Below are 72,089 nucleotides of genomic sequence, written 5' to 3'. Positions count from 1 at the left end.
GAGTCCGAGGGCACTGGGATCGCAGAAGCGCAGTGGTGCCTAAACCGATGACTGCTGTGCTGAGAACTAGCAGTTTCAAACATCGCGGGAAAATCGAGGCAGCCGGAAAGAACCAGGACCGAAAGCCGAACCAGATCCGGATCTGTGAGCCGAAAAAGGAACTGGACAGACGGGCCAGACGAGCGGAACGAAAATCGTTGCAGTGGAGCGCTCGGAAGAGCGACTCAAATTTGTGGTGCGCATGTCGCAGCGTGCATCTCCAGTTTCCGGGAGCAAGTTTCTCCCTGTCATCTCGCAACCGAAGCGTGGGAGTTAGCCGGCTCTGCTCATTGTGTCATTGTGTGGTCCAGTGGCGACCGCTTGTGACCAGGAGGATGAGCGCTTTCACTGCACGTTCGATGCCATTCCGGAGAGGCCTAGAGGCCAAATATAAGTGCCCAATTACGACTTGTTTCAATATTGCTAATGTCTAGTGGGAGGAATTTCCTGCTCTTATGTTTCGGGACTCGTTTTTGTGCCACTTCTGGCTTTTTCGAGTCTCGTTTTTGAGAACGGAATTCCCGACGCCGTGAGATTCCAACCATTTGGATCCAGCCGGAAGCAGTCTACGGAAGTGCTCCGGGCAGTGGTGCGTGCCCGTGGAGCAGAGCAACCAGCCAGTGTTGCTCGATATTTCCCGTGATATTCAGCTGTGATAAACCTGTGTCGTCCGATAGCTGTGAAATGACTGTTGTGTGTTTGGAATTTAAGAAGTTTGTGAACTATGGTAGGAAAAGGGCCCGTGAGTTAATGTTAAGCTAGCATAGTTTTTTAATATGTCGAAAGAGTAAATTGTGATTGAATCCACAAAGATTTGGGTTTTGCGTATTTGTTTTTTGGGTAAGAGTTAGCCGTGCAGCACACACTGAAAGTCAGTGGTGCTCAATTTATTTCAAGTTTAATTTTATCGTTGAGGAAAACTTTAAACATTTTTTTTCATAAATTGCATAGCCACAGGGGCTAATATTAGGCTTATTAGACACTGTGGATAATCAGTACTTTTTCAGTTTTAGCTTTTACAAACTACAACCATTTTTTTCTTCTAAATTTTGAAAGATATATAGACTATCTGTACTGCTGCTTTACTGCGATACTGCTGCTCATGGCTAGTCCGTCAAATTTGCATTTTCATCATTTTTGAGTTTATCTTTTATATTATCGGTAGTATTTTATGAAAATTAATCACCGTTAGTCATGCTTGTTAAAAATTCATTGGCCTTTTCAGTGAAAAGTACTCTCATTTTTAAATTTTATTTAGTTCGTCTTTGGTTGGAATACAGTACAGACTATAACTTAAAACTAAGAAATGTTGCTTAATCTCAATTTAAATCTACGTTTACACATATCAAAGTTAAACAGATGGTGCACGGAGTAAAAAACCTTCACAACATCTATCTATGGGATGGTTTCAGCCATATGCAGTACATACGGTGATACGGTATCCAGAAGAACTGACGTTGTCGTAGTGTCCTCGTGGATATGCAAAGGTTGACACGTTCTAGTACGTAAGCAGGGTCAACACGGTTAGTTAAGACATCGAAAATAAATGCTTGTTGAAACTCGGTACGACGCTTTTCAAGAAACGACTGCGCTGCAAGATATCGCTTGTGGGGCGAACCCACCCGGATGCAAAGTTATAGAAGCCGTGTGGAGAACATCTCTCAGATTTAAGCTTTTTTCTCAGATTTGAGCTTTCATCTTCAATGCTCTCAAGGCAAAAAAGCTTAAATCTGAGAAAAAAAAGTTTAAGATTCACTAACACTGAAGGTTGAATTTTGGGTGCAGCAAAATCAAAAGGGCCTTCATTTTTTTGAATTATGATTCCATTCCATTTGTTTTCTAATGGCAATTTGCACTCCTGTAGCTAAAATTTTTAATGCAGGTTCGAAAATGTGGCAGTATTTTGTTAAACGTTTCTCTAACATAAGTATTTTCTCTTGGAGAGTGATTATGAGAGGTGACTGCAAAAGGTTTCAAATCTTTACTATTGGGGATTTTTTTTATTATCTGACAATTTGCGCCGGGGGTCTTCAGATTTTCCCAAAAATTGAAAATCTGGTTCATTTTTGCGACTTAAAAACACATGTATTTTTTCAGATTTCTAACATTTTTATTTTTTGAGTTAGCTTCGGTTAGATTTTTTTAAGTTTAAGTTTAAGTTTATTATTCGAAATTACGGTAGCCTCAAAGTTACATGTAACTGTTGTACAAGGTCAAGGATAGGATTTTTTTGAAAATAAAAAATAACCATTTTTCAAAGCTACATAACTCTGTTATTGTTCAACGGAAATTATAAAATAGCACATCAAAATGCATTGAAATTTTATCAGCTTTCCAAATAAAATAGTTGAAAAAAATTAAATAATGACCTTCAACATGAAAAGTTGTAAATAAACTTTAAATGGCGTCTAAAGGTACCGTCTGCACCAGCGAATATTTTGCAAAAAACACCATTGTATAGCTCGATTTATGATGCAACTTTCATCTGAAGACACCAAAGTGGGCCATTAACACCTTAAAGAGTTATGAAAGAAATAATGACAATAAATCTTTTTTTTGCATCGAAAACAAACAATGGTCGAACAACTGCACTCACATATGGAGATAGCGCGCACTTCTAACAACATGGAAACAAAAGAACTTACCAAAAAAGGTAAAAACACTACTTTTTCGTGCTTTGTAGAGTGTTTGCAGCAAAACTGACTTTAGATTTTAACCAAAATTCTTAGTATCGCATTGTTAACGTGATGTAACTAATAATGGGAATGTTGCTTTTACAATCTGGTCATATACTGTATAACTTATTAACTTTTCGATCAAAGATCATTGTGAACCATAATCAATGCCAATAGTAGAAGGTTCAGTACCTGTGTTTGGGATCACAAAAATGTGATTAAAAATGAAATATAGATGAAACATAGTTTTTATATCGGGAGCTAAGCACTGAACACCAAAATCATTTCCAATTGATCAAAAAAGTATGAGAAAGTGGCACAAATGTTGTAGAAATAATCGAAGAGTTCAGTTTGGCCAGCCCAGGCTGTAAAATGATGAAAATATGATACTTTTGCCGTATTCGTTTTCTACATTTGCCCAGTTTTGAGGTTTACCATACTAGAACGAACATAATTCGTCGTCAGTGTTTTGCTACCTCGATCGCTCACACACGAATCTTCAGTGTTCCACCATCCATTTTAAATCAAATCTGGGGGATTACGGATGCAAAACTTAGCGCATAAACTTCTAAAAATGACAGTAAAATGTGCATAACTTGTTGTGACCTGGTGCAAAAATGGGTATAAACGAATACGTTATTGGATTTTTGGATATAACATGAAGTCAATCTACCGCTCCTACTTTCATAAAAGTCCCATATGCAAAAACAAACAAGCGAGGAAATCAGCTTTTTCTGTTACATCAAGTGAGTTAAAAAAATGTTTAAATGATTCAAAGCAATAAACCAAAGCCTATTTTTCCGAAAGAAGCATTGAAAAGTAACCAAATCCGTGGTATTTCACATATAGGACTGTTATTCAGGTATATTTCATATAGGACAGCCACGAATTGATATTTTTTTTAAAAGTTCTAGAACAAAACCTCTTTTTTAGTGTTTTATTTTGAAGTCTTATGTTGACCTAAAATGACGAAAATTCATATGGGACTGTTATGCGAGTAGGGGCAGTCTGAAAAGGACGAAAAAATAGTGTTTATTACCTGCTTCGATAAGTTATTTTGTTTCCATGTTGTTAGAAGTGCTTGCTATCTCCATATGTGAGTGCAGTTGTTCGACCATTGTTTGTTTTCGATGCAAAAAAAAGATTTATTGTCATTATTTATTTCATAACTTTTCAAGGTGTTAATGACCCACTTTGGTGTCTTCAAATGAAAGTTGCATCATGAATCGAGCTATACAATGGTATTTTTTGCAAAATATTCGCTGGTGCAGACGGTACTTTTAGACGCCATTTAAAGTTTATTTACAACTTTTCATGTTGAAGGTCATTATTTAATTTTTTTCAACTATTTTATTTGGAAAGCTGATAAAATTTCAATGCATTTTGATGTGCTATTTTATAATTTCCGTTGAAAAATAACAGAGTTGTGTAGCTTTGAAAAATGGTTATTTTTTATTTACAAAAAAAATCTGTCCGAAGCTAACTCAAAAAATAAACATGTTCGAAATCTGAAAAATACATGTGTTTTTAAGTCGCAAAAATGAATCAAATTTTCAATTTTGGGGAAAATCTGAAGACCCCCGGCGCAAACCCGTCAGATAATAAAAAAAAATCCCCTGTTCTCATGTCCTCTACCTTGTTTTGAAACAAGCTCTTCTCTAAAATAGGATTGTTTCCACAGAAGGTCTTAAAAATAAAGTTGAAAGTAAAGGTTTAAAATGTTCACTTTCTAGCTCAGATTCAAATATTTAGTAGGAAGTTGTGAAAATTTATTGTCATTTGTAGCGTCCAGGAGTGCTTTTTTATTAGTTGGCTACACGATTTTGAAGACGTTTATATATTTATTTTTTTTCTTGGTGCAATCAATTGTTTCATTACATTTTTGTTTTAGTTGTTCAATAGTTTGTGCGAAGAATTTAATTTTTAAATGGTGTACATGAATTTAAACGGATATGAAAAATAAAATAAATGACTTTGTCATACACATTCCGTTTCCCGTTTCCTTCACAAGACAAACGACTATTTTGAAAGGAGGCCAAATGCCAGAGAGCCACCGCTGTGCGTTTTATTGTGATTTAACAATGGCAGAGAGCCGATGACAAAAATCCTTCGTTCTCCATCTGACTCAAGTAGTACACTGGTTAAAACGTCAGATTGGAAAAACGATATAAAAATGGTGTTGTGAATTCGAATCTCACCTCCATACGGCACTTTGTTTTTTTTTTAAGTTTTCTTGTTTCTGGGATTAATTATTCAATAGGATGAAGCTCCCATAAAATATGTTTCTTGTTTCGCTTGACTGTAGTGGCCACGCATCATTTTGCTGGGGAGCTCGAGTCTTTATGCCAGTAGTGCTATTTCAATAATATCATCTTTGGCACAGTACACTTTTCAGCGCATTTTCGGCACAGCTCTTGTTTTTATGGTAACTGGACTAAAGAAAAAAAATTCATATTTTCATATTTTCTTGTAAAATACAGAGCAGAAATCAGGTCTCATTAAAACTTTGTTGGCGAAGCTTCATGGAATTGGTGTTACTGTCATCGTTTTTATGTTCAACGGGTTAAACACAAATGTCAGAACTACCAACGCATAAGGAGCATCTTTGAATTATGACGAAAACTTCAAAACGTACTACGACAATCCCATTACAAAAAACCTATTTATATAATTTTGGTTATTTGCCACATGCTGAAATAAGTGCGCAACACATTGGCTCTAAAAGACGAAATTAAATCAAGCACAGGCTAAATTTAATGGGAATATTTATTGAAAATAAATTATTTCCGAAATTTGAGCTAGATGAAGCTCTCAAAGCTGTCAAATAAACATTAAAAAATGCGAGTAGACTAAGCAGTACAAACTCTGAGCAAAACAGTTGCTGAGGCCCTTAAAGAGCTGTATTAGACCGTGGAGGCATTTGATGAGAGCAACGAGACTTTAGAGTTCATTACATTATTTAATGATCTGTTCGACGTTAACAATTCCAAACACCAACATTCAAAAGGATTAAAAAAGGCCAATGAATGAGAACACTTTAACATGTTTCCGAACACTATTGAACAAAGCCAAGCAGTTCATGAAGCTTAAAATTCTTAAAGAAAAACAAGGTGAAGAAAAATATTTTAAAATGTGTTATTCTGTAAATAATTTTTACTAAACGATGAAATGATTCATACTATTTATCTAGGGTAGCAAAAATGAGTAAAACTGGTTTAAACCGGAATGGAGACCGGATTTATAGTATTCCTGGTAATCGAAAGCTTTTTATGTATGTCTGAACCCCGTGTAGTTGATCTTCAAAAAATAACGGACATCTATTGGTGTAGCTAAGATCAATTGGAATCTTTTTCTGCTGCAATACGCTACAGAGACGGCAACAATAATTATCCCTCAGCTATCCAATTCTGAGTAGCGTAAAAAAGACTCATTGTCAATAATGAAGTGACTTGGTCAGCAGATGCCAATATCTTATATTTCGACGAGTTAAGATTTTGGAAAGTGGACGAAAAAATAAAATGTTATCTCAAAGATATCAACAAGGCTAGAGCTGAGTGAAGCTTAATTTTTATACCTTCTTGTATTACAGTGCTTGTGACTTCACTCAGGGTCGTTTCTACTTGTCAAGCAACACATAGAAGTTCATTAATAATTATATGAGAATGAATTTATAGCTTATTAGGTTTTTAAAATATAAAACACACAAATATCCGGCTATTGATAAAACTCCTCCTATGGGTAATATCAATTTGCTCGAAACAGTTGACCTAATAATAATAGTAAAAAAAATGGTTAAAAAACGTTTTTCACCTGCTAGTAGCTTTACGACAGCTAAATTTTTGGCAACTTTCGATGCTGCCACTGGTCTTGTCTGAAAGTGCGAGGGGACTCCGGTCCATGTTCAACAGCCACACGGCAGCAAGAGTTTTTTTTCATTTTCCCTCAAAAATGATCGGCCGTCATGACTTGACGCGTTGCGCATTGAATTTTCGATTGCATGTGTAACCTCTTTGTCGCTATTCTTCGAACTCATTTCGATTTTTGGAAAGTTCATTTTCATTTGCAATGGGCCAACATATTGATCGCACCTTCAGCTCTTCTGTCGCAGCGACGCTGGGATTCGTGACCGTTGCATTTCCGGAAATCTAAATCAAGGTTTCTGAAAGAATCATCAATGCAAATGGCGGAGTGAAAAAAAATTTTAGACTTACCTTATTCCGGATTTGGAGTTGTCTCGGAGATTCGAATTTAGAACACAGTTAAAATTAATACTGAAATGAAAAGATAAAAGTTATAATAAAAATATTTTTAAAATGAGCATTTATTTGCCGTACTTGACAGATCTTACGAAGGTCGAGGCGAATTCCAGCCGTAATTCTCCAGAGACGCTTAAAAATGGAGGTGTTTATACAGTACGTTGGTTCATCTTGTTTGAATATCATACGCGTGAATATCTTAATGTGTAGATGTTATGTGATAGATTGCAGATCATGGATTAACATGAATTAACAACTCATAAATACAATGATTTTAAGCTGTCAAAAAGGTGGTCTAGTAGAACAACTATCGACTGGGACCCGTTCGATCCTTTCCTAAATTGACAGCTCAATAGGGACTAGACCTGCACTCTTTTCACGCCTTCAACAGCACGTCAAAAAATGCTACACAGATTGTAAATGTAGCATGATCCACACCAGCAAAGAGTATGAAATGCAAATAATTTTCCATTCCCCTCGAGAAAGAAAAACGAAACAGACACCTTCGTATTCTACCGTGGTCATTCACTTTTCTTCCATCCATTCCGGTTGATTTTACACTGTTATAGCGTGTTGTTTGGTTGGCTGGATGGGCACTATCTCCGGTTTTCGCTGTCACGCGGCAGCTCCGATCCCAGCCAGCAGCACTTTGACTGGGGCACTACGGTGGCATAAACACAGCGGCCACAGAAGACGTGCCAAAAATGGAACGCCAAAGATAAATAGACACTATTATTCAGCTTTATCTCGTCCCACTCTTCATCAAGTCCTGTTTTTTTTTAGTCCTGCAGGATGTCTGTTTGTGGCCAAGTACGCTACGTATTCGGCGGCAAGATATTGCGGTCGGACGCTAAAAAAATGCTTTCAAAAATCCTCCCACTTCTGGCCGAGGATTTTTTCTTCGAAGAATGAGAAAAAAACAGTCTGAATTGCAGGAAGAGTAAAACAAAAGACTAATTGACAGCATATTTCTCAAATCTATAGCGTGGCAATAATGATGATGAATTTAGCTACTCTCGTAGAAAATACATTGTTCAATTTGATCACCTCGAGAACACCTGCGGATAATTAGGATTGTGAACGGATAGGATTTATGTTTATTTTTTGCTCGCTTATTTTTTGTCTCCGAACTTATTTGTACGTTTGCAAAGATCTTAAAGTGAGTTTATATTTTTTGAGGAACAGCACTAGTTGACCATATCAGGGGATGGCTAGTCTCATTGGCAGCGATATACATTGTCTATGCACAGGCGTAAAATGTTGTGATTTATGAGGTTTCGGCCTGAAATTTTGTTTGTTTCATTGTTGTGATTCATGTTTTAACAAAATATCAAAGTAACCTTGAATAGGTAGGGGAAAGTCGGATAAAACGGACACTTTCAATATTTCGAAAATCACAATGTTTGGCACAAATCTATTGATCGGATTGTATTAGTGTATCAACACTTTCGAGACCCTTGTTTATTTACATCAAGCAAGGTCTCATAATAGCAAACAAAACAAAACAAAAACTTTGAGGACCCACTATTTAATATATTTTTCTTTATAAAAAAAGGTCATGACTCGTAACATTTTCGAAAATTTCAACCGTTTTCAAAGTAGAAGCACTGACCATACTGACTGGACACTTGATTTCGTTTTCTGGATAATTTTTCCAACAGTACGCAATATCGATTCCAGAGTGCGCATCGATCGATTTGAAGAAATGCTATCCAGTTAGGAAATGCCACCCAACTTTAAAAAAAACAGGCAATTTCTACGATAAAATCGGGCTAAACAGGTACATTTTTCCTACAGGGCATTTTTTGTCACAATTTTCAATTTCGTCGGTATTGCGAACCTACAGAATCTGGCAAAAAAAAAAAAATTAGACAGAAAATGGTTGAATTTTTGTTTTAAGTGTTATGTCAGTGTGATCAGTGGTAGAAGTGTTCATTAGGATTCTCTTTAACCATCTAGAGGAAAATCAGCGAATTTCTATCAAAGGTCTTGAGCAACACACGTTTTTATAAAAACAAGTTAATAAGGTGGTTAGACGGACACCTCAAGGTCGGGTAAACCGGACACATAAGTTTTTCTAGGTATTTCAAATTTTGCATCGGTTTTGTAACGCCTTCTTCTCGCCACTTATGTCAGCAACTGCGCCACTTCCTGGAACAAAGATTTGCTAATACGTGTTTTACTATCCGGCCAACACTCTTTCTCATGGCAGATGCTAAGTTGTTTGGCTCGAAAAATCGGGGTAATGACTTACGGAACCCAATCGAAAGACAAGGAGATAATTTAGGATCGAAAAGAAAAAGTTTTGCGAAACAAAATAACAAATTCTTGTAACTCTATTCCCAAGCAACCAAAAGTCACATAATTACTTGAATGAAGGCATTGAAAGTTACATATTGGCTGACAAAGAGAATCAACTGCCCAATTCCCTTTAGTGAACTTTATGTACTCATTAATGAACTTGAAAGTTGCAAAAGTGATTAATATGTACGTTGTATGTGACTTGTTTTGCCCAATTTCCATTAGTGAACTATATGTACTCATTAACGAACTTGAAAGCTGCAAAAGTGATCTATACGTACGTTATACGGGACTTAAGTCACATAAAGGGCACAAAAGTGCTCAATACAGGATTTGGTAAGTCACATAAAGGGCACAAAAGTGCTCAAACGGGAATTGATAAGTCACAAAAAGTGCATTGATGTGCTTTCAAAATCAAATCACCTCTTCGAGTTTTAGTTTCAGTTAGAACAACATCTAGGCGTAGTCTCGTGGTAGCGTGTTCGATTCTCACCACGAAGGTCGGGTTTCGATCCCCAAACCGGGCAAGTTTTTTTTTCAATAAGTAATTTTGTACTTGAGTGACCATTCCGATGCGATATATGTAGGAAATGAAGGAAAGAAGCAATTGAGCAATTTGTCGAGTTTGAAATCCGGCGCGTGGCATCATAGCGGCACCGGTACAGAACACAGTAAATAATCAAGAGAAAGTGATATGAACCGAAGCCAACGGTTCAGTTGAGATAGAGAAAGATTTTTTTGCTCATTTTGCGAGTATTCAGAAGCTGAATTAAGAGGCCGCTGGAAGCTGAATAGAAGATCATTAAGACTTGTTTTGGAACTTGAAAGTATCAATCAGAACTTAAATTTTGAGCTGCATAGAACGTACTTCATATCAATGATGGGGCTGAGTAAGCGTGTTTGTACCTGTTTTTATGGGACTTTTGGTTGCTTGGGTTTTGATGATATAAAAGAATCCCAACGTATTTCTTTCATTTAATGAAATTGTTTGTTCACATCTTATGCAAAAACTACGAAAGGACAAGCTCACAACATATTTCTTTAACATTTTGTTTTAAAGTATGTAAAAATGTATGATTTAGTCATTATAAACAGTGAACGCGATAAGCGCCTTTGAGTATGCAAACAGTAATCAATATGAAAAAATTTAGGTACAGCACAAGAATATTTTTAAAGAAAATTTGTAATTGTCAAGTCACATAACCTCCATGACATTAACAGTACCGTAAACTGGGGGAACATTGTTCAATTTTTTAAATCATTTTCTAATATTTTGGAAGGGGTTGCTTTTTTGTAACACCTAAAAGTTTTGAATTACTTACTGAAGTAAGGAGATCATGATTAGCATATATTCAAACAACATTAGTGGTTTTAACTAAATGTTTGTTACAAAACCAGATTTCATGTTTAGGGGTAACTTTGATCACTACGGTTTTTTCGTATCTCAACATCTTCAAAATAATTGGTTTGATGCCTATTAGCACAGAAGGCTGAAAAAATAAATAACAGTAATTTTTTGTTCGGACTCAATTGTATTTTTCAACGTTTTTTTTGAAAACAAATAAACTCAAATGATGGACAATGTTGCTGCATACATTTAGGGGCAAAAATTATAAACATTTATCAATATTTTTGGCCTCAAAAACAAATAAAACTTTACCTTCATGCAATTTCTCTAGGTCCTTTCACTGTTCCTATGTTCTTTTGTCATTCAAACTTTTCGAAAAATTGATAAAAAATCAGATAACAGATTACCTAAATCAAAATAACATACTATTCCAATTTCAGTCTGGTTTTCGTTGTTCCCACAGTACTGAAACTGCTCTTATGAAAGTACATAACGATATAGCGCTCACTTTGGATAAAAAAGGTATTGCAGCATTGCTTTTGATTGATTTTGCAAAAGCTTTCGATCGCGTATCGCATTCTAAACTCATCATTAAATTGAAAACTAAATACAATTTTTCAAGACCAGCGGTTGAACTCGTCCAGTCGTATCTTGAAGGTCGTTCACAGGCCGTATTCTTCAACGGTTGTTTTTCTGAGTTTACTTCCATTGAATCAGGCGTTCCTCAAGGATCGATTTTAGGACCACTATTTTTCTCGCTTTTTATAAACGATCTTCCATCTGTTCTACAGCACTGCTCAATTCATCTATTCGCAGATGATGTTCAGATCTATCTCTGTGAGAAAAATGTTTCAAATTTGGACGAGTTTTGTTTCAAAATAAATCAAGATCTAGATAAAATAAAAGTATGGTCTGATGTTAATCTTTTACCTATAAACCCCTCCAAAGCTAAAGCTCTTTGTTTCGGTAGTAGGTACATATCATCGCCAGATTTTCCTCCATTAGTTCTCAACGACACTATTATTCAATTTGTTGACCACACTGAAAACCTCGGAGTCATTTTCGATCGGGATCTTTCTTGGAACCGTCAGATCAATGCTCAATGCGGCAAAATCTATGGTGCACTCAAAAGATTAAACCTAACGACAAATCACCTGGACGTTTCAACTAAAATTAAACTTTTCAAGGCTTATGTTTTCCCCTTGTTTATTTACGGAGATTTTCTTTATTCTAATGCTTTAGAAAGATCAGTAAACAGAATACGCATTGCTCTTAATTCCTGCGTAAGATACGTTTTCAATTTGTCGCGTTTTTCTCGAGTGTCACATTTGCAAAAATTACTTATCGGTTGTTCTTTCGATAACTTTCAAAAATATCGATCATGTGTGATAATGCATAGGATTTTAAAAACAGGAAAACCGCTTTATTTGAAAACTTTACTAATCCCATTAAGGAATTCTCGAACTGGTAATATAGTTATCCCTCCGCATAGTTCGACTTACTACGGTAGATCCTTTTTCGTTAGAGGTATTGTTAGTTGGAATAATCTTCCTCTCAATTTAAAAACAATACAAAACAAATCAGAGAACGGCATTTAAAACGTAACGAATTAGGAAAGATTAGTTATTAGATGTTAAGGAAATACAAGAAAACTACCTACCACATTGTAACAATTAAAAAGATTGTAATCTTACGTTGCAAGAATGAAATAAAGAAATAATAATAATAATAAAAACTTAACCATTTGATAGGGTTTTTAGCAATTTGTTCTATAGGGGAGAATGAGGATACTTGATCCCTGGGGATACTTGATTCCTTAGCTATATCTCGAAACTGGAATGTCTTACAAAGATCAAATATTCTAGAAAAATGTGCCAAAATGAGCAAAATAACAATGTTTGTAGTTTAAAAATTTTTAACAAAATAATTGTTTGAGTAATTGAACTTTGTATGAAAAATTTCACAAAATGTAGCTTGAAGATCTTTTTTCATCACTTTAAAATGTTCCTTACTTGGGAAAATTATGAAAAAAATATTTGCTCCAATGTATCAATCGCTTGAGCGTAAAATGAACTTCATAATGCAATATTTTCAAAGTTATGGAAAACTCTCAACTTTTTTCAGAAAAAGTTTTCTAAAATGTTGATTATGGGTACAATTGATCCCCTAGAGGTACAATTGATCCCCCTTCCAAACGGTATATTCTTCTTCTGCATTGATCGTTATGATTGCTGATTACGAAATTACTAATATTTATCCAAAAACTAATATTTATCAAACAATTGTCTTTGTTTGTTTGATTTTTATATAAGGATTAGGGTTCCCTGAATAAAAGATCAAGTCTCCTTCAATAGGGGATCAAGTCTCCCCTAACTTCAGAAAAATCGCAATTTTTTTACTCCCACGAAAATGCTTCTAGTTCATCAACGGGTTCAAGTATCGTTCTAATTTTTGGAGCATAGAAACTTGAAGTTACAAGCTGTCAGAAAATGTCAAAGACGGCGAGTTGCTAAATTTTTCCAAAAAGATATGGTGAAAATAAGAAAAGGGGATCAAGTATCCCCACTCTCCCCTACAGGCTTTTTCATAGAAAATGTCCGTTTTTTTAAATATCCAAAAATTATCATAGAATGCTCGTAAAAATTACTCTAAAACTATACCTATACAAAGGAAAAATGTTAAACTTTCATATAAAACAAGCCATTTGCTTCCATATGCTATCATTTTATTAGGAGAAGTGTTTGTTTGTGAGTCTTCGGAAAAACAGATATTTTACATAAAACTACATTTTGTGTAAAATAATCTCCAACTACAAACCAAATTTAGCATATTTGAAACTCAATTTATAGGTTTTCAAACGTAGAAATCCATTTTTAGATGTTTTCTACCCCATGGTTTGTTTTCTGGCTGTTTTAATTTTTTTTTTAAATATAGTCAAAATCGTCTTTTTATCATATTATTTCTGTTCGATAATACGTAAATCTGATCCCTGAATCGTCGTCAACTTTCAATTTGGTTCTTGAATGATTGGAAGCGCTGTAAATAGCAATTAAGTTTAACTGGTGCGTCTTGTACAGTTTTCCCCTACTTGCCAGAAGGGTTAAATCCATGTAATAACTGAGCTATGCGCCTGAATGATATGCAATACTACAGCAGAGGATAGGGGCTTTCAATGTATTTCGATAGTCCCTCTCCCGACTACCTTGGGTAAACGGGCTTCTATTTTACATCCATTTGCATACCATCCGGATGCAATGCTCGATAAATATATGGATCTTGTGTCAATTTGATGGCTGGAATAACGCGGGAGCTTTGCGAACTGGAGTTCGAATAAGCAGGGTTCTACTGTTTAACGTTACTCCTGACTTTTTGGATGAATGATCTCTTTTTGTTTTCGCGGGATATGGTAACCCTATTCTAAAAGCTCACTTCGCTAGGGGGTTGCCTACCCGCCAGGCGTATTTCGGGAAATTAAAACAGTGATTTAGTTAAGGCAACAATTAGTTTTATATCAATTTTTGTGTGTGTTGGAGCTCCTAGCTGAATCCCTAACGGTGATTGGTAGGTTGAAGCGAAGCCGACACTGCACTGGTGGATGATGATGCGATCTCCTTCTGGACGGCTCTCTGTCAGGAACTGGCACAGGAAGACTAGGAGGTATTCAATCCTCAAACGTGTCGCCTGTATCGGCAATCACGACACTAGTAGATGCTGACACGAACTTTTTCAGATCGGCGCTTTATCAGAAACAGGCCTAGGAAAACTGGGAGGTATTCAATCCGCAACCGAGTCAGTCGGCAATTCGTGTCAATAGTGTCGAAAACGTATAGTTTGTTTTCTGGTCTATATGTCTTCAAAAGACCTTGACAAGAGCAATTGTCGGTCGAAGTGATTTCTGTTTAATTGGATTTCTTTAACAAGCTCAGCCAACTTAAGACCTAGAGAGCTGAAATTTGGCAAGCGTGCTTATTAGGACCATTAATAATGAAAAATGTTTTCAGATTTTCGAATGACCCTTTTTGAAGAGGGTCGTTCGTAGAACATAAAAACTGTTTAAGTGATATTGACGTTATTATTCATAAGATTGAAAAAAATTGCGTTTAAGTTTTAAAAGATAAGCATTATTTCAGGCGTCATATTTTGAGTCAGGGGTCGGCAAAATTGGCCATAGGTTGATTCCACTTATTACTGGGAGTGTCAAGGAAGAAGACACGCTAGTGGTGTAAAGTGGTATGAAACATAAGCTGGTTTCCATTGCTGCCCATAGTCTCGAAAGTGATCCAATACACATATTGGAAATGCGCTATCGATCGGTCATCAAACGGCGGGCGACCGAAGATTTGTCCATTCCGGTCAAGGTACTGCGGACAGTATCCGCCATAACGCCGATCAAAGTGCATCAACGGATGTCGTTGAAAGCACAAAGAAAAATTATTCAGCGTGTCCGCAAAGCACGGCCGAATACTCAGATCCGTGAACCTGACAGCCTGGATGGTTCCGGTGCTCCAAAAATTCACGGATGATGGCGACAGGTTTCTGATTAAAGATCTGCGGTTCGAAGAGCAGAGGGCCCTCATTTTTGGAACAAATGAAGGCCTAAAAAGGCTGGCAGAGTTCAGTATTTTAGGGATATTTCGCCAGCTTTTCACGACTCATGGGAGCTGTGCGCCGAGCCACGACAAAATCTTCACGCATGTTTTTGTGCTTATGAGCTCTAAGTGCGAAAATCTGTACCGGGAGGTTCTGTCCACAATAGTGGATGTCGCGGAGGATTTGGAGCTCGATTTAAATCCTTCTTTAGTGTTGACGGATTTTGAGATCAATGCCTGCAAATCAAAGTTCCCTCAAGCGGTGCACAAGGGCTGTTATTTCCACTTTTTCAAAACTGGTGGAAGTTTATGCAGGTGGAGGGTAGATATAGCTACGGCTTACCTAACTGACCACAGGATCTATGATTTTTCCAAAAAAGAATCAGGCTTTGGCATTTTAGCCTGCGCAAAAGATTACGAAAGCACTTACAGAGCTTCGTAATTGTTGAATTATGTTGGGGAAATTTTCGTGCTCGTAAAGCGTCGAGGACCAGCTGGTCAAAGCCGACTATTGGCACTCTCTACCCACCAGAGATGTGGTCGGTTTACGAGAGCTTAAAAATAATGTTCCTCGTACAACCAATCAAATAGAGGGTTGGCATAGTAGATGGAAAGTGATCGTCGGGTTGATGAAATTGCTCTAAGAGCTCAAAACTGAGGAGAAATTTACCAGGGATCAGGTTTCCGGCCACCAATCGTTGAGATGGATATCTTCGGAGTGCTGCAGCATAGAAAGATGATGCTATTTTCAAAATTGTGTCATTTTCAAAAATTAGAAGAAATGTCGGAGAGCGATTTCCTTGCTGCCATTGCACTTTAAAGGAAAAATATTTAAAAAAAATTACACCGGTGTGGTTTTGTCCCACCATCTCTTCGTCTCTGTTGCATCCCGAGTCGTCCTACCATTCTTCTTCATCTTCTGCTGGACAATTGCTCAATATTTCCCGATAGGGCGGAATTGAGCGCAGTTGGGTGGGTTGATGTCCTTTTTTGACAGAATACACCCCGTTGTCTTGATACCACTGTAGTACCTCCTTTCTCCAGTGGCAGCTTGTCAAATCTGGGAAAAACTTTACTAGTCCTTTTTGAGAATGTATGATCTGAGACAGTTTTTAAAGTTATTGATTCTCATAGAAAATTTAAAAAATAGAGCAATAAATGTACAAATTTTTACATTTTTCGATGCCGTGAAAAACTTTACCCAGTATGACGGATTGGCTTATAATATCACTTTTATAATCCTATACCAATGCTGATGTTTTAATAATATTTTTCGGACAATCACCTTTTTTTTAAATAAATGTTTTTACCAGTCTGGGCTAAGATGCATCCCAATACAAATAAAAGATTCACCTTATAAATCTCGTTTCCATATGCTGGAATATGATTGTTTTGCATCACGCGTTTGTTTATTTCAGAATTTCATCCATCCATACATTGATTTTTATGATATCAGCTAGTAGAATTTTTTGTATTACTTTTACCCCTAAATGTATGCAGCACTCTTTTGATTTTTCTTTAAGAAAATTTTTGACAGGGAAATTAGCTATAGAAATTAATTCGCTTAAAACGAAAAAAATACTGGAATTTGTGCAAAAAATATAAATTTGTTATTCATTTGAAACAAAGTTGGTTGCTAGTTACCCCTTTGTCTTAGAAGGGTTATAATTGCATGTTTTGTAAATTTAAGAATAACTGGTGAAACCAATTATTTTTCTGACTACATTAATTTACTAAACCATTGTATTCAACACATTTTTATCCTCAAAATATTATCATACGAGGGCTCATACTAGTGATTCCTTTAAGAACGAATATTTGAGAAAATGGAATCAAAGCAATGAAATAAAAAATGATGAATGGAGCATGGACTCAAAAAGAAGCTCAACTCCCGCTGGCTTTTCCCTGCTAAAAAAGCAATAGGGAAAAACTGTACAAGACGCACCAGTTAAGGGTAAACGCTATTTTCAGCGATACCAAAGTGAAAGCTTGCGATTCAGGGATCAGACTTACGTATTATCAAAAAAAAAAAAAAAGATAAAAACATGATTTTGATTAGATTTTTGACCGCTGTGAAGTTACCCGCTTAATAAAAATTCTACTAGGGCTACTAGAATTCTAGTAGCAGTTCTAGTAGAATTCTAGTAGAATTTCTGCAGGCAGCCAAGTAGAAAATGGCCCAACCGTTTCTACTTGGAATGAATTTTCCCGTTTCAGAATGACAGTTCTCGCCCTCAGCTGGCATGATACGGTAGTATTGGTGTGTTTTGAAGGTCTTTCAGTGTGTGTGTGAACCAAAAATAAAAATGTATATATATGAGTGAGTGTTAATTGAAAATTGCATTGAAGGGAATTTCGGAAAATTTCAATGAAATGTTTCTTTTATTTTCAATAAATTTATCAAATATTATATTTAAAGCACACCAATTATAAACGTTTTTATCACTTACACTTTACACTTATTTCTTTCAATGTAAATTTCAACACATCACTGCCGAAAGGCTTAACCTAATTCACTTTTCCGAGGCGGACGAAGAATCTGAGCGACCCGTTGTTTCCTTACGTGTAGTTCGTTTTTTATATTTTCCACCGTCATTGTTTGGTTCTAAAACAGTTTGTGCCGAAAAAATCACCTGCAGCAGAGCTCCAACCTCCGACCGGATCCATATACTGCTAGTGTTGAGGTAGCACCAGTCTGACATCCAAATAGGCCGCCTCCCGGTTTTAGACGCTCGGAAATATTATGGCAAGCTCTGTCGCAATTCATTTTTTGGCTGGACGTCGACTAAAGTAAAAGAAAAGCAATTAGTCATTTAAATTATGAACGATGAAAGAAAACTTACCATTGCGCTCTTCGGTCCTCGAAAGTAGGAAGTAAAATGGCCGCTGAGAAAAAAATTCTTTGCTCTTCGTTTTCCCTGCATCAGTGCTGCCATGTTTTAAGAATGGCAAAAATATTTATCTTACTTTAAATATTGATGATTTCATTAATCATTATTCATTGAAAAGAAAGTTAAGGTTCTTTTATGTTTTTCTATATTTCAAATGTCAAGTTATTGTCTTTCAATTTGAAATTCAAAATTTAATGTGATGCAATCTCAGAGAGTTACCTTTAGCTATGGTAAATGTACGATAAATTCATAATTTCGTTCGTTGTTGTTGATAAAGTAAGAATGTTTTTGGTAGAACTTCCAAGTAGTTCAAAATAGTTTTTCTTAACACTTAAAATGTGTGCAGTAATTTTTATAGAAAACACTACAGAAAAAACTGAAATATAGTTACAGCATGTTCAGAATCGGATACCATTTGAGGATTTCCATTAAAAAAATGGATTTCTTCTAACACATATTTCAATGTAGTACAAATAAATTAACAAATAAATATAAAACAAACTCAACCTCCAATTCCATCCGAGTTGAAATTTAATAAAACTCGCTAGAATTATTCTACTGGAGTCACTGCCACAGCAATGATTTTTTTTTCAAGTATTTCAGTATGGCCGCCGGGCAGCCATGCTTGGATCACTCAGACTTGCAGGAAAAAAACATGAACAAGATGAACAATCAGAAGAATGGTTCATCTTGTTTGTGTAGCATACGCGTGAATAACATTAGGTGTAAATGTATGTGTGACGGATTTCAATTTAACTCACAATTACAAAGAATTTTGACAGTGGAACTGACAGTAATCTGTCATAAATTCACGTTAAAAAAAAGTCAGGTAGAATAATAATTGACTGGGTAGGGACAACCACGAAACATTTCAAAGATTTTGAAATAATTCCGTGTAATCGAGCAGTGTTGCTTATTCGCGAGAAATCTTACATTTCATAATAGAAAAATTCGTATTTTTGGCAAATTTCTATGTGTTCTATTTGATAAATATTGTTCAAAAATCGGATTTTACCATGAAGGCCACTATATCAAGATGGTTCCCTGGATTATGTTGCACAATCGAGTATAGGAGGGAGTACTCAAATTAGATGAAGACAAAAGTTATAGGGTGACCAAAAGAAAATTTATATTTTTTTCGAAAATTTCTGTGTATTATTTGAAAAGTTTTGTTCAAAAATCGGATTTTACCATGAAGGCCACTATATCAGGATGGTTCCCTGGATTATGCTGAACAATTGAGTATAGATGAGAGTACTCAAATTAGAGGAAGACGAAAGTTATAGGGTGACCAAAAGAAAATTTATTTTTTATTTCGAAAATTTCTGTGTATTATTTGAAAAGTTTTGTTCAAAAATCGGATTTTACCATGAAGGCCACTATATCAGGATGGTTCCCTGGATTATGCTGAACAATCGAGTATAGGTGGGAGTACTCAAATTAGAAGAAGACAAAAGTTATAGGGTGACCAATAGAAAATTAGTATTTTTGGCAAATTTCTATGTGTACTATTTGATTATTTTTTTCAAAAATCGGATTTTACCATGAAGGCCACTATATCAGGATGGTTCCCTGTATCATGCTGAACAATCGAGTATAGGTGAGAGTACTCAAATTAGAGGAAGACAAAATTTATAGGGTGACCAATAGAAAATTATTATTTTTGGCAAATTTCTTAGAGTACTATTTGAAATGTTTTGTTCAAAAATCAGATTTTATCATGAAGGCCACTACATCAGGATGGTTCCCTGGATTATGCTGAACAATCGAGTATAGGTGAGAGTACTCAAATTAGAGGAAGGCAAAAGTTATAGGGTGACCAATAGAAAATTAGTATTTTTGGATCATTTCTATGTAGAATATTTGAAAAATTTTGTTCAAAAATCTGATTTTACCACGCAGGTAATTATATCAAGATGGTTCCCTGTATTATGCTGAACAATCGAGTATAGGTGAGAGTACTCAAATTAGAGGAAGACAAAAGTTACAGTGTGAGCAATAAAAAATTCGTATTTTTGGCAAATTTCTATGTGTACTATTTGATAAATTTTGTTCAAAAATCGGATTTTACCATGAAGGCCACTATATCAGGATGGTTCCCTGGATTATGCTGAACAATCGAGTATAGGTGGGAGTACTCAAATTAGAGGAAGACAGAAGTTATAGGGTGACCAATAGAAAATTCGGATTTTTGAAAAAATTCTTAATGTACTATTTGATAAATTTTTTTCAAAAATCGGATTTTACTCCCCAAGCCCTTATATCAGATATGTTCGTGGAATTATACTGAACAACCGTAGATAGGTGGGAGTACCTGAATTATAAACAGATTCGAGTTTTAGGGTTCTAAAAAAAAAATTGATTTCCTGAAAAAAGTTCCAAGAATAAAAATATTTTCTTGTTGAAAAAATTTTGTTCAAAAATCGGATTTTCTCCCCAAGCCACTTTATCAGAAATGTTCGTGGAATTATACTGAACAACCGTAGATAGGTGAGAAAATTATGTTCAAAAATCGGATTTCAAGTTATGTTCAAGCCACTCTATCAGAAATGTTCACTGACAAAAACAGCCTAAAACTAGTCTATTGTTTTTTATAGCAGAAATATTTCACGATCAATACTTCAGAATTTTGCCAACAGGTGCTGCTAGTGAGTTTAGTAAAATACACGCTAACTTTATGCTACCCCTTAACGAATATTTTTGACCCGTTATTCAAAACCTCGCAGTGCACAACCCGCTTAACAAAATAAATGCTTGGAATGCTTGAAAGAATGCTTGGATTCCAAGCATTCTTCAAGCATCCGTCCCATTGAATTCAAGCATTAAATGGCCCAACCGATTCTACTTGAAACGATTTTCCCGGTTCAGAATGACAGCTCTTGTCGACACCTGTCATGGTATTGGGAAATGGTTAAATGGGAATGTATATGTATGGGTGAGATCGAATTCCATGCGGCATTGAGAATGTTTTCAATTTGAAAGAAAAAAAAACTGAAATTTCCTGACCTTCATTTTTTTTTATTTCACAAATTTTCACAAATTAATTATATTTTTTTCATTTCACTTTTTGAACTAAAATTCACTTTTTCTCCATTCTGGAACACTGGAGTCTCCAACTAGCCTGCCTCTTTGAATGCTGGAAACCAGAGTTCTTTTATATTCTGCTCGCATGGTGCTGTCGTTGGTGGCTGAGGTTGGATCGTTTCAGGAACGCACTGAAGTGATGGCCGGAAACTTACCACGGAGTCAGAACCGTGGGGATTATCATGACAACCCAACAAGCTGTTGACATTATCGTTCCGTCAGCTAACGGGGAAAATCCTCGGGAACGACTAGACGGAGGCTGCAATTGAAAAACGAAATTAAATTAGTTTAAAAAAAAAGTATTGCGTAGTTTTACAACTTACCACGTCCATCAACGTCCGAGCTTTTGGCAAAATGGCCGTTGAAAAAATAGATTTTTCAGGCCTGCTTGGATCACTAACACTTACATGTAAAAATTCGTTAGAACGGTTATGCAGTGTTATACAGGCAAAGGGTTGATCTTTTTTGTTAAGTATACTAATGAATGAATGTGTATGTGTGTAATCGGTGCAATCAGCTGACTTGAATGGTGCACGTCAAAAGTGAGAACCTCAATATTTGGCGAATAACGGTACTTTACGCTGTGAATAATTGGCTCAAGACTTTATGGCAGAAAGGGGGAATATTTGATCTATTTACTTAGGGCATCGATACCGGTGTTAACCAGGTGTTAACCCGGGACACAGTTGCTATTTTCTTTTGTAAATTTTCCCTTAGCACCTGTCAAATTAGGAGCTGGTCGGTATTCAAATATGGCTCCTGGCTAGCTTTTTTTTACACCCAGGAGCAAGATAACACCTTGTTTTAAAACCTTGAGGTGCGCCGTCGAAGTGTCAAAATGGAGTGTTATTGGCGATGGGCGCGCTCGCAATCCTGGTCTACGATTTCTCATATGTTAAAAAGAGAAAGCAATAGTCTTCACTCCAATTTCACTCCGATTAGCTGTCATTCTTATGGAAATCTGTGTAAGAGTAAAGAGCATGCTTTATTCTTTTTAGCAGGCCCAAGCCTAATTACAGCTTTGACACCTGACCGCTGCTGATACTCTTACCTCTTTAATATGACATATAAAATTTTAAACGACAGAGAGAAAATTAAACAGGTCCGTTGCCATCCAATCATGGCTTCCTCCCAAATATGTTTCATTTAATTCATTTCAATTCGAATAATTTGAAAATTAAAATTAATTTTGTAAATCCACCGCGATTGAACCATCCAGAGAAGTTTTCGTCAGGCACTTTGAAGTTCGTTTAAGTGAAGAAAAAAAAATCTAAATCCTTATCAACACTGACATAAAAAATTTTTATCATTACATGACGTGGAACGCGATTTATTAATGTAAATTTACAAATTTACAAATTAAAAAAAAGTTGAATCCTTAACAGCACTGAGTTCGTACGTCAAAACGGCAGTGCAATTATTAAAAGCGAGTAGAGTAGAACGAGGACTTTCAGACGAGCGAAATGAAAACGCGTCCGCACGTGTTGGAGTACAAAATCAAAGGGAACTTTATTACGTCAGAATATACAGTGGTATAATGTGTTAACTGTCAGAGTGGTATAACAAAACTAGGGGTGATCAGTTGGATACACTTTAATACCCCCCTTCAAGCTGATAACCCTAGCAGACTTCTTAACTTCTCGAACTGTGGTTTCCTCTTGGTCTTTTCCGGGGCAAACCATAAACGACACTTTTACCTCTGTCGGGAACCGGTTTCAATCCCATGGGCCAGCCCACGTCCGCTGGTAGTCCTGGTATTTTCGGTCCAGAGCGTTGCCTGTTCTTGATGAACGAGTCCATCTCATCGATGAAAGCAGCTTCCCAGTTAGGCCACACGCCACGCTTGCGTAGTTCGCTCACGCTGCTCGGTATTCCCTCCACGAAACTCTCTGCACACAAGGTTATTTCGCAAGTTTCGTAACAATCAAACCATACCGGCAGCCGACGTTTTCTTTCACTTCGCCGCAATTGCCGATCATCGATCGGGTCAGCGTCGGAATCCGCATTCTCAGAAACATCTTCATCACTATTCGCAGGAACCACTTCATTTTTATCACTTTCACTTATGTCCAGTTCAACATGCTTCGGAATACTTATTTGCACCTCTGGTGCCACTTCACTCGAAGCTTTCTCATCGAAAACTATGTCTCTTCCAGTCACTATTTTATTGTTCACTTCGTCCCAAAGTCGGTAGCCATTCACTGTGTACCCCACATGGCGTAATTTCCGACATTTCGAGTCCAACTTCGACCGCAACTCTTTCGGAACGTGCAAATAAGCAGCACTTCCGAACACACGTAGCTTTTCAACATTCGGTCGACGACCCATCCACAACTCGTAGGGAGTTTTACGCACATCCACAGCCGACGTAGGGCACCGATTTGTAAGATATGTGGCGGAATAAACGGCCTCTCCCCACATTTCTTTACCGAACGAACTATCCGCTAACAAAGCTCGCGCGCGTTCCATCAGCGTACGATTTAACCGTTCAGCCACACCATTGAGTTGAGGAGTGTAGGGCACTGTCAACTCCATACGTATACCTCTTTCGCGACACAACACACGCATCTCGGTATTCACGTATTCTTTTCCGTTGTCTGTACGAAGCCGAGCTATCTTCGTACCAAAGTGGGCAGTAACGAGTGCCTCAAACTCACGGAAACGGGCAACAACTTCGTCTTTCGAAGCTAACAGGAAAACGAACGTAAAATGGGAATAATCGTCAACGAACGAAACATAATACTTGTTTCCATCCCATGTCTTCGGCGTTATTGGCCCACACACATCACTATGCACCAATTCTAGCGGTCGCGACGAACGTCTTTGTTCAACACACGGATATGGGAGTTTCATTATTTTACCCGAGAGGCACGGTTCGCAAATCACCGTCTCTTTTTCTAATTCCGACAGCGATAATCCATCGACCATTTCGTGTCTCATCAGTTCACGAAGCCCATCACAACTAACGTGCCCGAATCGTCGGTGCCATAAAATAGCATTGCGAGATACTTTACCGGTAAACATAGCTGTTCCCATCTCGCTCTTCTTGCAGAAAATGTCCAACTCGAACAATTTTCCTGTCAAACGGCCTTCAGCGACAACACTACCGTTCGCACTTATTTCGGCTTTCTCTCCCGAAAAGCACACACTGAAACCGGACTTCGTCACGCGTTTCACCGAGAACAAATTACAGTGCAGTTCTGGGATGAAGAGCACATTTTTCGCTTCACACTTTCTCACTTTTTCGCCGACAACCGTATACAGCATTTGGTCACCAATGTATTTCGCACACACACGTTGACCATTTGCAACGACTATCTCAACGGGTGGCTCAAGTGCACGCATACACGAAAAATAGCTCGAATCACACAGCATGTGATCTGTGGCGCCCGAGTCGATAAACCATCCGACTCGCACCAACTCTCCCTCAACCGACACGAAAGCAACTTCAGGCTTTTCTTCCTGCACACCAACATTTGCTTTCTGGTTCTTCACAAAATTCTTCATGTTCGGGTTGTTGCGGAAATTCGATTTCTCCTTCGCACTTCGGGGACAATCGTTCTTCTTGTGGCCCACACAACCATACCCAAAGCACTTCAACTTTTTCTTCGTGTGTTTACCCGCCATCGCAACCCCTTCACCCGAACTTCCTCCCGTCGCATCAGCGTTACGCTTCTTCAGATCGACATCCAAAAGGCGCTTTCGAACAAAATCCATAGTGACACCTCCTGGCAGGGTTTCAATGGCCGTCACAACCGAATCAAACGATGACGGTAATGTCAGTAGCAAATGACATACTGCATCCGACTCTTCCACGGTTGCACCACTACCCTTTAACTTGCGCACTAATTTGTCAAAACGCATCAGATGGTCCGACATCGATTCACCTGAGCCCTCCACATAACGCAATTTCAATAATTGCTTCCGCAGAAACAATTGTCCAGCGACGCCAGAACGTTCAAAGACGTTCTTCAGAGTGTCCCAAATCTCTTTAGGTGTTTGGCACTATTTTACCAACTCCAACTGGCTGTCGTCAATCGCTTGCACGATCAAAGATTTACACTTCTTTTCGCGCACTTTACGTTCACCGATCCGACGCTCTTTCGAAGCCCGCGCGGCGGCACTATCGTCTTCCGCCAATCGCAAATCCGGAATATCGACCACTTCTTGTTGGATACAATCTAACAAGTCGTGCATGTCCAAAAACGTTTCCACTCGAAATTTCCAATTATGGAAACCACTTCCGTTAAACGCGGTAATCTTCGCTTTTTCCTCCATGCCTGGGCCCATAACCTCAAAACGGCAGTGCAATTATTAAAAGCGAGTAGAGTAGAACGAGGACTTTCAGACGAGCGAAATGAAAACGCGTCCGCACGTGTTGGAGTACAAAATCAAAGGGAACTTTATTACGTCAGAATATACAGTGGTATAATGTGTTACATGGCCGTAGGAACGGGGGGGGTTTTGGGGGTTAAACCCCCCCCATGAGGGTCCAAAAATGGAAGCGAGGTATTCTACTCTACAGTCAAAATTTAAAATTCATAATCAATTTATGATAATTAATAGAGCAAAGATTCAAGAGTAACTATCTGAACACTAATACAAAAACCTCAAAAACCCATTTCAAGTTCAAAATTCTGCTACAGTTCTTAAGATTTTTCTCACTTGTTCATAGAATAAGGTTGTCAGATTTGTTTCTGCACGTATCTGGGCTGTTTTATATAAAAACCTGGCAAAATCCGGGTATTTCATTTCAAAATTGTCGATCAAATCCAAGCAAAACCGGGCAATTTTGGTCAAAACCTAGGAATGGCTCATCAAAAATCTAGAAAAAAAAACTTAAAAAACCTTTCATGATAATTTTTTGAAACTTGCTGCAAAAATTTTGGTCGCATAAATAAAAAAAAATTACAAACAAAAATTTTATTTGAGAATAACAATGAGAAAATAACCCGGGAAAATCCGGGCTTTTCCAATGAAATCTGAGCAAACGGGTCGGACCAGACATTTCCCAAATTTTATATTAAACATCCGGGCCAATCCGGTTAAAACCGGGCAATGTGGCAACCTTATCATAGAAATTTAGGTCTGAATATTATATTTTAACTTAAGCCCATTTTGGAGGTTCTGGTTCAATATTCCTATAACCAAAATTGTATTTCTACATATTTTCGTATTTCTGATTTTGTATCAAGTTTAGGATTCTTGATTTTCAGTTCAAATAATCATAAGAAATTAGTAATGGAAAGCTGCTTTGAAATCCTTGTTCGAATTCGGTTGGCATTGCATATCAAATTTGAATCATTGGGCTTATTCTGCGACTCGAGTGACGTGACTTACGAAATTTCATATGGTTTTGCAGGCTTAAATAGCCTCTCTAGCCTCGAAATTTTCGTTCGGATGAGCTGTTTTTGGTCTTCAGAGCTCATCAATACACAAATTTCTTTCTGAGCATTTTCTGGAGTCAGGACGAAGACGTGAAATTTCGTGAGTCGCAGAAGAAGCCCTCATGTTTTTCGAAAATCAAAGCATTTTCAATATTCAATATTTATTCTAACACAAAATTTAAACATTTAAAGCATCTAAATGGCGATCCAAAATTGAAAACCAGATTCTGATTCACCATTCGAAATTCACATTTTAAATCGGATTCACAAAACATATTAAAAATAAATAATTGAAATAATGAATTAAGATTAAACCAGCACTATAGAATTTAAATGAATGATTCATGAAAATAAAATCTGGAATTGAGATTCGGCAATCGTATTTTTTGTACATTTCGGAAATCGTAAAGAAATTCGGAAACAGATTCAAAGTTCAATTTTTGAATTCAGGTTTAGAATTCAAATTTAAAATTCATAAAAAGATTTAGCTTGTGAATGAGTTTTTCAATCAACATAAAATAGTCGAGAAATTCAAGAGAACATAAAGTTAAAAAATTGCTTTTCAATTCAATTTCCAAATTTCAAAGTTTTTAATCAGAATAAGTTTGTACACAGAATTCAGCTGAAAACCACAAATATAAAGTAGAATTTGAGTTAACTTTCTAAGTTTTGATTCATGCAAAATATCCCAAATTAAATTAAAAAATAAATCATCTACAAGATTTTTAGTATGAAACTGATTCTTTATGAAAAATATTTCCTGTTTAAGAAAAATGTTTCGTTTCACGGTGTATTGTTTAAAATTATTAATATTGCAGCTTTTTTAAAGCCAAATTTAAAACTAAAATCATAAATTTAGTTCAAGTTTGCATCAAGCAAATATGATTAGAATTTTATTTTAACTTTAACTGTTTTTTTGGAAAATTTTATTTATTTTCATCAAAGGATAGAATCTTGGAATTCGCAAAAGAGTTTAGAAGATTGGCTTGTTTGATTTGAGTATAGAATAAGCTTTTTTTAAAGAAATTGAAGGCTACTCTAAAAAAAAACTTAACTTATGCTCAAACCAAATAACTTTGATCTACCAGACTTTTAAACAAATTCAAAAATTTTAACCGTCGATGAAAGCAAATTTCATATATTGTTGCTAGAGGTTTCATAAAAAAAAAATTTAGCTCACCCTTTAGGTTTTATTAATGATACTTCACCATTCTTGAGGCATTCTTGTCTTCTATTAAGTTACAATTTTATAAGGAAAATATCAATGAGTACTTAAAAATGAATAATCGTACAGTTACAAACATAATTTGTTTTTATTTTTTTTTATTCGTGTGTTGTTAGACAAAAAATCATTGAAAAAAACTTAGTCACCAAAACCCCCCCCATGAGTCGGTTCTTCCTACGGCCCTGATGTGTTAACTGTCAGAGTGGTATAACAAAACTAGGGGTGATCAGTTGGATACACTTTAATAGTACGACACAAATATTAATTGACGCGGAACGCGATTATTTGATGTAAATTTACATCACATATGATGTAAATAAAAAGAAGCACCACATACGACGGAATTTTCAGTGCGAATTAAATTTTACACGTCTTTAATATTTTACATGTCTTTTAATTTTACACGTCTTTTGAACTTTACAGACGTGGAATATTCAACTCACACTGAAAATTCCATCATATGTGATACTTCTTTTTCGTTGCATCATACGTGATGTAATTTTACAAATTTTTTTGGTCACACAAAACTGTAAACAACACTGAAATAGATTTTTTTTGTAGTGTGTAGAGAATGTTATTCAGCTTCTACGAGAATGTCAAAAAACCTCTACGCGCCAAAAAAAACCGGTTGACCGATTGCTTTGAATGAAAGTCGATGGTGTTCCGGATTACGACCGGAATGTGGGAGCGAACACTTCGAACACTTGTTAGATAAAACTCGCGACTTTAATAATCAAACGATTTGTTTTATTAAAAGTAAACTGGCTAAGTTCTACCGCTTTATTGTTCGAACGAGGTTGTGTGGAATAGTGCGCGCGCGATCACACTCAATAGTGTACTCTCGCTTCCCCAGTATATGCAACGATACTGAGGGTTAGTGGTGAATATAAGTACAAAAGAAAACGATCGTATTGTTTCATGGCTAGCTACTGAGAAATGTAGTAGATCGCGAGAGGAGAACTTATCTTGGGTGGTAACATAGAAAGTGGTGCCAGTTCTCCTGAACAGATGGCTCCATTTTTTTTATTTTAAAGGGTTTTCCTTACATTAAATAAATAACTACAAAATTCATCATAACAATTTTATTAAATTTATCCTCCTTTGAACATTTACACACAATAAACACATGCACAGGACACTCATCAACATTTTTAAATAGCCGGGATCGCGCCCGGAAATATTTACCGCATTTTAGTTTCCTGGTAGGGGGCCGTTCAGATACCACGTGGACAGGAAAATGAGATTTTTGACCCCCTCCTCCCCCTCCGTGGACAAGCGTGGACATTTGGCTAACCCCTACCCCCCTCCCCGGATGTCCACGTGGACATATTTAAAAAAGTTTGTATTTTAAATACCTATAATTTGACAGCTATAAAACACCACTGTTTGCCTTTCTGTTATAGAAATGGCTGATTTTGTAAAAAGGAATAACAATTTCCTGACATAAAAAAAAATTAAAAATTTTAAATTTCTTACTTATCATATTTATCACTTGCTTTCAAGTAGCTACTTATTGTTTAAACTTAAACTAGAAATGTGTGCCATTTTAAGATTTTGATTTAAACATTCACCTTTAGAAAATATTTTGAAAGTAAGTATGTCCACGTGGACATGAACCAAACCCCTACCCCCCTCTCCATGGACAAGCCTGGACATTTCCATACCCCCCTCCCCCCCTAAGTTGTCCACGTGGTATGTGAACGGCCCCTAGGAGGATTTTGCAAATGGTTTCGCGAATTCGAGAAGCTTTTTCTTGAGTGGCACCATAACGCAGAATGATTTGCGGCAGGATGCCGGCAGGAAACGATGGTACCTCTTCCATAGAAAATTATCTGAAAAGCAATTACAAAGATGTTAAAAATACGCCAAATTCTTTCAAAATATTTATTTCAGCCTTCAACGATTAACATTTTTTCACTGTTTGCTTTGAAATCCATTGTAAATATCAGTACTGACTGATATAAACAAAACAAATACCACACCAATACCAATAACATACCGCGGTGGCTCGGAATAATTAGCTTGGTAAACTCATTCCATTCCATAATATTACAAAATGGAATCATCTTTCTCAAGAATTATTTGGAATAGTTTGCCTTTCAATCCATTCGGGCATTTAGGTGGCGACTTGATTATCTAGACCTGATAACGGGTAAAAAGTACACAATGATAGGTAGCATATATTGAGTCTGAATGAAAAGTAAAAAATGGTTAATTTGCTAGAAAATATCATTAATACAAAATGATAGTGTAATCATGTTTTGTGTGCTATAAAAAATTTCAACGGTTTTATTAATCATCGTACAGTTGTCAAGAAAGGTGCATTTTTTGAGTTTTTTTTCACGTTTTCAGAAAAAATATGGAACAAACGAATGAACCAAACCAGGAGGCGACGGGAGCCCCATCTCCCACCTCTAGGCCGGTGTCCGGCCCGGCGCCATCCCATCCGCCAGTACTGGACTAGGTGGCCACTATGCCACCGGTAATGATGCAAGGGTCGGCCATTCCGCCGGTTTCCGGCCCGTCGCCTTTATTTCGAGCGCAACCTGAATTTCAACCTGAGTTGGTATGTGAACGGTAATAATAAATCAATTTAAAAGAACTTAACTATTCTTTTTTTTTCACAGGAGCCGGGACCTTCCAACCGTACATATGGAACGAGTGCTGCACCTTCGCAGCAAGATTATGGCGGCTTTCTTCTACGTAGAGTAGAATTATTTGAACGAGCCCTGGAAGTGGCGACGAACAGGCTGTTGGGGTCGAGTATCGTCCCACAGCCTCATGGTGCCCCCCTAGTAAATAGGGGGCCCATTCGAAACCATCCAGGGCGAGGAAGGGGCCGTCGTAGTAGCTGCGCAAGGTGCGGCAACTTAGGCCACGAGGGCCGGTTCTGCCCGGCGATGAAAAGAGACCGATACTGTTTTCTTTGCGGCCGTTTTGGGCACTTTGTAGCCGCGTGCCGACTTAGAAGATAATTTATTCTCTAGGATATATGATACAAACAATAATCATAAATGATACAAAGAAATAAATTTGAAGTAGAATGTTAATACATGGGCCCCGGAGAGGCGCAAGATGTGGGTTCAAGTCCTACCGGGAGACAAGGCGAATTTTTTTCGCATGTTTTTCAACATCGATTTTCTCTTATCTAGTCCCTGAAATTTCAACTAAGTTGGATTCATTTCTCTACAAAAAAAAAAAAAAAAAGTTTCGCTGACTGAATGTTTGAGTCAAGACCCATCTCTGGGTCGCAGTTTGAAAATAAATTTGAAGTTTTTATACATTTTTATGTCTCATGTCTTATGTCTAAAGTCTCAGGTCTCATGTCTCAGGTCTCATGTCTCAGGTCTCATGTCTCAAGTCTCAGGTCTCATGTCTCAAGTCTCAGATCTCAGGTCTTATTTCTCATGTCTCATGTCTCCGGTCTCAAATTTCATTTACAGGTCTCAGGCCTCAGGTCTCATGTCTCAGGTCTAAACAGTCATGTCTCGTGTCTGAGATCTCAGGTCTCATATTTCAGGTCTCTAGTCTCAGGTCTGATGTCTCATGTCTCAGGTCTAATGTCTCGTGTCTGAGATCTCAGGTCTCAAGTCTCAGGTCTAATGTCTCAGGAATTGGACAAAATTCTACAACAATTATCTTAATATCTGTGAAAAAAGAAATAGAAAAGGTAAAGTTTCAACCGAGAAATCCACGAAAGTTTATAAAAATCTTAAAAGCCGATTTTCTCGGTTCGTTGTTTTTGCATATGGGACATCCTTGCCGGCAGCGGCAGTATATGTTTTATCAAAAATTCCTTTTGCAGGTGAAAAAACAAGACAAAACTAATATCATAGCCTATGAACATATTTTTGTTATCTACTTTAGGTCTCCCACAGATGCAATGTTGGGGGTGCTTGTTTAATTATGTAAGTACATTTTTCTAGGCTAGTTAAATAAAAGAAGCATATGGTACGTACATGAGTCAAAAACATATAAAAAAACATGTTTACACAAAGTGACGACGAGATTTTTCTGTCAATACACAGTCGAGATATTTAGAGTGGACTACGTTTCTCCATGGCCCACGTTACGCCACTCTCCCCTACGGTTTCTGTCCCATTTAAACTTGATTTTGCATGGGGACCCCCCTTAAATAAAAATTGAGATTACGAAATTATTATACAAACCATCATCATCACCATCATCGTGGGTATTATTATTCGCTAAATAAATGGTTCAATTATAATCTAATTTCATTAAGGAAAAAATATTTGGTTTAGTTTTGCTGTTGGGTTAGCCAATTTAATTTTTTTTTTCAATCATGTGATCTCACGCTCAAGCTGGCCCTTGTCCCCCAAAGCCACAAATTTCAACAAAAATCGATTCCCCCCCGTGACATCATTAATGGACGGCCCCTAACGTAATTTATTTTTAAATTTCTTTATTTTAAATGGCTCAAATCTTGAGGCTTTACGGAGCCGAACTCGTTTTGTATGTTTCAATTGTTTGCTTAGGTCTAGATCGTCACTTTTTGAAAAGAACAGGAAAAAGATAGAAAAAATGAAATTGTAAACAATTATAGACGAAGGTTTCAGAAAAAGATTCGCAGCTAGTTGATAGTTGTGGTCCGACGAATATTTAGAGAGCAATTTTTTAACTTTTTCAATTGTTTGAGTCATTTTGGCCACTTGGTGCTGCTCCCATGAGCTGTTAGGCAAGGCAAGACGATTGGATACATTCACCATCATGTCACCATCTACCGCCCAGTTAAGAGGTTTTTCAACTTCAAACATGTGTAATAAAAAACGATGGCAGATTTTTATTCACTTTCTTTTCCAATGCATCTCAAAGCTGCTCTTCTTTGAAAAAATAATTCAGTGGAATGCGAAAAATGTACGGGTTTTAGAATAATCAACTTAACTTGAGAATGTTCAACTGGCCCATCAACACCCACTTGACTTTTTCCGGTACCAATAATGTTTTCTTAAGGAAAAACTATCTAACAAGACGGAAAAGGTTCTTTTAAGTATTGCTTTTCTAAGGAGCTGTCAAAAGCATATTCAAATAGTACACAGAAATTTTCGAAAAAAATATAAATTTTTTTTTGGTCACCCTATAACTTTCGTCTTCCTCTAATTTGAGTACTCTCAGCTATACTCGATTGTTCAGCATAATCCAGGAAACCATCCTGATGTAGTGGCCTTCATGGTAAAATCCGATTTTTGAACAAAACATTTCAAATAGTACACATAGAAATTTGCCAAAAATACGAATTTTTTATTGGTCACCCTATAACTTTTGTCTTCCTCTAATTTGAGTACTCTCACCTATACTCGATTGTTCAGCATGATACAGGGAACCATCTTGATATAATGACCTGCGTGGTAAAATCAGATTTTTGAACAAAATTTTTCAAATATTCTACATAGAAATGATCCAAAAATACAAATTTTCTATTGGTCACAGTATAACTTTTGTCTTCAACTAATTTGAGTACTCTCAGCTATACTCGATTGTTCAGCATAATCCAGGGAACCATCCTGATGTAGTGGCCATCATGGTAAAATCCGATTTCATTACAAAATTTATCAAATAGTACACATTGAAATTCCTGAAATTTTCCTTTGTGGAAATTGTGTCCTTGATTTTTAAATCCGTTTTGATAAATAAGTTATTTGTTCCCTAATGTTTATAGCTAGCTAAATATAAGGTTTGTTATAAAAATATTCATTATAATATATTTTTATAACAAACCTTTTCTCCGTCTAGCATAGAGAGCGCTGTAACGATGAAATGTTTCTTGAATAGAATGAAATGTTTCATTTCATACTGAATACAGTTTCGTCCCTAACTGGAAACCGTTTCGTTCCTAACTTGACACAGACATATTTTTGTAAAAAACTAAAACAGCCAAAAAACCAACTGCGTGGTAGAACGCCAAAACTAGTGGGCAGAACGCACCATACAAAAAAGGGGGTGATAAATGAAACAATGTTTATACGGAATGTACACAGTTAGAAAAATCCACGTAGATTTACGTGATATAGCATGGGTAGAAGGGAATCGGGTATTTACATGTGATTAAATTGTTTATTTCATGTAAACTTCCTCGGCATAAGCAGTGTTACCACACTACAAACCCGATGTCCTTCTACCCATGCTATTTCATGTAAATTTTCCTTTGGATCCAACTCGTGATGATGATGTTGATTTCATGTAAATTTTCTTTAATTAAGCAGGATTATCACAAGCAGAAACTCTTTTCTCTCTACCCATGCTATTACTTGTAAATTTCTGTACGCATCCAATGCATTGTTTATTGTAAATTAACGCCTCCATTTAACAATGTTTACGAGCATTGGAATTGTCTTCTTAGTAAAACACTGGTACTCATTAATTTAAAAAACGTTTATTAACCATAGGAACACTCAATTCCATGCTAACACAATACACACACACTGTCACATGCCTGATGAACTTCCTTCTTGTCTCGCAAACAACCGGTGGTCCACGAATACCTTAATCCGTCGTTAGTGACTTTTGTTCCGGTAGCAGTCCTGAAATCCTTTTCGCGACCGTTGCATTTTCGAGCGTACATGCTAATTTCTTACAAGTTTTTTAACGATCCCCGGAACAGAAATTCTATCGTCTCTCTCGGTCTCGACAGTCCAATTCACGGCGATCCGGAGCAGCCAGCAGCAAGCGTGGACCATGTAGAAGGAATAAATATTTCCATCTCGCATTCATCCTAAACAGAAACAAAAACTATTATTACTTTTTGCTTAATTTCTTAAATGGTCTTATCTAGCTTAAATACGTACCTTGGAATTGTGGCCGTCTCCTCTAGGGCACCCAGTAATGTTACTGAGTATCACGGGCAATTTCGTTGGCCCCTGTCCCATCGTCTCAAGCACAACCACTGGAAGCTGGTGCTGTTGCAAATTGGAATGGATCCCGTACTTCGATCAACAATTTGGTCTCCTTCCGGTTGCTGAATTTCGGAATCGTTTTTAACCTTTCCGTTTTGCCTAAAATGCCTTCGGTCGGCACAGCTTCCCGCATCATCCAGACTGGGCTTCGGAAAACTGGTTCTCACTGGTATCACGGCAGTCGTATTTTTCCAAATTCGCGACATTTTGTTTATTTTTAATGCACTGAAAATCAAAAATATCCAAATTTGAGAATTCGTAACACCCAAACCTAAATAAGTTTATTAAAAAAACCTAAAAATGTGCAGCGGGTTTCAAATAAAAGGTTAAATTTGAAAAATTATATAATATTATGTAATAAAAAGTGTTAAAATAAACTTGCGAATATGTCTTACTTTATATGTAGGTGGGAGCAACAAAAACTTCTTATTCATTTAATTCCATATTATCATCTTCAATTTTAGTAAGCTTTTATAAATTACTGGCAAAATTTGTTTATATCCTAGCAAACGGTTATGACAAAACACTGATGCAAAAATTTGTAATTTTTTGAAAACTTGGCCTACAACGTTAGAAACGTAATATTCGTTTTATAACTCAGGGCGTTTCACTTTTTTATTTTAAGAACATTTACATTAAACTCAAAATTAAGTTCTACTGTTGATCAAACCATAGTTCCATTCTATGAACTTGAGGTTGAGCTTCTTTGATGTTCTTGCGTCGGTGCTAACTGTGAACACAAAATTATCCGTTTTTTTTCTCGCTGCTGAAAAAAAATTCTGGGTTAGTTTTTAAACGATTACAGTTCAATTGAAACATATTTTAAGTCCTAGCTCGAAACTCTGAACTAACCGGTACTTACTTTTTTTTATCCGCAAAAAAGTAAATGTTGAGCTCACTTGTCGAACATTATTTTGCGTATACCAATTCAATTTTGAGAATGTACAGTTGAACTCAAATTTAAGGGAACTGAACCAAGGTGATTATGTGTGTTCTAATTACCTTGACCCAAAGTATCGGTTTGTGTCTCAATTTAGAGTTCGAAATCGAGAGCGTGCAGACGGAGAAAAAAGTAGGCCAGATGCAGCGTATATGTTAACAAAGGTGTGCCTTTGCAAACTACTTTATTCTATTTATTCAACAACTAATATAAGTTATGTACAGGAGAAAGCCGTTAAAAACCGTTTGAGCATTAATTTATACATTTCTTAAAACTTTATTCTCAGATTATTTCTATGGCCATTTGCTGAGGTTCAATTTGTTTATATTTGTCAGAAATATTCATAACTTTCAATTGAAATCTTTACCAACACATGCAAATGTAGCGAAATGGCTTAACCTGTTATATTCCCATTCATTCAACTTGCTTGTTTTGGTATTTTTTGGTTGATAAGTGATAAAATAAGTTGAATTTACTTCGAAAAATTTGCGTTTTTTATCTTAAAATTTTCTTAAACCTTCAACTAGAATAAGGTTTTAACATCTAAGAGATCGAGGTAAGTTATCATTTCTTGAAACGTCTTCTTTTGAACTTTTTCTTTAAAGATTGCCCAGTTTTCCTTATCATTTAATAAAACAATGTATTCTGGATTTCAATTTTAGATGATCAATCCACTTCACTCAGCTATTTCTTCCATAAACCGGAAAAGGGAGAAGATGAAAAACCGCTGTATTTGAGAAGGTTCCAAAGCGATGAAGCAACGAACAAAACGACTGATAAGAAATTTATAGAACCAAGAACATTTTCAGTTCTATTCGGTACCTTGGCCATAGTACAGGTAGGTTTTTAATTTATACAACTTTAGCAAAGCTGAGAAACGACAAATGAGATGATCGTCGGAAATTCAATTAATATCATTTCTACCACTGTTTTATTTAATGAATTTTGAAAACTGTTAAGAGCAGTAGACGATAAAAGATTTGGATAAAATTGAAGGGACTGGTTTTTTAGCAAAATCTCACCATTGCTTCACTACCATTCATATACTTATTCTTATCAAATTTACAAAATAGTAAAGCTGCTTTCATCTGATCCATGCGCAAAAAAGTAATAGTTAGATTCACAGAAAAGTTTTTCAAACACTTACTTGTAGTACAACTGCATGCAAAGATATTAAATATATAATATCTAATGAATGTTCTAGCGCACGAAGTGCCTTGAATTTTAAGCAGCATCAGAGAATTGAATCCGAAGCTTCAAGTTTTTTTTTTGTTTTTGTGTAAAGTTGCCTCTAATACTGAATCTTGCATCTCGGTGCAATCACATATTTTAAATATGAGGGAGGATCATGAAAGGATTAGAAATACACCAGTTGAGTAATTTCACCGAAACAAAACCTTCAAGGCTTGCTTCACAGATCCTTGCCAATTTCCAATTTATGCGGTTTTAATGTTTTGTAGATTCATAATAATCTGTAAGAAAGATTTTTAAAAAGCATCAATAATCACTTTGACATGGGAATTCTACTGTCCACTTATACATACCAGGTGTCTGGACACAGTTTATAAGTTCGAACGTGAAATAGAAACCATTGAAACGGATTGCACGGCGTTTTCAATCCAAAATCACCGAGACAAAGCTATCGCAACGTTATTCAAGGACAAACGAAAAAACGGAAGGCGGTTTTACTTGCAAAAGAACGTTGACGTGTGTACCCATGTCAAAACATGTAAAGTCCCTTATGATCAAATTCAATATGACTTTTGTACGCATGTAAATGCAAACACACAACGCAAACAACAACAAAAAGCAATTTCACTTGGAACAACTTGTAAATTATGTAGCATGTAATGGCCAGTAAATTGGCTTACATGTAATGACACATAACATTGTAATTTTAAACTGTGAGATTTTGATGAATGGAGAATTACATGAAACAAGGTTCATTTTATTTACATGAAAACACCCGATCCCTTTCTACCCATGCTCTTACATGTAAGGTTACATGAATTTTCTAAACTGTGGGAATTTGTTTGTGTTTTTACATGTCTTTTCAAACGATTTTCGTTTTCGCTTTCAAAGACAAAGAATTACGTGAAATGTAGTATTACATTTTTTTTTCTGTGTAATAATTGAAATATCAAATGTTCAGTTACATATTCATCGTATTTTTTGTAAACTAACCATACTTTGGCAAAATCATTTATTATTGCTGAACTTATCGAAAATTTCGCCTTTCAAAATACACTTTTTTATATCCTTATAGGTAAAACGCCTTCAGGTAGGCAACGAAATTTAATTTCTTGATTGATATCGCCGCAAACATGGCGGTAGATATTTTTTTCGAGTCGAATCTAAGTGCACCTTTTAAATTCGAAAAAGGACGAAATTTGGTATAATTATGCATTGTTATCGTTATTTGGGAGGTCAGCATATAAAAAGAATGGCGTTTTGTTTTGATATTTGGGGTTTCTCAAAAGCTAACAGCATACAAAATTTGAGCTTAAAATACGTGGTCTTGTCGGCATTCTGCCCCAATATTGATATGAAAACTTTAGTTCAAATTTTTGGGAAGTTACTAAAATTCAACAAAATATTTATAGTTTTTCGATAGTACATACGAGAAAAACTATGTGCTTTAGATCCATCTGATTGCGCAGGCTGGTTTACCATAAAACCTTATGTATATGTTACCCATGAAAAATTACAAGTTTCACGCTGATTCCAATGATCATTCTGTTTATAAGAACTAAAGTCATTTTTGTGAACTTTTCATCTAATAAATGATGAAAAAGCTTATTTGCTACTATAAAAATTAATTAAAAATATCATTCACAGCCATAGGTAAGTGTTTTTTTTCTGAGAAATAATGGCATGGGCATCTTACCCCGCTGATGCGTCTTGTACAGTTAAACCCTAGAACCTGTTCAATATCTGGTTTATCTACTTAGGTATTTTCTAAAAAAAAGTTTATCATAATGAGCTCTCTGGAGCCACCATTTCATGATGATAAACCACGATTCAATGGCTCCTCTTGAGTTGTTTTAGATAAGAATTAATGACCTGTTATAAGACACTAGGTTGATGATTTTTAATTTTAGAAAGTTTGTTAAAAATGTTATTCGTTTAAAAAAATATTCGCTGTCAAAACAATAATCCGCCACATTCTTGCAATTCGATGTGAACTCATTATTCTAATGACCTTCGATGAGACCAATATTTGTGCTCATCCAACATCCCCCGCGTTGTGATGAAGAGTCACACATCATTGGTCTCCGGTGACTTTGTGGAAATTTGTCTCCTGGTTAACGAACCGGACTGTTCCGGAACGCCAAGCTCCACGGAATCTGCACGGACGCACCGCCCCGAATGGTTGTAGTACTTTCAGCACTTGTTCGCTCGCTATCGTTCTGCAGTTTCTGGATAATGAATTGGATACACTTTAGCCAATTTCGCATTGTGCGGTTCAACAACAGAAATTATTTATCGCATCATTATTTTCGCACACTTTGAGCTCGTTAATTGGAAGCAGTGAAAAAATATTTATTTTCAATTAAACTCACACTTTGCAGTGGAGCGTTCCGTGTTCCGTGTTTGGTTCGGCGTTCGAATCAGCCAAAGCGTGATGCAGATGATATAGGTACGTACATACATCACAAAAGCAGCCATCGTGAAAGCTGCTGAACAACACTTGAAAACACTTGAGTGAGCACCCTTTCCACATCCACCTACACAGCTCCGAACATTCATCGCCGGAAAATGCCGGATGAGCTGAGTGTATGCATCTATGTAGCTGAAGGTTGAATTGAAACGATTCCCGGATTCATCGGAACCATTTGTTCGACAGACAGACAGCGAGCGAGCGAATGTTGTTTTAGGACTCATTGCAATCATGTAGTTTCAATTTCGGGACAGATGTTGATATTGTCTTAATCCACTGATTGTACAAAAGGATTTCAAGGAGGCTCTAATCGTGTATTTCAAGCACATACATCGTTGATGCTAATGACTCTTTTTACAAAGTGTTCAGATGTTACTTCTGAACAAATTGGTTTCTGTTAATTGGAGCAATGACAGTATGAAGTGCTTCGAATATGTATCTATTTTAAACACTTGCAGCTCTTTACGTAAAGGGAATTATGTATAGGTATGCAAAACTAGGCCAAGAAGATGTGCAACTGACAAGATAAAGCTTGTGATATCTAGGCATATTGCTCCTTTTGATTCAACCATCTGAATTATTGATAAACATATAATTTCGAAAGACGTATAATTGATTCTAATTTTTTCTGTAACAGATAAAATGTGTTTTGTTATGTCTTTACATGTACGACAAATCATTGAATTACTACAGTAATTTTTGTGATCGGCATATTTTCTAAACTGTCGCGTAGAAAGAATGATGTACAAAATTAGTTAGTTAGAAGTCAATAAATTTATTTCCGTTGACTGTTATATTATTTTCTTAACGCATTCATATTCCATGCAGTAGAATAGAGGGTTGAAATCTGTTTATGTTGTTTATTTTCACAGAAAAATTGTGAAAGTTTTTATAAACGCCTCAAGGTATGCAATACAAGTCGTTTGATGTGAAATATATTGATGTACCGTTAACTGGGGGATCATGCAACACTTTTCAACTTCAATGGCTTCTAAAAATTTAATGAAAATAGATAATCATAAGCGGTATACATGCATCCAAAGTTATTAGAAAAATTATTTGTTTCACCAGTTATTTTTAAATTTACAAAAGTACCTATACATTTTTACTGTACTGAGAAAATGGGGTAAGACGTAACAAACTTTGTTTAAAATTAAAAATCAAATGAAAACGTTTGAAAATTTATAGTTTTTGATATATTTGTGATGTCATAACCCATAAAGCACCGATTGCAGTTGTTTATGGTTTTGTTCGAATTAAATTTTATATTTTTTCTGTCAAAAATGTTTTTAAAGATAAAACATAAGGATGCTGCATACATTTAGGGGTAAAAAATACTACAAAAAATTCAACAAGCTGAAATCATGAAAATTAATGTTGGGATGGATGAAATATCAAAATTAATAAAAGCGTGATGCAAAACAATCCTATTCCAGCAAATGAAAACGAAATTTAAAATGTGAATCGTTTATTTGCATTTTGATGCATTTAAGCCCAAATTGGTAACTGAATTAGAAAAATATTTGTTTACAAAATATTGTGATTTCATACAGATAATGGAAATTACTTTCAGGTAAACTTTATTCGGAAATTTATTGCACATTTTTGTCAAAATTATAAAATGTTGTGTTAAAAAGTGTTTAATGTATTAATAACTTTCTCGAAGTCCACGAGTTACTTTGACTTTGGAGGAAAAAGTTAAGAAATTCTCATTTCGATTATTATTTTCCATTTTGTAAATACGGGAGTTTTGACGGAATTTTAAAAAATCTATAACCAAGAGGATTTTCAGATATTTTTAAAGCATAAAACGTTATAATGTTTCTCTAGAATTTCCCATAGAAAAAATTAGAATTTTATTGATTCAAGGCAGGAACAATAACATTTATCCAAAATCCGGTTTGGTAATGAATAGAGGATATCGAAAAGATAGAAAATCATATTTGTTTTGCATATAAGTTTGTTAGTCCTTCCGTTTTCAAAGCTCGATTCTACCCAAAACTGATGGATTTACAAACATTCAAACGTCATATTACCAACACTAGAGGTGATAAACATATTCTGACGAAACATCCGTATTCAGAACGCTGAAACCTTCCAAAGCCATGCACCAAAAATATTGTTCATATGATATAGATGTTAAAGATTTGCGACTTTTATGAAAAGCTTAACGAAAATCTATGTTGAGATAACTGTTCGTTGCACTTTGATGTCACCAACAACAGTGAAGTTTTTCAATACGAATACTGTCTCTTAATTGAAAACCACATCTCAAATCCACTACATTGTTTTAAACACCTTTTAACCCTCTGCGAAACTTGCATGCTCAGAAACATCCCATTTAATTAGGAAAGCGCCAAACGAACCATATGCGCCACGTAGTTGTTCATCATAAAGCCATACAAATTGTTGGAGTTATTACACGGTGCTGTTTTCATTTCTTTTTTCTTCCAGCCATCCAAAGTGAATCCTCGCGATGAAAGTAAAAACAAACAAACTCACATTAGAAGCGTCCGTAAATTTAAACGACACTTTCCGGCTAGTTAAACACACACAGACAGGAATAATTTATTTGAAATTCAACGCGAATGGTGCCCTGGCTGTAGGTGAAGGAAGCAAGAGAATAAAAAAGCATATTTTTGCTATGAAATTTTGTCTCGTTCGGTACTTATTTCAAACCGTTCTTTGTACCAGTTGTCGGATTTTAATTTTTTTACGATACGAACATTTTGGAAAAAGAATAGTTAGTGGAACATAAAAACGCCTAGAGGTATGTCGTTGAAATTTTTTTTTCTTTAAATTTAAAATAATTTTGGGGCGGCGGCATTTTTAAAATTTGTTTATTTCTTATGAAATAAGAGCTTAAAAAAGTCAACAAAAATACTCACATAAATGAGAAATAAAAAAAATGCGCCTGTTCGTATACTATCAATACGCCGTTTTAAAAAAAAATGACATCCATGTACAATTCCAATATCAATTTACACATACTTGTCACTCTTTCGTTCACCATATTAATTAAAAATATCCTTTGAATCAATAATTTAAGAAAGTTAGTTTGAGATCACAAGACTTTTAAATTTTGAGAGCAATCTGCACTAAGACATATGTAGAAGTGAATACCATCAGCCAAAGTTCTTAACTAGTCTAGAATAAATCATTCTCACTCAACCATATCCGACATGAAAATACTTAACACCTCTTGAGGCGGCGAGTCAAACGAAAATGTTATCTACTGAACCTGTTGTACCGTTCATTCAAGAGAAACGACATTCCATGATTCAACCTGAGCTGAGTGAGGGATTTATATATATTTTCAACATTCAGTGGCCATCGGAAGCGGTCGGCAGCAAGGAAGTCATTTTTTCATAAAAGTGAAAAAGATTGGACACGGCTGGATGCGCTCGGCCGTCGATCCCTTTTCAGTGTTAAAACATTTTCAATGAAACAAGAACAAAAATCACTAATGACAACCATAAATTTGGTCTTTCTCTGTTTGGAGGTGGTCTCTTTTTTATGCTTATTCTCACTCACTCACTCACCTTTGGGATAGGCAATAGAGCATGGCCGGCCGAAAGTTGAGAAGCCACCTCCCGATGCCAATTGACCGCTTCTGTGAGAAAGGAAAAAGTTCAACGAAGCATAAATTCGACCCTCAACCCCGAATTGAGATGGTCTGGCTACCAGTTCCAGCTCCATTTTTTTTTCTCGGATTGTCGGCCGGTCCTTTAATAATCCTTACCGTAACAAGAAGCCATAATAAGTCTGCCGCACGAGCTTAGCTTAACTTAGTGCTTCAACTAACACCATACTTCCAATTTTTGCTTCACTGGAATCGACTCTGCACCTTCCGATTCTAATGCCCCTAAATGTACACAAATAATTTTGTTTGATAAATTAATGCTAATAACATGGCGTTTGGAAACTGGATTATTTGTGATCAATAAGCTGCAACTCTTCAAAAGCCAGATAATATGATGCCTGCTAAAGCATGGATCACGATGAATCTGGACGCACTGATTATTATACCATTGCGCTCCTAGTTGTTGGATCTGGAATGACAGTACTTTGTTTTGGAATGTTTCCTCTATCAGTGCTGAAAATTTCATTGCGATTGGTTTTGTTCCAAAAAAGTTACACGAGATGGAAGCCGCTAGACGAAAATTAATTTTGGACACCCACGTCAAAAACCCGACGTGGTCGGGTTAAAAAATCGCCAAATCGTTAAAAATTGTCAAATCAACAGTGTGCAGCGTTCTCAAACGTTTCCGTGAGATGTATACCAACTATCGATCGGCAGGTTCATACCAAGCGTCATAGTGGAATTAAGGATCGGAAACTGCATTTGAAGGTGTTGAGAACGATCAAGGCATACACAGTGTAGTCGGACTATGACATCGCCAAGAAATTCAACGCCGTGTAAATCGGTGAAATCGTTTATTTAAAAAATCAAATTAAATTTCTTTTTCAAGTTTAATTAGTATAAAATTCAGGAAAAATATTCAGTTAGGCTTCCGCTTTTCCAAATCTGATTTGTCGGGCCTTACGCTTAACCTAGGCTTGCCAGATACTTTCAGAAAAAGCGGAACATTTCATGAAAAAAGCAGGACATTTTAGAAACTCTTCAAAAAGCTTAATTGTAAGCTAAATTTAAACGTATACCATACCATTAGCCAAAGTTGTTCATAGATAGTACACTATAGTCAGTTAACGGCGGATATCTAACCGCGTAAAAACCTTTTGTTCAATTTGTATAACATTTGTTTGTTTGGTAATTTGTTTAAAAATTTGAAAATACAAGAAAGCTTCCAATTTTATAAAATTTGGACAATTTAGTAAAAAAAGATGGTGTTAAATATAAGATAATCAAATTAAGATTCCTGCGAAAAAACTATAATGATCTAAAATTATATGGAAGCTACCTCAATAATATTTTCTTCATACATCGATTGAACGTGCTCCAAGAAAGCATAACTGGATCAGAATATTACTGTAATACTAAGGACTTAAGATTTATTCAGTATTGTCTTATATAAGCTATGAAAAAGGCTGCTTATTTGTAAAAAGACGTATTTGAGATTTTCTGTGTTTAACCAATGAATTCAAATTGAAACTCAAATTTGATTTCTTTAAGTTTAAATTAGTGAATTTGTACAAATTTTCCGAGAAAAAAAGCGGGACATTTTGAGGAAAAAGCGGGACAGCGGGACATTCAACAAAAAAGCGGGACATGTCCCGCTTTTGCGGGACGGATGGCAACCCTAGCTTAACCCCTGCCATCAGATTTTGTTCACCTTCTACGCCGCAGAAAGCCAGTTTGCCTTGAACTGCTGCTCGTCCTTAGCAGTTTTTTTGGTCTTCTTTAGGTTCCGCTTGACAATAGCCCAGTATTTCTCAATTGGGCGGAGCTCTGGCGTGTTGAGAGGGTTCTTATCCTTGGGAACCACCTGCACGTTGTTGGCGGCGACCACTCCATGGCCTTTTTACCGTAATGGCAAAATACCAAAACAGTACGGAACAACCGTGTTTCTTCAGGAAAGACAGACGTTTATTCAAACACTCTTTCACGTAAATTTCTTGATTGACAGTCCCGGAAGCTATGAAAATGCTGCTTTTCAAGCCACAGGTACAGATGGCTTGCCAAACCAGATATTTTTTCGCGAACTTGGACAGTTTCATGTGCTTGAAAATATCTGCTGCCTTTCTCCTTCCTTTTGCCGTATAAAACTCCTGTCCCGGAAGCTGCTTGTGGAAGTCGGCTTTGACGTAGGTTTCGTTGTCCATTACCACGCAGTCAAACTTCGTCAGCATTGTCGGCCTCCGGGATCACGCTTTGGCCGTCGTATTTTGTTTATCATCGCGATTTGGAGTCACTACCTTCTTATAAGTCGATAGTCCGGCTCGTTTTTTTGCTCGATGCACGGTTGTAGACGATACACCCAGCTTATTTGCGGCATCTCAAAGAGAGAGGTTAGGGTTTCGCTTGAAACTACCGGCAACTCTCTTTGTCGTCTCTGCGGCTTCCGGTTTATTTCCCCCCGATCCAGGCTTCCTGGCTGTCGACACACGTTCTCCAAACAGTTTAATTACATTTGTAACGGTTGATTGCGCAATTTTTAGCGATTTTGCCAGCTTTTAAATGCCAAATTGAAAGAAATACGTCAAGTTGATATTGACCAAATTTCGACCGTATCACCCTTTAGGTTGGATTGGCGTGGGCGTCGGATGATCGGGTCGTAGAATTCTTCAAGCGGATGCGGGTCGGGTTGAACTTGTATTCCTTCTATCGGGGAGAACGGTTCCACTTTGGAATGAATGAAGCGTGTAATCTAACTCATAAACTTTTATTACTAAGAGACAATCGAGATATAGATGTAAATCGTATGAAACTTTGCTCTAACCGACCGTTATTTTTCACTCGTGTTGCCAGTATTTTTCAACGGTTTTCTATGTCGACTTCTTCCGTGCTGGCAGATTGACAGAAACAAAACAAATTTTATAAAGCCACTGCAGTGGTGCACTGCACTGGTCGGGGTAATGTCCCCGGCAAGTTCGAATTCGTTTTTGCCGATAAGTTTGCAAGAAAGTGTTTGATCTGACAAGGTATTTGCAGCTGCGAACGAAAAACTTCGGTTTTTTGTGAAAAACAAGACCATGGACTTCGAAATGTACAAGGAGGAGTGACATTATATCTCACAACGGACCAGTAAAGTTTTCGCCAGATTTGGCAAGCTGCCATTACAGCAAAGAGGTACAACAGTGCAAGGCCGTGCGAACGGTGGGGTTTTTAGGGGTTTGACCCCCCCCTCCCCCTCATAAAGATTTTTTCGAAGTAAAATTTGCGCCGAAGTAATGAAAATTATTTGTTTGTGTGGTAGAGAACAGTGGGAGTTATGGGAAATTACTGAATACATAAAGTATTTGTGCAATAAGTTATCATCTTACGGTTGGCAAATTATTATTTATAGATTAAAAAAAAACAAATAAAAAAATGAATAAAAATTAAAATTTCTCACTGTGTGAGTTTTTAGTTCATTGAGATGAATTTAACTAATTGTGACGTAGTTAAAATAAGCGTGTAATCAGAAAATGTCATGTCAGGTTTCATCCTGGTAATTTATTCTCTCAACGATATTCGCGAGGAACAGTCGGCGGTTTATCGGTTCAACACAAAAAAACGAACGCGAGTTTGAAGGAAACGGGCGGATGAAGTTACCACAGTTTGATTATTTCAATTGATGTTAAAATGTATTTGAAAATAAGTGTTAATAAGTGTGTCAGATTTTTTTCTCGCCTCCGGCTTAATTTAGTATCAAATCACGCTTGGTTCGAGACATTTCGATCTACGATACTGTTCGACGTTTAAGAATTGAAACTAACTTTGGTTCTAAATTGCAATTCATTTAATCTTTTGTATAGGAACTCAAAACTTGACATACAAAAACCCTACCTCGTCTTCAGAATTGGTTTTATTAAGAAGTGTAACTAATTAAAAACAGAGTTTGACACGAACAGTTTTTTTTATTTGAAAAAATTGTTTATTTCATTACAAATGTTTAGCTGAAATGCTGAAATATTCTTCAAGAAATCAATTTCGACTAAACTTTATTACGTGTTTTTTGTTTTTCTAATTGCTCAACACAACACATAATTTTCACAAGGTCACAAAATTTACATTTTTCTGAGGTGCAATGAATTAAAAAGGAAATTTCGAGTTATTTCTGTGCTCTGAATCTGAACATGCAATATTTCTATTCTTTTTTGTTATTACAATGACTTTTGAAAATAAGAAAAAAGTATTTGAGAAATTTCTGCATTGTTTATACAATAACTCAATTAAAAATCATATCATTCAAAAAAAAAAAGTTTTAAATGAATTATCAACTTTCCTCAAGATTCAAGTAATATTGAGTTCCGCGAAAAAAGTTATAGCATTTTTTTTGCATTTTTTTATTTATCAAACTTTTAAGATGTTTAAAATGAAATCAAGTTTTCTTTACACTTTCTACAGTTATGTCAAAAGTACTTGGAAAGTGATATCTTTCCATTTTTTTTTAATTGTTGAACTTTACATTTTTTGGATCGTGCATCATTTTCATCATAAAAATATCCCTTAGTGCAACAACGTCCTGGTGGTGTTCGGGACCCAAAACAGCAACATCACGACGGTCCTCCTGCGAGATAGTGGGGTTGGCTGCGGGCCTTGCGAGCCTGTGACTACAAAAAACATAAGCAACGAACAACGAACAACAAATTTCGGATGGAAATCGGCAAAGACCCACGCGACGAAAAGGGACTAGAGATTGGAAACTTGGAACATGGAACTGCCGATCTCTAAATTTTGTGGGCAGTACCCACGTGCTCTCCAACGAATTGAAGAGCCGCAAATTCGACATCGTAGCGCTGCAGGAGGTATGCTGGAAGGGCTCCACGGTACGAACGTACCCAGATGGTCGTGCCATCTACCAGAGCTGCGGCAACACACACGAGTTTGGAACAGCTTTTATAGTGATGGGAAAGATGCAAAAGCGCGTGATCGGGTGGTGGCCGATCAACTCACGAATGTGCCGGTTGAGAATCAAGGGCCGGTTCTTCAACATCAGCATCATCAACGTGCACAGCCCTCACCTCGGAAGTACCAGTGACGACAAAGACGAATTCTACGCGCAGCTGGAGCGTGAATACGACCGTTGCCCAAAACATGATATCAAGATCGTCATCGGGGATTTTAATGCTCAGGTCGGCCAGGAGGAGGAATTCAAACCGACAATTGGAAGGTTCAGTGCTCACCAGCTGACCAACGAAAACGGCCTCAGACTTATTGATTTCGCCGCCTCCAAACGAATGGCCGTACGTAGTACCTTTTTCCAGCACCGCCTCCCACACAAGTACACCTGGAGATCACCGTACCAAACTCAATCACAGATCGACCACGTTTTGATCGACAGCCGGCACTTCTCGGACATCATCGACGTCAGATCCTGTCGGGGCGCCAACATCGAGTCGGACCATTATCTGGTGATGGTGAAGATGCGCCCAAAACTCTCCGTAGTGAAAAACACGCGAAACCGGCGCCCACCTCAGTTAAATATCGCGCGACTGAAGCAACCTGAGGTCGCGGCAGATTACGCGCAATCGGTCGAAGCAGCGCTGCCCGCAGAGGGCGAGCTTGACGAAGCCCCTCTCGAGGACTGTTGGGATACCATAAAAACAGCCATCAACAGTGCTGCGGAGAACGTCATCGGTTATGCGGAGCGAACTCGACGGAACGACTGGTTCGACGAGGAGTGTAGGAGGGTGATGTACGAAGAGAATGCCGCGGGGGCGGCAGTGGTGCCAAGAGGCACCCGTCGAAATGTGGAAAATCACCGACAGCGGAAGAGGCAGCGAGTCCGAATTTTCCAGGAGAAAAAGCGCCGCCTGGAGGAGGAGGAGCTCGAGGAGCTGGAGCAGCTGCATCGTTCCCAAGAAACACGAAAGTTCTATCAGAAAATCAACGCATCCCGCAAAGGCTTCGTGCCGCAAGCCGAAGTGTGCCGGGATAAGGACGGGGGTATCCTGACGGACAATCGTGAGGTGATCAAAAGGTGGAAGCAGCACTTCGATGAACACCTGAACGGCACACATGCAGGAGATCAAGACGGTGGGGGAAGGTACATCGCCGGCGTAGCCAACGACGAAGAGGAGCCACTCCCAACGATGAGTGAAGTTAAGGAAGCCATTCGCCAGCTGAATAGAAACAAGTCGGCTGGGAAGGATGGCATCGCAGCTGAACTCACCAAAATGGGCCCGGACAAGTTGGCCGATTGTCTACACCGGTTGATAGTGCGGATCTGGGACATAGAACAGCTACCGGAGGAGTGGAAGGAGGGGGTAATATGCCCCATCTACAAGAAGGGCGACAAATTGGACTATGAGAACTACCGAGCGATCACTGTCCTCAATGCCGCCTACGAAGTGTTGTCCCGAATCCTACTCCGCCGCCTAACGCCACAAGCAAACAGATTCGTGGGAAGTCATCAGGCCGGCTTCATGGAGGGACGGTCAACGACGGACCAGATATTCACATTACGGCAAATCCTCCAAAAATGCCGTGAACACCAAGTCCCTACGCACCATCTATTCATCGACTTCAGAGCCGCATACGACACGATCGACCGTAACGAGCTATGGAAAATCATGGACGAGAACGGCTTTTCCGGGAAGCTGATTAGACTGATCAAGGCGACGATGGATGGAACGCAGTGCTGTGTGCGGATTTCGGGTGAATTGTCGAGTTCATTCGAATCGCGCAGGGGGCTTCGACAAGGTGATGGTCTATCCTGCATGATGTTCAACGTGGCGCTAGAAGGTGTTATTCGACGAGCGGTTGGCAAAATGCGGGGCACGATTTTCAACAGATCCAGTCAACTTATCTGCTTTGCCGATGACATTGATATAGTCGGCAGATCATCTGCGGCGGTGGAGGAGATCTACCGCAAACTGAAACGCGAAGCAGGAAGGATTGGGTTGATGATTAATACGTCCAAGACGAAGTACATGCTGGCCAGCGGATCCGAGACCGACCGAACCCGCTTGTCCAGTAGTAACAAGTTCACGATCGACGGCGACGAGCTGGAGATAGTTGAAGACTTTGTCTATCTCGGCTCACTGGTGACCGCAGACAATGACACCAGCCGTGAGATCCGGAGGCGAATTATCAGCGGAAGTCGTGCCTACTATGGACTCCACAAGCAGCTGCGGTCGAGAAGACTTAGCCCTCGCACGAAATATAACCTGTATATGACGCTCATTAGACCGGTTGTTCTCTACGGGCACGAGACATGGATATTGCTCGAGGAGGACCTGCGTACACTCGGAGTATTCGAGCGACAAGTGTTAAGAACCATCTTTGGCGGCGTACAGGAGAACGGAGTGTGGAGGCGAAGGATGAACCACGAACTCGCGCGACTCTACGGCGAACCCAGTATCCAGAAGGTGGTGAAAGCTGGCCGGATACGCTGGGCGGGACATGTTGCGAGAATGCCGGACGATTGTCCTGCAAAACAGGTGTTCGCTACGAATCCGGTAGGAACAAGACGAGCGGGGGCGCAACGAGCAAGGTGGTTAGACCAAGTGAAGCGTGATCTGGCAAACGTGGGGAGCCCGAGAAATTGGAGAACGGTTGCCATGGACCGAGTGAATTTTAGGAATTATGTTCGTCAAGTTATGACGTGGGACGGAATACTATGTAAATAAAAAAAAATCTCTTAATTGGATGAAGATGGATAGATAATCAGAATCAGATTTTTTCGTATATGTAGGTTTGGTAGTTATCAATATTTGATTTTACTTAAAACTGTTACATTTTTAAACTCCTTATCACCAAAACTTAAAGTGTTCGACCAAATTTGTTAAAAGATTCGAGTTCAGAACGCTAAAATCTACCAAATCAATCATTAAAAAAAATTGCACCAAAATGCTGTTGACTTGAGTCATCAATTAAATTATGTAAATGTGTTTATTAAAAAAACTTCCTGAAATGTTTAAAATAACTTATCATTTTCATTTTCATATTTTGTTTAAATTTTCAAATTAATTTTACTGAATTTCTAAGTACAGTTCTTTCCAATTCTTTCATTAAATTGCCAAATTTTTTTGTCGAAATATTTAAATTTTAGAAATAATTTTAACAAATTTGTTTTTTTTTAATTCTGAATTTTTGTGTACTTGACACATAAGCCCTTAAATCTTATTTTTAATAATAAAAACAACCTTCTGTTCTTTCCAGGATCCAATATTTCAATCGAAAGTGACTAAATACTTAGGGCTTGTAATTTAAAACTTTAAAACATGGGATTAAAATTTAAAAAACTTTTCATTAATTTTCATTAAATAGATAATATCGTCTTTTATAAATCAATCATGATTTTTAAATTAGCAACTTAAAACTTAATTTTAATGCGAAATGTTAACTAACTTTATATTTGCTTTGTTCTACCAATATTTTTTGTAACTTGGAACTCCTTATCTTTCAATATTTATTAGTTTTCATTAATCATTCACGAAATTACCCATTTCCCAACATTTTCTTGTATGTATAATTGAATGCATGAAATTCTAATTTTGAACTTCAAAAATGAACTAGGTATTCAAGCCGTTTATTTTTCTCTAAATAGGTATTTTCTCTGGTTTCTTTCATTGGCACTTTTCAAATAATAATAAATATATCTATTCTTCTTTTTATCAAATCAAATTAAACCATCAATCATTGAATAAATTCTCCAAAGTTCAAATTGGTTTTCCAGTTATCGAAAATTCACATCTTTAATCGCGATTAAATATTTTTTGTTCAAATTCAAAATACTACAGAGGAATTTTGCAATCACCTTTCAGTTGAAAATGAAGAAAAGACTTTTAATGAAGATGGATAAAAATTTACAATTATTATCATTTTCCTAAAAACTAATCATGGTTAGTTTTTTTTTTTTAACTGATTTGACATTTATTTTAGAATCCAGATTTCTTTTAAGCTCTGTGTTTTTGAAACGTTTATTTTGAATGAGCTTAGAAATTCTTTGGAAACAAATTTCTAGTTCAGAACAAAGAACATCATCTTGAAAAAAATTATCAATGATTTACGGAAAATTTTAAATTTTCATTGTGATATGATTTGAAAATTTTGTTTTTTTTATCAGTCCAATTTAGTTTTAGTTTGTGTGGTAATCATGAGTGAAAAACGGTTTTAGAAATTCCTTTCCTTCTTTTATTGTTTATTTTTGGTATTGCTGTTATTTTAGCTAAATTTGAAATTCGGAAACACACCCCCCCCCCCCCCCCATGGACGGGTTCTTCGCACGGGCCTGCTACAGTTGTATCGGGCCAACGGGTGAATTTTGTCGAAAAGGACATCAACCCACTCAACTGCCCTCAATTCTGCCCTATTGAAAAATTTTGGGCAATTGTCAATCAGAAGATGAAGAAGAATGGTAGGACGGCTCTTTACGGACGCGTCTCACGCTTTGTAAGCGTTCCGGGAAAAAAACAGATTATTCAAGGTGATCCCGTTGCATAAAAGAGGAACACCACTCTACGAAGATGGGTATGAAAATACTTTACCTCGTTGAGTCTGCTGCTGTTCACAACTGCTATTGAGCTGCTCTGTCGTCGTCGAGGCTGTTCAGGAAACAGCTTGTAGAACGCTGAACTGATGGTCGGCGGCGAATGGACCTCGCCTCGTTCCACTGGGTTCCTTGGGTTGGGGCCCTTTTCCGACCTACTGTCGGTATGTCCGGTTCGTGGGCGATCAAAACTCCTCCGATTCGCTGGATCGGGCGATAGTTTTTGCCAATACGGTAGTACCGTACTTGCCAATACGGCAGTACGCACGACTTTACCTAATTCTATTTTTCTATTCACGCACAAATTCTCTGCCCTCCTCGCACTAGTAGTTTAATTTGCGAACTACTGTAATTTTAGAAAATTTAGTCTCAAATAAAATTAAAACCACCTATTCAAGAAAAATTGATTGAAAATTAAAATTTAAATAAAAATCGAAACGCGATCAAAAAGTGCACTCCAGTGCTCACTCACGAAACAGATTAAAGTGTTCTGTAAGATGTATCCTCAGATTAGGGAAAGCTACTCGAGCGTACGACTTTAACGGAAGTACGTCATTTCCCGATCCATCTTTAGAAAATCTTCGGGATTCTTTAAATTGGATAAGTCGCACGCTATTGGTCCGTAATTCGGGTCTTTCCGTCTCTTAGCAACTCTCTCGGAACAGACTATAATTTACGACTTGAGGGAGTAAGCTTAACCCTCAGTTGGCAAGTCTGTTGTCTCCTGAGCAGATGTCCGCGAGTTCGAGCCCAAGAGTAAACATCGAACACAGTTGTACCGGATAAGTTTTTCAATAACGATCCGGCAACTGTAACGTTGATAAAGTCGCGAATGCCATAATGATGGTAAAACGACTATAATCGAAACAAAATAAAAATCATTCAGTGCTTTCACTGCTTAGTTGCATACATTTTGGTGTTTAAAATGCGAGATTCGAACAGTTATTTTATTCAAAATTGTTGATGGTACGATCCTGAACTAAACGGGGCAGATCTCTTCTCCCACAAAATCTTTTGGCAGGCACTTCGATCTTGAAAGAAACTTCCGTGAACATGCCCATCTTTTACCATTTTCAGTTATCGTCAGAAAGGTTAAATGCGATCTCGATACGGAACTCAAACGAGTGAAAACTTCAAATGCACAGCAGTCCTCCTACAAATAAAATATGATGCAGTAATGCTTTAGTTGCATAACTGAAATCGAAATTGTTCTACTGCGCGTCAAAAAATAATATCTTTGATGTGAAGAAACGCCTTTGTTTATGTAATTTCCGTTCTTGCTCACATATGAAAAGCAGAAAGTTTTGCTTGAATTCTTTATCGATAAACACCATTCAAATATCCTCTGTTTCAAAGCTTATAGGACTTCAGGACTTCAGGACAATTCACTCAATCGTTCTGATTCAAATAAAAAGGTGTTAGGAATGAAACTTAAATTCAGAAGAGCACCGAAGACCGATCTCAGCTCATCTGAGCTTAAATATTGGAGGTTATTTTGAATGAATGAATGAATGAATGAATATTGGATGCAGCATAACGATGTCAAATATCACAATTCACATAATAAGCCAAACATTGGGGTTGAAGGAGTTTATACGATAAATTAAATTTTCATAAATTAACCAAGATGAAAAGCTGTTTTACCAATTCGCGTTGTTGCCAATATTCATGGTTTCGGACGTAGTTTTAGGTCATTTGAAATCCAGAAAATGATTGTTTCAGACTATACAGAGTTTAAAAAAAAGAGATTTTTATTAGTAATATGCACGGAATATCGATGGAAACAATTGAAACCATTTAACGGTATCCGTCATTTAGTCAGCTACACACGGTGGAAATGAAAAGCGGTAACGAGGGCTCGTGCTAGGATGTATGTACGTAGATTTCTGCTTCCTGCAGGTACCTACATTATGCGCCTCGAAAATCGGGAAAAGAAGGAGTTAAGTGAAAACAGATGGGACTCCGTAAACGGCGCGGCCGGCGTTTGGTCAGAAAAAAATATTAGGAAATTGTTCCGGCCACCAACCGGACAGACTGGCTGAATCCGCCCAAACCAGACCAGATGGGGTAAATTAGAGAAATGTGCAAAATTAACTTAACAACCCATTTTACATAACGAGCGAGCGAGCGGCGAAAATGTTGGAAGGAAAATTCACGATTTCCCGTTATTCATTAAATATTATGTGAATCGGAGCCCCAAGTAGTCTTGGCCAAATGGCAAACTGGAATCTTTCTTTTTTACGACGATTGTAGTAGGAGGGTTCCCCAATTCCAGCTAGAGATGAAAGTGGTCCGATGATTGGGCGTTAAGACTGAAGCAATCTGTTTAACTGCCTATCGTTCAACAGATTTCGATGAGTGGTCTTTACAATTTGAATGATTCAGGCCGAAAGGGTCGAGATATGTTCCGTTTGGATTTAGGAGTGTATTGAGCGTTCGTAATAAAGTATGTTTGGGATTAGATAATTAGGCCGAAAATTATCAGCCTCCCTCTTGAAAAAGCTATAGAAACTTTTTGATTCGTCTCACTGTGTTGTGGCAATCATATAACAAAACAGTATTACCAACTTTATAGGAGATTCATTGTTAATAACAAATAATCAAAATTTCAAATACCCTTTCTTAATTTTCTAGTTTTTGACAATCAATTTAGTTTTCGACACTAAAAATTTGAGTTTTCAATTTGCTAGTTTTCATTCCTTATTTTCTAAAGAAATATGGGCTGGTGGTTTTAGCATTTGTAGAATGTTAGCCATCATATGGTTCAAAGAAACATGAAATTTCACTGAGATCCTATATGTGTGTGACCTATATTTATTTGAAGTAAAAAAAAAAGTCAAATTTCATCCTGGACAAGTGTTGTTTGGAAAAACTTCAAATACAGATGTGACATTTCTATAATTTTGGCATATGGTAAAGTTACAAGCGAATAAAGAAACTATTAATTTAAACTGCTTTGAATGGTGCCTCATTTTAACAAAACTTTCTTTGGCTCACTCATCTGTGGGGTTAATCAGGACATGTTAAGGCATACAAAAGCCTATAGAATTCTCTACGATCACAGAAATCAAAGTAAAACGGAAGAAAGTTTTCGTTAAAGTTGATTCTAGAAGAATAAACTCTCACTTTCGCTGGAAATGTAGGTTTTTTTTTAATTTCTGACTATTTTGCCCCTGAAGTTAGGCATCAACAGTAACATTTTTTCTAAAATAAATGAACCCATTTTTAATGTCGTGCAGTTCTTAAGTTAACGAGTTTCTCAATAAGAATTAACTCCACTCAGAGGATGAACAAACATTGCTGTTTTAAAATGGACAGTAGAATATCTTTATTTTTTTTTTTTATATTTAGTTTAGTATTTGTACACGAAATACACCATCTGAGGCCAAAAGGGACCTGAAAAAGCTGCATTTGATAAAAATAATGCAAAAATAATCAAAAAACTCTTCCGATTCCCCTCATTTCAAGGTATGTAGTATGTATATTTGAATCTGGTAGTTCCATGTCTACCTTAAGGCGTTTAACATCAGTGTTTCAATTTCGTCTAAAGCATGGGTGGCCAACGTTTTCAACAGGCAGGCCAAATTTCATAAATGAAATTGGCTGGCGGGCCATAAAAAAAAACAAATTGTTCTGGAGTATTCAAAGAAAACCATTTTTTTTTTGGGTTTTTATGACACTTTACCACCTTGTGGCATTCGTGTCTATAAGAAAATAAATAAAACAGATTTTTGGAAATGCTACAAAAACATTTGTCTTGGTCATATCGAGTATAGACTGTTAAGTATATCGAGTATAGACTCCAAATATAGAAAAACTGACCAGACAATTTCCAAAGTTCATCGTTCTCCTTAGGAAAATTTGTTAAAAAATTTAAAAAAAAACAAAGAATGGAATTGTTGAAAAAAGTAACAAGCTTTTGACATTTAAAGGAATAATTTTGATAACGAATTTTAGTTATATCATGAAAATATAGATTTTTCAATCTTAACTCAATCCAACTTTTCAAATTTTCCAGTACCTCGATTTGACAAGTGTATCGAGAATGCCTTCTATAAACAGCATGAAGATGAATTTGATTGTTTTATAATCATTGAAGTTTTTAAAGCAACAATTTTGCCTCAAAAAAGCCGTTCTTCTGATAGATTTATCAGTACCATTTTCTGTTAAAGCTTAACGAAAATAACAAATTGTAAAACTTTACAGAGCAGTTTTTCGATATTTTACATAATTTACAAAAGTTTTTAAAAGTAACGAAGTTATAGAAATAGAATTCAAGTTACAAATGGTTAAAGTTTTTGTAAAAGTAAAATTTTTATGCGATGTTGATATGATTCGGTGATTTTTACGATTTTCAAACGATTTAAATGCAATTTTACTAGCTTTATGACTCATAAAGATCGTAAGATCGCATTAAAATCGTTTAAAAATCGTAAAAAATCACCGAATCACATCAACATCAAAATAAAATTTTACTTTTACAACAACCAAAAGTTATGAGGCTATCCAAATTCCTCAATATTAAAACTAGAATCCTCTTGAATGCTCGTCATACCAATGACATGTAAAGTAGTCACCAAACCCCAATCGGAGAAATTGTAAAATGTGTATGGAACTAACAGATAATGTGTCAAATACCGTACAATTCTGAAAATTGGAAAATTGTAACTGTACATAATTGTGTTTTTATTTAGTGACGGTGACCTTTTTTGTAAAATTATATGATTCCCTCAGAGCCAAAGGGGTTTAAGTGCGAATATGATCATTTTTGAGTAAATAATGTCGAACGATTCTCTATGTTTCAAGTTATATTTGCTGAGTTTTTCAGATTTTTTTTAATTATATTCGCAAACTTTTACGTTCGAAAGAAAATTGCAAATGTTTGAAAAATGGATGGAAAATGGCCAAACACAAAAATTTAAAGCGTGTTTTCCCGAAATTTGTTTTTATACACTTTTATCCTTTTACTAATATCAATTCAAAGAGATTTTCAGATCTTTGTTTGAATTTTGTTAGTGTAGATTCAGATATATTTATTCAAATATGATATATGGAGACCAAGAAAAACGTTCAATTCTTAGAATACGGTTTTTCCAAAAAGAGCCACAAAAAGTCGGTCGCGGGCCACATGTGGCCCGCGGGCCTTGATTTGGCCACTCATGGTCTTAAGCAATAATACTGCTCAGACCAATATTTATGTAATTCTAGGATGGTGGCTTTGACAAAATTTCAACGATGCAACTGAGGTTGGCAAAGTATTCTGATGATTTAAATTCTGATAGTTAAAAAATATAACTATGCATGTGCAATGAATTTACTGGATTTCTTTTTTGGATTTAAATAAGTGATTCTGGTATTTTACTGGAAGAAAAATAATCTACCTAACTTCAAACTAGTGTAAACTAGCGAACTTAAGGATCGATTCAAGCAATCTCACCATAGTTTACCGTGGCTAAGGCAATTGCACGTGGATCGTCTGCCAGCAACAAGAAAACATACATAAATTTAAATTAATTTTATCCAGCATACGTCCAGTCATTTCTTTTTTGTTATGATTCTGTATTGTGCGAACGTGTGTGATTTTTTTTTTGCAATTGTGAGTTTTTTTTCCTCAGATTTTGAGCGTAGGTATGTGGAGGCTTGAGGTCGACTGCTCAGTGGTCCAACAATCACCTGATAAACAGAAGAATTTTATTTTAAATTAGATTATAGAAAACAAAAGAATTGCAATGATTTGAAAAAAATTGAGTACTGTTTTGGATATGTGCCTATGACTTTCAACAATTAATTTAAATAACTTTTTACTACTCGAACCACTGAGTTCAACAACGAAGGTAAAAAAGGTCATCAAAAGAGACACCAAACTTAGCATCCAGCTGTCAAATTAGGCATTCCAATTTATTAAATATAACGTGATTTAAAACGATAACCCAATTCGCTCTGCCGGCGCACATTTGCATATTGGTCACCGACGACAACGACGACCGCACATTCATATACATTTTTGCGTTTCCAAATAACTACGAGAAGTTCGATCGAATGCACACCAGCCCAGCATACAACCATTTTTGAGCTAGCCGGCATGTTTTGCTGTCTCTGGGCGTTCGTCGGGTCACTAGCAGCGACTGTCAGGGACTTCACCGGTTGAAAAGAGTAGGAAGGGGCAAGGTTTTCTATTTCCTAACAGGGAAATAACGTCTCAAACGTGTCGAACAGAGATGCCAGGTGTTTTTTTTTTAATTAAAATTCAGGGCACAACGAAGAAAAAATCTTCAACTTACATGGTATAAATGGTCGCGATTCGACCAGACCGAACTGAACGCCATAAACTTGATTTCGAGAAAATCGAGTTCGAAGTTCACAGCTCTACCAATTGATACCATTTCATCAGATATCTTATTTAATCATTTTAACATCACATTTAGACTCTTATAAAGCCATCGAGGTTATACTGGTCGATTTCTGATTACACATCAAGCAGAAAACTGAACTTTAATATCATTAGGTTTGCACCCAGTTCACTCTGGTCGAACAAAAATGTTTAAAAAATTGCCATGCGCTATCATTTGACTGGACAATTTGTTCTAAACGTAGGAGCCTACTTATAGGCGGTTTACAAGCAGCACCCAACGAGTATGGCTGATGCTTGAAAAATGTGTTTTTTCGTTGAGCCAGAGTGAACCGAGCCATACAAATTTCGCACTTTTGAAAAGCGGAATATCTGTGATTTTAACTTACCGGTTGCGTTATGAACGACAGTAACCAATAAAATAAAGCATCTTTTATCGTTAAATGTCAAAAATCCTAACATTCCCTTAAGTAAATTGGAAAACAAAATTCAAGGGATTCGGTTCAGTCTGGCTGAACGAGATTTTAATAAATGTTAACAATCCGCAACATGAAGTTTTTAGCTACGGGAACGTTTCTTACCATTTAATTTATTAGATATTAGTTCCTGACAAACCAAAGAACTGTTTTGAAAAGAAAAAAATCAACACACATAAGTTTATTTCGCACAAAATCAGTTTCATGACCAAAACATGCTTTTCATCTTCACCTCAAAGCTGGCTCTCAGTTCACTTTGGCGCAACGCATTTTTGCCATTTCCACTGTCTGCAACATTGAAATTTTCTAATAAAGTCAGTAAAAATAGTAAAAAAGTTCTGATTTTCATTGGATAGATAGTTTATCATGTTTCGCATCCGTTGCAATAGATAACTCAATTTTTTTCAAATTGGCGTTCAGTTCGGTCTGGTCGAATTGCGACCAAATAAAGGCGAAATACAGATACTGCAGACGCCTTAATGTATGCAACTAAAGCGAACAGAATTTTAGCTGGCCTATAGTTTACATAGAAAAACATCATTCAAGCTTCCAATGCTATTCGGGTCAATATAATCCGAACTGCGCTTTAAGCCGACGACCGTGGCCTAGAGGATAGCGAGCCAAAGGTCATGGGATCGAGTCTCGGTCACGGCACACCTAGTACTCTTTCTGTGGGCTGGTGGTATTAGCATCAGTACGGTGCTGGCCATTTAACCCTTGAAAGATGTACGCTTAAGTTTTAAGTAGAATTTAGATCCCTTCAAAGAAACATAAAGTTTCATTGAGATGCTACATATGTGTGTACGTTTTAAAAAAAAATTATCATCATAATCACCATTCCAATATAAAGAAGAACTGAGAGTTTTTAGATACCAAATATGTTCTATGAAATAATAATTCAATCAAGACACCTGGCATCCCTGCCTGAAAGTTGAAATCGGTTCAAATTCGATCGTTTTCTTGGGCTTAAAATTTGCCGTCGTCTGATTTCACAGTTTTAACGAGACCAACTACGGACTGATTTTTGGAACACTTTTTACTTTGGGTTAATCAAAGCAATCGTGTTTTTTTCCAGATGTCACTTCTTAAAAATTTGTTCACAAGTTAAGACCAAACTCCGAAAGCGACGGGGATTTAATTTAAAAACTTTTCAAGGTGAGTTTATTTTATGAAATAGTTTAGGGGAGATGAGGGCATAATGGGCACCTTAAGGAAAATGCTTATTTAACCATAGAGAACAGCTGTAATATGTGAATTACATCATTGTTTCGTGTTCCGACACTCAAATAGTCTATTGTCTAATTGGATGAAACTTGAAAAAGTAGATAAAAACGTTTAAAAATGCATTTTAAAAAATTTTGCCGAAAGCTGAAAACCAGTCACTGTAGAGGCATAATGAGAAGACCCCCAAGGCAGTATGAGCACCATTAATGAAGGCATAATGAGCATTTTCTGCCGGGGAATCTAGCAGCGAATTCGACTCGATGAAGTCAATTGAGTAATAGAGCTACAGCTCAACTTGTATCGTCTGACGATTTGGCCTATTGGTTAGATGTCGGAGAGATAATCAGTAGGCTCGAGTTCGATTCCTGGTGGAGGTAATTTTTTTTTCTTCATTTATCATTTATGATCATGATTGCACTAAACGGTGAGGCGTAGATTCATCAAACAAAGAAAAAACAAAATAATCTAGGTCTGTTTGTAGAATTCAAAGAATTAACACATGTTCATACATTATGTTTCTGGTGTTTTGTTTGACGGATGATGCTTTGATGCTATTAGCCGTATAATGTAACAATAAGAAAAATCAATCATGAATGGTATGTGCAAAAAAAAAATCCCCTCGGACAGGAATCGAACTCGAGTCTACTGATTACCTCTCCGACATCTAACCAATAGGCCAAATCGTCAGACGATACAAGTTAAGCTGTAGCTCTATTATTCAGTTGACTTCATCGAGTTGAATTCGCTGCTAGATTCTCCGGCAGAAAATGCTCAATATGCCTTCATTGAAAGTGCTCTGTTCGCCTCTAGTGAACAAATTAAAGTAAAAACGCGTTTTACAATTGATTAAAGTGAAAAATCAAAAATTTTATGATGCTGAAAATTTAGAAACAATGTGTAGATCATGTTGCAGTGCATACATTCCAGATCAAGATGATTTAAAGGTCATAAAAGCTTATTTGGTGGTGCTCAAAAATTATAATATTTTCGTCACTTGAGAACCTAGCTGGTTATTATTTAATATTTCTGTAAATATGAAAAGGATATTTCTTTTTTGGTGAAAAATTAATACTATAGGTAGTACGAAACAAGTCCTCATGAAAATTTGTTTAAGAAAATACGTACTTATGTAGAAAAATGGACTTCTCATTATGCCTCGGGTGCTCGTTATGCCCTCATCTCCCCTATGTGCTAAAAATATTATAATTTTTTTCTAGGTCATTATAAAAAAACATTTTCCGGTGAGGAGCTTTAAAGCTTCAATTATGCCGCTTTCACCCATGGCTATGAATATCAAACTATCTCATCTTGATATATTTTTTTCTACTTTTCTGATAGGGTTGCCGACCCCCTTTTTCTGCTTTCAATACACAGAAAATAAAAAAAAGGTAAAACTTACCGAGAAGCGAGGTGATTATTTTCCACTCATCTTTCTCGGTAAATTTAACCTTTCATTCACCTAGCAAAAAGTCAAATTTTACTTTGTTTTTATTCACCTAAATAGCAAAAACGTAAATTTTACCTTTTTCACATTCACTCAGCAAAAAGTATATACCTAATACCGTTTTCCCATTAACTGATAAAAGTGCTAGTTGGCTTGATTTGTTTCGTCAATAAAAATAAAAAAAAACGAAATTCATTCAAAAATACATATCAATTTTTAAATAATAAAGATAAATAAGGACTTTTACCCTATACAGTAGGCGAGAGTGGGGATACTTGATCCCATTTTTTTATTTTCACCATATCTTTTTTGGAAAAATAGCAACTCGAACCCTTTTACATTTTCTGACAGCGTGTAACTTCAAATTTCTATGCTCCAATAATTAGAACGATGCTTGGAACCGTAGATGAACTAGGAGCATTATCGTGGGAGTTAAAAAAAAGCGATATTTTTGAAGTTAAAGGAGACTTGATCCTTTATTCAGGAAGCTCTTATCCTTTTAAAAAAAAAATCAAACAAAATCCCAATATAGAATGTCAATTAACTATTTTGGTCATGTTTGTTCTCGTTTCCAATTTATAACTGACAGAAGAAGAAAATTCTATAACTTTGTCGCAACGCTAATAACATTGCATACTTAAAGGCGCTATTTTCTTTAATTAAGAGAAAATTAATTATATTAGCCCTTTTCTTCAGACACTTGTTGGATATATATTAGTTATTGGATAAATATTAGTAATCTCGTAATCAGCAATGATCACGATCAATTCAGAAGAAGAATATACCGTTTTTAACTCTAGGGATCAATTGAACCCATAATAGGCTCGAACGATTGATATATTGGAACTAATATTTTGGTTATAATTTTTCCACGTAAGGAACATTTTAGAGTGATGAAAAAAGATCTGCAAATCACATTTCGTGAATTTATTCAAACAAAGTTCAATTACTCGAACAATTATTTTGTTAAAATTTATTGACCTTCAAATATTGTTGTTTTGCTCCATTTGGCACATTTTTCTAGAGCATTTGATCTTTGTAGAACATTCCAGTTTCGAGATATACATAGCTAAGGAATCAACTATCCCCAGGGATCAAGTATCCTCACTCTCCCCTACCTTATTCGTTTTTGGCTACATTCGATTATGGCAACAACGGTTTTTTGGAACGACATTAACATATAGTTTTCGCTATAACAAGGCCAATATAATTAAGACAAACACTATAAATACGTTTCTACGTTCTTGGATGTTGGTAAAATATAACAACAATAAAAAAAAGCACTTAAAATCACGAAAAACAAAAAAAAAAAAAACTCCAAAACAAGTACTCGAAATAGAAAATGACAAAAAATATCTGAAAAGATGCAAAATGACAAAAATAATAAATATGATAAAAATAACAAACACTCTAAACTTTACAAAAAAAAGACCGAAATATGTCTAAAACAGGACAAAAAATAACAAAATGATTAATATGTATTTAAAAACGATGAATAATTGAGCTAATAATAATAACCATGGATGACCAGAATGACGAAGCTCTGTGGGCCGATCTGAAATAAGAAAAGTATTATGACGAGAACCAGCTCAACTAAATGATATCTAAGAAAACACACCATTCTGTTCCGATTTTCACATATTGGGTACGAAGCAAAACTTGTTCCTGAATGACAAAACAGCTTAATCTCAATAAACGGATTCGGCAAATAGTTCCCTTTTTTCGAGATGAATTGTACCATTTTGTTCAGTTCAATCCAGGTCAACTTTACCTCGCTACGAGGTAAATTTTACCTAATTTGAATTTACCTTTTTTCTATGAGAATTGTCCATATTTATACACCTCAATTCGGGTGAACTTCGTCTAGCTACGAGATAAGACTTACCTTTTTTGGATTAACATTTTTTCTTGGTGAATTGTACTTTTTTCCAGCTCGATTCAGGTAAACCTTATTTCACTGTGAGGTAAGTTCTACCTCGAAAAGGTAGAAGTTACATTTTCGGCTTCCACGAGCTTTAACCTTGCTATCTCGGAAAAAGTTGACCTTTTTATTATTCTTCGTGATACAAAAATATGCTTACAAGTTCAACCCCAAGAACTTGATGAAAACAAACAAACGCGCAAAAGCCCCACATTACCTAGGCAGCTTCCGCCATGTCATATCTTCTCGTTTTCGACCGTAGCGCAGCGAATGTCAAGTCAAGTCTTCCGGGGATGGCCAATAAGGAAGGTGCGGAAGAGGATGTCGGAATCGGTAGAGGGCTAGCGCTAGGCTAACCCAACGACAAACATGCTGTGGCCAACCGATGTGAAGTCGTCAACTAATAAATTAATTTATACGTTGACTTGAATCAAATATTAGATCCGAAACGAGCGTTACGTGTCCGTGCTGTGGTTTTGTCCTGGTTTAATGTTTACAGAGGGGAAAAAATAACTGACCACCCTTTGACCACGATTGGTGGGAGGGAAAGTAGCGGAGACTATTCCACCCACCAACTATCATATTTTCTTGTTAAGTTTTGTTTCGAAAATTTACATAATAAAATTCAAGCCTACGAACCAGGGCTTTAAAATAAGTATCGCTAATGAGCCGGCATTAGTTCAGTTTATGCATAGAGATTTAAAAGCTGTCACCTTGCCACATTTTTTTCTATGTTCCATAACTTCTTTATCATAAAAGATAAAAAAAAAATGGTATCACGGAAAATAATAAAAAGGTAAAGTTTACCTTTTTGCGAGGGGATTTTTTCCACCCCTTTTTCGAGGTAAATTTTACCTTTTCAGCATTCACCTAGCAAAATAGTAAATAATACCGTTTTCCCATTCACTGATTTAAAAGGTAAATGCTGCTTGGTTTGGTTGGTTTCTTCAATAAAAAAGAAAACCAAATTGATTCAAAAATTTATATTTATTTGAAATAAATGAAAAGTCTTATATTTATTTTTTAAATGTATCACCGTGTTTTAAAAAAATATTGAGGCAAGTCCTTATTTTCGCCAGGCTCGTGTCAATTCGGCTTCACATTCTTCCACGCCATAATGGCGACTTATCCAGTCAGGTCTGGATTTTCCGGAATGATATCTGGAGGATGACATGGAATACACCTCGAAGCTGGGCCGATCTGAAAAAAAAAACAAAGTTTTATAACAACTAAACCAGCACAACTAAATGATATCTAAGAAAACACTTACCATTCTGTTCCGATTTTCTCATATTGGCACGAAACAAAACTTCCCTTCTGAACGACAAAACAGCTTAACCTCAATAAACGGATTCGGCAAATAGTTACTTTTGTTCGAGATGAATTGTACCGTTTTGTTTAGCTCAATCCAGGTCAATTTCACCTCGCTACGAGGTAACCTTATTTGGATTTACCTTTTTTCTAGGTGAATTATACTTTTTCATTGAGCTCAATTCAGGTGAACTTCACCTCGCTACGAGGTAAGATTTACCTTTTTGGATTCACCTTTTTTCTCGGTGAATTGTACCTTTTTGTCAACCTCGATTCAGGTAAATTTTACCTCGCTGTGAGGTGAGTTTCACCTCGAAGAGGTAGAAGTTACCTTTTTGGCTATCAAGAGCTTTCACCTTGCTATTTCGGTATATTTTACCTTTTTATTATTTTTTGTGTATGGTTTTTTTTTGCATTTCTAACATACCGTCAACTGGGGCAACATGCAACAATTTTCAACTTCATTGGCTTCTAAAAAACTTATGTTCACAGTTAATCGTACCCTTATGCATCAAAAGTTTTAAGGATGATGGGACATCAAATTGACGTGGTTAGAAAAATTATTGGTTTCTTCAGTTATTTTTAATTTTCTAAAACCATGTGATTTTCACCCTCCTTAGAAAATGTGGTATGAACACGTGTCTTATGAACACGTATGAAAATTTATAGTTTTAAATATATTTGCGATGCCTTAAAGAACATTACGCATGAAAACACCAATTAGAGTAATTTTTTGGTCTGTAGAATTTAATTTTCACATTTTTTCTGAAAATAAGGATGCTGCATACATTTAGCGGTAAATAATACTACTAAAAATTCTAAAAGCTGTAATCATAAAAATAAATGATGAATGAAATTTCAATGTTTACAAACGTGTGATGCATAACATTCATATTCCAGCAAATGGAAACGTGATATACAAGGTGTTTATTTGATTTGCTTTTTATTACGTTTTACCCCAGACACCTAACTGGATAAGAATTACATTAATTTAAAAAAAATGGGTGATGGTTCGGAAAATATTTTTACACCAAAAGTGTTGGTATAGCATGAGGAAAGCAGTAAAAAGTTTGTAGGTTATATTATCAAGCCAATCCGTCATACCGGGTAAAGTTTTTTTCGGCATCGAAAAATGTTAAAATTTGTACATTTATTGCTCCATTTGCCAAACACTAGCTGATCCCATAAGAACTCCGTTTCGCTTTGAACTTGGAATATGTCATGAACAATTTGTATGGAAGTCAATTGCCAAGCATTTTCCTGATGCACTTCCGAATTCATTGTTAAGTAATAATTGCAAAAATATTGAACGATCACTTTTTCTGTCGTCTGCTACATAATTTGAAATCAGGAATCAATTGACCGTGCCAATAAACCCCAGTGTATAAATTTCGACTCGATCGTTGCATAGCAATGCAATTATTGCCAAAAAGTTAAACCCCTTTTGGTGGCCTCTTATACAATCATTGATACTTGAAATCGATTGCACTTCCCTCAAAACTCCCGTGTGAAAAATTTTAAAGCAATCCAGTGCATAATAACGTCAATATTGCTAAATACAGTGAAAAATTAATTAATATGGATGACCCCTTTCGTCGACCCCTGGCAAAACATTTGACATCTGGGATCAATTGTCCGTCTCTGAAAACTACCGTGTGGAAATTTTCATCAAAATTGGATGTATAATAACGACGATATTGCAAAAATATTGAAAGGTTAATATGGACGACCCCCTTTGCCGGCCCCTCATACTGAATTTAATACCTGAAATCGATTGCTCGTCCCTCAAAACTCTTGTGTTCTAATTTTCATCTGAGTCCGTTGTATAATAACGACAATATCGCATTAACAGTGAATAGTTAATATGGACGACTTCTTTGGCCGACCCCTGACTTTAATTTGGATAAGTGAAATTAATTGTTTGACCCTAATAACTCCTATGTGCAAATTTTCATCCCAATCCGATGTGTAAAAACGTCAATATCACTAAGATATTGAATAGTTGATATGGACGACCCCTTTTGCCGGCCCCTTCAACTGAATTTGATATCTCAAATCGATTTCACGTCACTCAAAACTATCGTGTACCAATTTTCATCTGAATACGATGTATTATAACGTCAATATCGCGAAAACAGCGAACAGTTAATATGGACGACCCCTTTGGCTGACCCTTACACAAAATTTGACAACTGGAAACAAATGCTCGTCTTTCAAAACACTCGAGTGCAAATTTTCAACACAATTCGACGAAAAGTAACGTCATTATCGCAACAACATTTGTCTTGTATGTAACCATGTGAAGTTTACTAGTCAACATTATTAGGATTCGTCGCGTCAGATTAAATGTCGAAGGAGTGCTGTTGGTTTAGTGGAGAGTGAAACGGACCGATCTTTAAACCCCAAAGTAAAGGAAACAACCCGGACGCAGCCAGTCAACATAAGTTAGGATGAATGTTGGCAGAAAACAACAGATGGCAGCACCTGACATGATCCTTGAAGTCAGGGTTGTACACAACGAATGCCTGAGAAAACTGGGTTGCTGAAGGGAAAGGAGACGAAAGGGATACAGGGGGAGGAAAGGAATGGCCGGGTACGAGAATTGGGAAATTGTAAAAAACGGCCATTGGATGTTTAGTCGTCAAGCGAGTACTATACGTAGCCACAAAGTCACCGCGCAATTATGCTAACATCCGTATTCTTTAATCCTGAGTAGTATTCCGTACGTTGAACTCGTGATATTACGGTGAATTGCGTCTCAAACAACCGAGTGTGTGTATAGAGAACTACCAGGACCCCGAGATTTGGTTATGAACTTCCAGTGAGAATCCCTGAAGACGGAAGATTCATGTTTGCCCGAATTTCCGTATTTTCAATCCCCTGAATATCCCGATTCGATCAAAATACCGGAGTAGACATTCCGCCGATCCGCAGCAGCCACGTGTCTACATCGTGCATCCAGCACAAACGAGGTCAGCAGGTACGCCGAGGACCCGGGTTCAGCTACCGTGCCAACAGCTCAAGGCGAACTCCGCAGATCAACACATCCACAGGGAAACCGTACCGTACTACGAACCACACAACCGAACCCTCCCACGCAGTGCAAGTACATCTACAAGGTACGGTGAGCAGTTGGATGCCCGGGGCCGCCAGAGGGCGGATTGTACCAAGGACGAGGGACCCGAAAAGCAGTCGTGTGAGGTAGGAGACATTTGATATTTCGGGGACAGTTATTTAGTCGACAAGCGCCTAGCTATTTCTGATCCATTGATGGGAATAAAGTAAGGCGAGCGTAGCTCGAAATAAAGTCAGCCAGCATTACTTTGTTGTATTTTCACTCGAAAAGCCGACCCTGAGGCAAGAATTGGGGGAGTCCTAAAAGTGCTGGGCAGTAGCCTTTTCATAGTTACATGTATGGCCGACCCCCTTCAGAAGGGGTCATCCGAAAATCTAAACACATTTTTCATCATTCCTGGTCCTAATGAGCATCTATGCCAAATTTCAGACCTCTAGCTCTTAAGACGGCTGAGTCTATAGAGGACAAACAAACAAACATACAGAAATTGCTTTTTATATAAATAGATAAAAAACTTTAAAAAACTAGCTTAAGATACGAGAAGATATGTCATCACCATTTTGTAATCATTAAAACATAACTTCATTACTATACATTAAATAAAAGATTGATTCAATATGGTGTATCATAAAGCTTTTTTTTAATTTTTAATAAGTTGTTTTCCCGAAGTTCTGACGGTTTAAAAAAAAACAATATTTTTTGGATTTCGAAAAATGGAGGGGAATCGTGGGCACCACATCCAAATTGACCAAATAACATGCAAAGTTTATTAGTTGACTCAAAACTGTAATTTCATAATTAATTACGTTATTTTAAAGTCATTTCAGATGATGAAATTCAAAAGAGAGTTGTGTATGATCGAATAGTTTCGAAAACCTGGCTCACGAACGTTTCGGAAAAACTCGTTATATAGGATGGGGACAACATATTTTTATGACTCTTCATTTAGCAAAAGAAATGACTAAATAGGAAAACGTATTTTAAGTTCTAAATGTGTATAAAAATTTCGGATTGTCGTATTCTTTCCAAGAAGCTTCCGAACAACTTCCATTCAGAACTTAACACTCGCGTCCGTTGCCTCTAAAATTCGCCAATAAACTGACTCTAGATCTATAACCGTTTTTTCTCTCCCTTTTTTCTCTTCTGTCAATTCTGAAAAGGCTTTTTAGACACGCTTAGATAATAACATTCAATAGAAAGTAGATTTTACTCAGAGTATATTATACGTTATTTTAATCTATTCATTTCTGCTATTCATCTGTATCCTACAATCCCCTTCGCCCCTACTCTTTAAAGGTATGGATACTTGATGGATAAGATAAAACGTAAAGACAAATTGTTTTGTAAAAAAAATCATTATCTTCCACGTATCATAAAAATTTTGAAAACATTTTCCTATTTTTCCATGCATACTCTCGAAACAAAGTTCCGATCATCAATAAATTTAACCAATATGGTTTAATTCAAAGTTCACGCTCAGATAGTGTAAGTGCGCTAAATGACTGATTTTTTTCCTCATTTTTTTCAATCCAGCTTTGTTCAACTGCTATCCCAATAACAATGCTCAATGAGCTGCAGGGTGCAGAATTTTCAAAATCTACAATAATAAAAGGGTTGTTTTTAAATATGTATATGAAATAATTAAGTTTTGATATTTTTTCTTTATTTCTATAGTAATCTTTTTTTATTTATCAAATACAATAAACACAATAAACAAGATTGTCATCATTATTATTTGTTTTATTTTAATATTTTTTAAGACTTCGGGGACCACAGCTTCATTACAAGGTATACATCCTTATATAAATATTTATTCTATGTAGTTAACGAAACTTTTTTTTTCTTACGAATCAAAACTGAAATTTATTTATATTTTAAATAAATTCACTTCTAATCTAAGTTAGATAAACATATAGTTTCTAAAGTTCATTATCATATTCATATTTTTTAACTTATTTTTTCATTTTCGTTCTTGGTATTGATAATTTAAATTTTATAATAAACTTACTCCAAAATTTTAAAGTTATGTTTATACATATTTCATTCAAAATATCAGCCAATAATTTACACATATCTAATTAAAACGTTTTATTCCAATTTTGAAATCTATTAGGTATAGGTACTAGAAAATAAAATTATTATCTCAGATTAACGCATTAGTTGAAAAATTATTAATAAACAAATTCAAACATGTTTTTTAGAAAGGTCAATTTAATTTTACATTCCTTTTCTTATTTTTCTTTAATGAATCATCATTTTTTTTTTCAATCCACTTCCTCAATCTAAAACTTTATTCATATTTCAATTTCACCTTCCCATCGAAGTTAAATAATACTGACATTTTTGTTGAATTCATTTATTTTTGCTAAATTACTTTTATTTTATTTATTGACTTTTATTTTGAGACCTAGTTAGTCGGAGGAATTATTCATAAACAAATTTAATTTTTTTTTCTTAAATGATCAATTTAATTTTACAACCCTTTTCTCATTTTTCTTTCATGAATCATCATTTTAATTATTTTCAATCTACTTCCTCAATCTGAAATATTCATTCATTATTCTCGTTCACTTCCCATCTAAATTAAATAATACTGGCATTTCATAGGCATAGGCATTTCATTGTTTCTTTTTTTAAAGGTCAATTTAATTTTACAAACCATTTCTTATTTTTGATTAATGAATCATCATTTTATTTTTTTTTCAATTTACTTCCTCAATCTAAAATATTTATGCATTATGCTATTTCACCTTTCTATCGAAGTTAAATAATACTGTCAATTTTGTTGAGTTCATTTATTTTACAAAAATACTGTTATTTTATTTATTGAATTTTATTTTGAGATATGCCGTCCTATCGAAGCTCTCAAGTCTTGTTTTTTTTTTCTCTCAAAAAAATCTGAAACAAAATCATTAATATTTTAAATTTATTCGCCAGGCTTTACTATCAAAAGCATATAGCATTTTTCACGTTATGTCTCTGTTCAAAACTTTTGACACTAATCTCATTACTCGTTAAACAAATTGAAACATATTTTTCAAAACTCCAATGAAATCTAAAAGGTTTATTTTTCATTTATTTTTGTTTTTTCATGAATCGTATTGTTTTATTTTGTTTTTTTTTTTTCAAGATATTTTGTTATCAAAAAAGTTGATTAATTATTCAAATCCGCCTTCCCATCAGAGTCAAATAATATCTACTTAGAGGCATGTTTCTTTTATGTTTCACACATTCTATCGTTTATTTATTTATTTATTTATTTATTTATTTTTTTTTTGTTGAGATCTCATGTTGGAAATCAATCATTACTGGGTTCGAAATCATAAGACACACTTTCTTTTAATTTCGCAACATCTGTATCTTTCACAACATCACGAATCATACCGACCTTTTTTGAGTATTAGAAAAGAGCTTTTTTTGCTCAATTTTTGATATACATTGTTCATTATATTATTTTATGAAATTGGATTTTAGAATTCCAAACTGTCAAATCAATTTGCATTTTTATTAGAGTACTTTCATTTTACTATAAAAAATTTCTATCTATTTATTTTCACACAAATCGCACGTACAATTTCACAAGAATCTTTTCAATATCAATTTTATTATGTTTTATTTCAAATAATGTTTTTACAAGAAATTTTTTTTATATTTTTGGTTTTTTTTTTAAACAATTGATGGAATGTAAAAATTCCATTTTTTTATATAAAACTATCATATCAATTGCTTCTGTCCAAAAAGGAAACTCGAATTTTCACAGATTTTTTTGAGAATCTTTTTAAACATTACACTGTTCTTCATCACATTTTTACACTGAGATCCAATTTATTAAATTGATCATTGTCTGCTACGAAATCATAAGATAAACAATTTTTCCTTAT

Source organism: Uranotaenia lowii, chromosome 2, assembly GCF_029784155.1.
Source record: "Uranotaenia lowii strain MFRU-FL chromosome 2, ASM2978415v1, whole genome shotgun sequence".
Taxonomy (NCBI): Eukaryota; Metazoa; Arthropoda; class Insecta; order Diptera; family Culicidae; genus Uranotaenia; species Uranotaenia lowii.
This window is presented reverse-complemented; position numbering follows the sequence as displayed.